The following is a 72,089-nucleotide window of genomic DNA, read 5'->3' as shown; positions in this document are numbered from 1 at the left end:
TAATTATATGGATGATCAAATGAGATGTGCATCAAGATTAAAGATCTTCTGGTTCTAAGTGTTATAAGAGGGATGAAAGACACTTAGTAGTATAAGCTTTCTTTCTTAATTTTTTGACTGTTCTATAAAAAGAGGCTAAAAGTAGTAGCTTGATCTGATTGGGTTTAGATTTGGTTTGATGTACGTTTGTGAAATTCTAGCACTAGGTAGCTTATAAAAATCTATGGTTGAGATGTTATGAAGTTAGAGCTTAAGAAAAATCCTAACTTTTTTTTCCGATCAAAACACCTTATGGCTAGAGCAGAAATTTTGTGGCCAAATCAAATTAACTCACCATCGCGTCCAGTGGGACATCAAATTAGCATCGCTTCCCAATTGCAAATTGAAACTCTAGATCTCAGCCTCATGTCATCTGCCACCGGAGAGGCCAATGTCAGACATGGTGGCGACGCTCATCCCCTCCGTCGACCGCCGGACGGACCACGAGCCGAAAAAGAGAGGCTGGTAGCTGTCCATGCCCGCGAGCGTGTTGAACATCACGTACGTTGCGGGCAGCTCTGGCAACGGCGCGTTGCCGTCGAGGTACTGCATGACCTGCCGCAAGCTTGGCGCGCCGCTGGTGACGGGTGGAGGCACGCCAGTCCCAGCCGCAGCACCAGGTCCGCCTCCGCGGCGTCGTACTCCGAGCCGAGCTTTGCGTCCACCGCGCCGGTGATGGAGCCCTTGCGCCAGTGCCCGAGCACCCAGTACACGAGCACGAACCGGTCGTCATCGGCTGCGGCATTGCCGTCCGCGTCGTCCTCCTCGACGGGCCTTCGACCGCAGGCGACCTCCAGGAGGAACGCGCCGAATGCGAACACGTCGGAGAGAGTGGTCGCCTTGCCGGTGCGCACCAGCTCCGGGGCCTGGCCCGTTGTGCCAATCACATGCGTGGTCTGCGGGTCAGCGCCATGGTCATAAAACCTTGCAAGGCCGAAGTCACCCAGCCGCCCATTCATCTCACCGTCGAGGAGCACATTGCTTACTTTGATGTCCCGGTGGATGACCACCTTCTCCCGGTCCTCATGCATGTAGAGCAGTCCCGCGGCGACACCTCTGATGATGTGAAGCCTCCGAGCCCAATCCAAGACGAGCTTGTCGTCACAGCCATGTAGGTACTTGTCGAGGCTACCATTTGGCATGTAATCGTAGACCAGCAAGAGCTCCCCTTTGCGCCGGCAGTAGCCGAGCAACTGCACAAGGTTGCGGTGCCGGAGGCAGCGTTGCTGACAACCTCGGTGACGAACTCCTTAATCCCTTGCCTTGACTTGTAAGACGCTTTATGTTAGAATTATTGGAGTCGGCTCATGTAATAATTTCTAATAAAACTCAAAGTCTAATATTGTGGAGAGGTGGCTCATGTTAAGACTCACATTCTATTAGTATCATATTGCTAATGGAGATGGAGATATGAGGTTTTCCCCTATATATATGTAAAGATCACCACCTCTTTAGATACACGAAAATATAGACTGCTAATTTAGAATAGCTCTAAAATTAGGAACACTCTTATTATGTGAGTCTATAAAGTTGGGTTTTTGCTTCTTTCTTTTTTTGTTGTGCTGCGGCTGTAGTCTACTCCATCTCGGCGTCGGCGTGTACCGGCAATTGGGAGAGCAGGTCTCTGAAACCCTCGCTCTTGAGATCTTGCACTGGGAGAGGACGAATAAGGTTTTGGGGAAGCGCTACGTGTGACTGCTCAAGTTCTTCACCACGACTTGTCTTCCTGGTCACTTGGACGCTGCCTGCTGTCATCGTCAATAATTTCGACGCATCGTCAGCAGGATCGATCATGCCATCAACACGGTGCAACCAGCATCTTTAGCAACCTCCACAGCGCAGGACGAGTACGTAAAAATCATGTTACTCATATTTTATTTACTACGATTTCTAATTTTGAGTATAGTAGATCTAGTCATTTGTTGTGATTTTGTACACATGTCTAGATTATGCTCTGGTAATATGATCGTATCGGTTTATTAGTTTCTGCTCATGAATTATTTATGGATTAAATTAAACATAACAGTGTCTTATATTTCAACAATCCAAAAATCTTATTGTAGGCACTTAAGTTTATCAATGGCTGGTTTATATGGAATAGCCTGATGGGTTTGTAGTAAAAGGACAAGAAGATATGATGTGTAAGTTGTTGAAGTCCTTATATGGTCTTAAACAAGAAATTTGACAGAACTTTAACATCTGCAGATTTTTCGGTCAATGAGGCAAATAAATATGTGTACTATCGCCATGGTGAGGGTGATGGAGTTATATTATACTTGTATGTTGATGACATACTAATATTTGGAACAAACCTTGACGTGGTTAGTAAGGTCAAGTTTTTCTTATCTCAAAGCTTTGATATGAAAGATCTGGGTAAGGCTAATATAATCTTAAACATCAAGTTAATCAAAGGAGAGAATGAGATTACTCTTACACAATCTCATTATATTGAGATGGTCTTGAGCAGCTTTGGTTACCAGGACAGCAAGCCTTCTTCAACACCTTATGATCCTAGTGTGATACTTCGAAAGAATAAGAAAAGTGGCAGGGACCAACTGAGATACTCTCAGATTATTGGATCACTCATGTACCTAGCTGGTGCTACAAGGCCTGACATCTCATTTTTTGTGAGCAAATTAAGTCGCTTTACTTCTAACCCAAGTGATGAACATTGGTGTGCGTTTGAACAAGTCATACGCTATTTGCTTGGTACTATGAGTTATGGTCTTCACTATTCCGGGTACCCATCGGTACTAGAGGGTTATAGTGATTCAACCTGGATATCTGATACTGATGAGATTTACGTCACAAATGGATATGTATTCACTCTAGGTGGTGCTGCTGTGTTATAGAGGTCTTGCAAACAGACCATCTTGACGAGATCAACTATTGACACAGCCACTGTTGAGGTAGAATGACTGCGTGAGTTGTTGATGGACTTACCTGTGGTTGAGAAACCGGTACCGGCTATCCTTATGAACTGTGATAATCAGACGGTTATTATCAAAGTAAATAGTTCTAAAGATAATGACAAGTCCTTAAGGCACGTAAAGAGACGATTGAAGTCTGTTAGGAAATTGAGAAACTCCAGAGTGATAACCTTGGATTATGTCCACACAGCTAAGAACCTGACAGATCCCTTTACAAAGGGACTATCACGGAGTGTGATAGATAATGCATCAAAAGAGATGGGTATGAGACCCATGTGAGTTATACCATAGTGGTATCTCAACCTATGTGATCGGAGATCCCGTGAATTAGGACCTGGGAAGAACAAGCTATTAGTCTAATTGGAGGAGAGTACCTTTGTTGTTTGGCCCACTCGAGTGAAGATGCAATGCTCTTAGAAATCTGTAAGGCAGGTTGGCTAATGCCTTAATGTATTATGTTGGCTTTAAGTAGCAAAGATGTTGACCTACAGGGTATTCTTGAAAGAATACATCTATATGAGTCTGACTGTTGGTCGCAGTCTATGAGATTTGGATCATCTCTAATAAACTCATGAAGAGAACATGGAGTATGACTTATATGCTCCACTCACGAGGTAATCTACTTGCAGCCAAATATCATTTATGGCTTTAAGTGAAACTTGTTTGCACAAAACTTACAATTCAAGGCATAGTCCATTGTTTAAGTTGTGAATGAGTGTAGCTTGATGTTCTATATGGATGTTCAACTTAACAGTCTCCATTGAAACACTGGTAAATCAAATAACAGTAGGAAACTAGTAATTCTCTATGAGACTTTGAGATCTGGTGGGGGATTGTTAGAATTATTGGGGTCGACTCATGTAATAATTCATAATAAATCTCAAATGCCCATATTGTGGAGATGTGGCCCATATTGAGACCCACCCTCTATTAGTACCATATTGCTAATGGAGGTGGAGGTGGGGGGTTTCCCCCTATATATATGCAAGAACCCCCACCTTTTTGGGTACACAAAAACATAGACTGCTAATTGAGAGTAGCCCTAAAATTGAAAACACTCACATTATGTGAGTCTATATAAGAGTTAAAGTTTTTACCTCTTTCTCTTCCTGTTATGCTGTTGCTGTAGTCTACTCCATCCCGGCGTCGGTGTGCACGGGCAACCGGGAGAGCAGGTATCTGAAACCCTCGCTCTTGAGATCTTGCATTGGGAGAGGGCGAATAAGGGTTTTGGGAAGCGCTCCACACGACTGCTCAAGTTCTTCACCACTGCTCATCTTCCTGGTCGTTTGGGCTTTGCCCACTGTCATCGTCAACAATTTCAGCGCATCATCAGCATGATCGATTGTGCCATCAACACGGTTCAACCAGCATCTTTAGCAACCTTCACAGCGCAGGACGAGTACGTAAAAATCATGTTACTCGTATTTTATTTCCTGCGATTTTTAATTTCAAGTATATTAGATCTAGTCATTTGTTGTGCTTTTATACCCATGTCTAAATTATGATCCGATAATATGATCATATCAGATTAGTTTCTACTCATAAATTATTTATAAATTAAATTAAATATAAAAATACCTTATATTCCAACACTCTCTTCACAGTAACCGCGGTCCGGGACCCTAGGAGCATGCCCTTGTACACCCTGCCAAACCCTCCGGCGCTGAGCAGCCGCTTGTCCTTGAACCACCGGTGGCGTCGTACAAGTCCTTGCATGCGAATCGGTGTGGCCCGAACTCGACCTCTCAATCTTCGCGTAGCTCAGCGTACCTGAGCCGTTGCCAGAGGAGCACGAACCCGACAGCAACCGCCGCGAGGACGGCTGCCGTGGTGGCTATTGGTAGCGCGATGGTCAGCGCCTTAGACCGGGGCTTGGGGCCGACGCGGGGCAGCTTGGGTAGCTTGGCGTAGTCGAGCGGCGGAGCGGCGGAGCGGCGGCGCCGAGGCGCCGAGGCTGAAGCTCCAGCCGAGCATGTAGTTCTTGACCAGCACGATGCTGGACGCTGACGTAGCCCGTGTCGGCGATGATCGTGGAGAGGTCGATCCTCGTGGACAGGAGGAGTAGCTTCTTGGCCTTGGCGACTGCACCGGTGCCATGGCCATGGTGACCTCCGTCGCCGCGGCGTCGTAGTCCACCCACACTTGCATGGGCTCCCAGATTATCAGGCTCAGATTCCGGAACGCGTCGTCGTCGTCGTAGTACCCCGCCAGCTTGGCTGCCGAGGAGTTGAGGCTGTTGATGTCGACGCCTACGTGTTTTTGTTGATGTCCGCAAACTCCGGGTTGCGCACGGTTCCGAACTCGACGGCGAAGATGCGGTTGCGCCCGTCACCATTGTCGGTGCCGTTGAACATGCTCACGTACTGCTGCGGCATCGCCGTGGACAGGTCCGTGGTTAGCGCGACCAGGAACGCGAACCCGCTCGTGCCCAGGTCGAGGAACTCTGAGACGATGACGAACACGAACGTGGTCGAGAAGGACGACATCGTGGCCCCCGGCCGGCGAAACGTCACCGGGTCCCGGTGGATTGCGTGGCCCTTGGACATGTTGGTGAGCAGCAGCAGCCCGGCCGGCGTGACGGTTGCCATGCCATCGAAGCACGGTTCCAGATTTGTCAAAAATTCTCACATTTTTTAAGGACAAATCTGGACAGATTGATACATCATAAAAACTAGAGATAAAACATAAGCATGGTGTGATAAGTATTAGAGCATCTCTAAGAGACTCTCTAAAACCCACTCCCTATATCCCCGTATAGGGAGCCTTCTCAATAAATTTCACTCCCTATATTGCTACCCTCTCCAGCAGACTTTCTATACTCCAATCCCTATATTCCAACAGCTCCCTTTCCTATCTCACCGACAGGTGGATCCCGACCGTCAGCTCCATCTCTCCCGAACGGTTCATCTGCGTTGCTATCTGATTCGCCGGTCCGTCTGGGATTGTGTTGAATCTTCGACTGCGCCACCACTCACCGTTCACACAGCGGCTCACCTTCGCGAACACGAATGTGTTGAGCAGCCACGGCAGCGCGCAAGCGATCAACCAGATGACCGACGCGAGCACTAACGCCGACGGCGGGGCGCGTACGCGCAAGAGCTGCACCAGAGCTTCCCGCTCTACATCTTCCTGGGCGGCGACAGCAGCGGTACGTCCTCGCAGCGGCTGATGCGGCACGTGGAGATCGCGTTCGACGAGGCGCGGTCCCGCGGAGGTGCCGCGACGAGGACGCTGCGGAACAAGCAGGCGGCAACGGAGGAGGTCACGCTCAGGGACGACACATTGGTGGGCGCGTCGTGGCGGATGCATCAGACATACGCATATGGCGCCAGCGACGACGGCTGCTACTTGAGGAACGTGAGCAGTGTCGGTTATGACGTGCTTTTCGCCAGCACACTGACATCGACATCCTCCTGGGCGGCGACAGGAGGAGGACGACGAGGTGGGGGTGGGCCCAGGGGCGAGAGAGCGTTTTGGGAACCAGATGCTCTTAGAGATGCTCTTAGAGGTGCTATAGGGAACTATTTAAAGAGTCTTTTGGAGATGTTCTTAGAGGTGATAGTTGTGAAGTTCTTGATCGATATCAATTTAGTACTAAACTATATGATTGATAATTTATTTTTATATCATCTTTTATGGTTATATTTTCTTTTGATATTTAGATATAATAATAAATTAAGACTATATATATCATACGATATAAACGGCCATGACTTTTTGCAGTGTCTAAAAAAATTAACGTGACGTTGCAGCTGCAGCCAGCGACAGAGTGATTACTGCGAATGCCACAGATCTGAGCAATGTGGACTCCGTGAGTAGACCATGACCAAGAACAGTTCGCAGTCGCATTATCTTGTTGCAGAATGCATCGATCTGAAGTGTTGGTCTGCATCAGCAATAAATAATAGGAGTAGATAACTTTGACTGTTCGTCACGCGTGGAATTGGAGCACTGGAACTTAATCATGATTTCCTTAGTTCTTGCTTATAGCCAAAAGCAAGCTGCAGGCTAATCATGATTATGCTTGCTATAGATACCGGTCAAACAAGTAAATAGTGGCCTTGAGACTTTAGGCCCGAAGGATGTGAGTATGGAAGGCCAGATATGATTGATCTATAATCTTAAAAAATAGATGGGTATCATAGATCTAAATGATCTTTATTGTATATCTTGTACGATCAGATACGTATATAATTAAAATTGGTACTCTCCGCATCTCCTTAGGTAAGTCATAATTAATTAGCTAATTAATAATTTATAGCATCTAGATTCTTAGATAAGTGGTAAGTGTTTCGGTAATTAATGACAACCGTATCATTGTGGCTAACAAATTTGTTTTGAAGGGTATTAAAAATTTTAGTTCACAATAATGATGAGGGTATTCTTGATCGTTAAGTTGATTATATGGATTATCAAATGAGATGTGCATCAAAATTAAAGATCTTCTAGTTCTAAGTGTTATAAGAGGGATGAAAGACACTTAGTAATATAAGCCTTCTTTCTTAGTCTTTTGACCGTTCTATAAAAAGAGGCTAAAAGTAGTAGCTTGATCTGATTGGGTTTAGATTTGGTTTGATGTACGCTTGTGAAATTCTAGCACTAGGTAGCTTATAAAAGTCTATGGTTGAGATGTCATGAAGTTAGAGCTTAAGGGAAGATTAAATTGGACGAGCTCAGTGAAGTTAGCCTCACCGGATAGTCCGATGATGTGACTCTTGTTCTCACCGAAGTATTTTTTTTGGTTCAAACAGAAATCACATGTGTTGACCAGATGGTCCGATGGTTAGCATGCAGTATCACCGGAAACTTTTCGTGGTGACACGTGTCTAGAATTTTTTGAAGTGTTGCACCGGATGATCTGGTATTACCTCGATGAGAGCACTAGAGCTTTTTCAGCAGAAGCAATATTTTTCAGCTAAAATAAAGCTGAACTCACCGGATTATCTGCTGATTGAAATGTGAAGTCACCTAACTAATTTTCGTAGAGAGGTTGCTTCGGATAGTTTAAAGTTGCTCAGTTCACCGGATGGTCTGGTGATGGACAAAATGAGCACCAGAGCAAATCTTTCAGAGAAGGTTGCAACTATTTGAAAATTGAAGGTCAACTAACCGGATGATTTGATGCTAAAGATTTTCTCACCGAATGCATACATTGGACTATTATCTGTAGTAACGGCTAATGACAGCTGGCACAGTGTGGTTTTGAAATTTCTACTCACTGAATTATTCGGTGTGAGTAGGAAGATGCTCATCGAATCATCCTATGTTAACAGAAAAAGTGGGTAGTTAGGCAACGACTAATTTTGAATCTGTAGCCTATAAATACGTCTCATATGTATCCCTTGTGACCCCGAGAAGAGCTCATACATTGTGTGTCATCAATAAGCAAGATAATGCACTTGAATGAATTCAAAAGTTCTTAATTGAATGTAATGATATCTTTAGTGCTTAGAGAGTAGCAAGTGTGCATCTAGCTGTAGTCTAGACTTGATCTTGATCAAGTAAAGTTATTGGTTTGTTACTCTTGATAGTTAGCAACACCTAGTCGGTCTTTGGATATTGGAGATGTCTCGATGAGCTCTTGGAGTTCTTATGGGAGCCTCGAGAAGAGATATGTGGTTGGTTTGATGTCTGCCAATCCTGAGATGAGGAAGTGACAAACATAAATGAGCACTTGAGACTTTGTGACTTAAGGGAAAGCGATATCCTTTGTGGATGCTCCAACCAGAACTAGGGGAGAGTGCCAACTCCTCGATACCTCGGAAAAAAATCGTTATTCTCTTTTCTATCTCCTTACTTTCCCGTATTTATATTTATGCATTTGCTTCTTGCAAGCTTTATTTTCCGTATTTACTTTGTGTTCTAGCTTACTTGATTTCTTGCTTCCATCTAGTTTGACCATGTAGTCGTATTTCAGTTCATCTAGTCTAAGGTTGCTACTTGTTCTAGAATTTGATAGGAGTAAATTTTTAATAGCCCAATTCATCCACCTCTTGGGTCATTTGATACTTTCAATTGGTATCAGAGCCCTATGCGACTTAAAATCCTAGAGCAATGGCCCCCGAAAATGGAAGTAGTGTGCCAAATTTCAAGAAAAAGAACTTCTTCTATTGGAAAGTTCGCATAGTGAGCTATCTTGAGGCTATTTTTCTCGAAGTTTGGCTAGCCGCATTCATTGGGTTTGATTAACCATTTATGGAACAACAAATTAGATGGAATGTTAAGGCTAAAAATGCTATTTTTAAGGGAATCAGTGAAGATGTGTTTTCTAGAGTAAGGAGCAAGGAATTAACTCATGATATTTGGACCGATCTTTGTGAAATTCATGAGAGTTCTATAAAAATTCGGGAGAAGTAATATCATGTGCTAATGAACAACCTTAATCAATTTAAGATGCTTCCCAATGAGCTATGCAATGATATGTATTCTCGCATGAATATGCTTATTGAAGAAATCAATTCTCTTGAACCCCTCAATTGTCTCAATGAGATATTATTCGTAGGATCTTGATGGTGCTTCTCAAGCCGCAAAACAATATTGTCATCTCTCTTCTTCATGAGAAAGACATAAATGATATGACAGTCATTGATGCCGTAGGTAAGATTCATGCTCATGAGATGTTTTTGTTTGTAGATCAAGAAGAATCCTTCTCCAAGAAGAATCTTTCTCTTTAAGGTCAAAATGATTGACAACAACAAGAAGAAGGTGAATATTTCATCAACAAGTGATAGCGATGAAGATGATGATGATGACTCCGACACTGAGCTTGCCCTCCTTATGAGAAGAACCACAAGTATGATATCCAAGTTGGGCAAGAAGGGCTACAACTATGATCCCAAGAAGAACAAATTTCGTTCTAAGAAATTTGACAAGTTCGATGGTAGAGACAAGAAGAAGTGCTATTTGTGGTGAATATGACCACATGTTATATGATTGCTCTCATCCCGATAAGAGAAATAAAAACAAGAGCAAGAAAATTGATGCAAATGAGGATGAAGACAAGCACAAGAAAAAGAGCTAAGACAAGAAGAAAAAGAAACTCTTTAACAAGAAGGGTGGAGGCCGCAAGACTTATATTGTTGATGAATGGATTTCCGGTGAAGATTCAAGTGATGATGAAGACAAGGACTTCGCGGGCATCGTCGCCACCAATGATGATCCACCGCTACCTCCACCACCTATGTGTCTCATGGTAAAAGGTAAACAACAAGGTGAGTAGTGAGGATGATGATAGTAGTAGTGATGATGATGACCTTTCTCCTAATAATCTAAATAAGCTCATAAATGATCTTATGGTAATATTTTATCATAATAATATTTGATTAAAAATTAGTATATTTTTATTATTTATTATATTTTATTTAGACTCTTTATTTAGATATTTCGGTTTCTAAAATGTGTTGGCCCAGCTCACGATCACACAAGCTGATGGTGTTTAGCTTTCTGAAGCTTGCAGAAGAACACTCACATACACATGCACTTGGGGCACTTACACGAGAAATTTTTTCTGGCACTGCACACCAGCGCCCCTGGCTTTTCACTTGCTTTCACACTCTCGGATCGAACACAACGATTACACTGGTTTATATAGCACACAGACACAGACCCGCGTTGAGTCTTTTTGCTAGCTTTTTTCATGTGTGTGTGTCTTGTACTTGTGTGTGCGTCCACCAGAGAGAAGCAAGAAAACAAGTGCATGTGCATGTGTGTTTGTGCAAGTGAAGAGGAGAGAGAGGTGCTGATCGAGTGGACTAGCGCTAACAATTAGCATCAGAGCCTTAAGATTTGGGACCGTGGTGACATCGGTGCGCGTGACGAGTCCGCGGCGAGCGTGGATGCGGCGGCGGCGTGTTGTACGTTGTGCACGCGATGAGCGCTGCGAGCAGGCGGCTTCGTGACAAGCTGCTAGGAGGTGAAGACCAAGTGACTTGCGCACCAGCGGGAAGGTGATGCGACTCGACGATGAGGAGAGCAGCGGTGGCACACTAATGATAAACTCCATGAGAAGTGGAGGCCACAGGTGGTGGCAGACTCCATATGAGATGGAGGCCAGTGTAGGTGGCCAAAGCTATTATCGTAAGAAGGGGTTGGTGTGAAGTTGATGGTGAGTGCAAGACCAGTCGGTGTGATACCGATGATGGCGTGTGTGTCGCGTAAGCTACTATTGCATGTGGCAATAGGAGGCCATTGTGTGTGGCAAGAAGATGTGGTGATCGGCGCTGTGAAGGCGTCATCCAAGAAGTTACTGCGTGAGTGGTTTGACCGAGACGTGCGACCGAACGTGGCATGGCTACAAGCAAGGTGCAGTGTTCCGCAATGGTGAGTTGTAGCAAGTCAAGATTAGGGGGGAAATGTTAGCTATAATCTTGACTTGTATGTGAGTGGAGAACGTGGACGCAACACGAGTTGTGTTAGTGGGCTCGTGGGATGGCCGAGTCCTGCGGATCATGGATCGTGATCAAGTGTACGTGTGTTAGTGGAGTGGCGTGAGTATCGGCTAGTGCAGCTGCATGCACTCGAGTGTGTGGGCTATTAATAGTCGAGTTGTTTCAGTTTGGAGTCGAGGTGAGAGCAGGAGCAAAATGTAGCTTCTGAGCAGTGTTAGCTTGTGTGCAGTGGTGTGTAAGTGCCTCGTGTGTGAAGAGAAGCAAAGTGAAAGCTCTGGTGTGCAGGGCGTGTGTGTTTCTCTTGAGCTCGTGTCTTCTCGCATTGGGTCTTTTTGCTAGCTTTTTTTCATGTGCGTGTGTCTTGTACTTGTGTGTGCGTCCACTAGAGAGAAGCAAGAAAACAAGTGCATGTGCGTGTGTGTTTGTGCAAGTGAAGAGGAGAGAGAGGTGCTGATCGAGTGGACTAGCGCTAACAAAAAAGCGAACACACACAGCACAGGCTCTTTGGTCGACGGATGCATAGGGACTACAACAGGCTACATTTTTTCTCCTCTGTCCACTCTTCCGCTGCGCTGATCATACTGGCTTAAATAAGCACTCACATACAAGATAGCTAAGCCACGGCCACACGACTCGGTCACTCACGCATGCATGCCACTCACACGGTGAGATAGCTCGATCCACTTTTCAAGCCACGACGCTCACCTCTTGACTCGGCCACTCTGGGACTCTAGGCTCTAGGTCAACATGCAAATGTGCACATGCATGCATCTACTCCCTTCATGCAAGCTTCTGCTTGTTGTCTGCTCCGAACCAAACGGTCGTCACCTGGCCACACTCACTAAACACGAGTGTAAAGACAAGATTATTTCCAACAATTTCCCCCCTAATCTTGACATACTGATTATCCGATACGGATCGCCCGCACCACATTGTAGCCACACGCAGTAGCCTCCTCGATGACACGTTCACAGCATCGATCACCACTTCATCTTGCCTCCACTGCGCCCACTGCGCCGTAGCGCTTCCACACCGCCGCTGTGTGCACGCCACGCTCGAGCCACGCTAGCTCCCCACGGACTCACCACGCGTCGCCGCCGTCATGAACTCCGAATATTGAAGCTCTGATACCAATTGTTAACCTTAATTCACTTATTAGCACCTCTCTCCTCTTCTCCTGAGGTTAGCACACACGTAGAGCAAAGAAAGCAAGCATTGTACACAAGCTAACACTGTTCATACAGAGAAGCTAGCAAACTCAACACTCTCACGCACACGGGAGAGAAACACAACAAAAAAGCTAACACGCACAGCACATGCTCTTTGGTCGACGGATGCATAGGGACTACAACAGGCTACATTTTTTTCTCCTCTGTCCACTCTTCCGCTGCGCTGATCATACTAGCTTAAATAAGCACTCACATACAAGATAGCTAAGCCACGACCGCATGACTCGGTCACTCACGCCTGCATGCCACTCACACGGTGAGATAGCTCGATCCACTTTTCAAGCCACGATGCTCACCTCTTGACTCGGCCACCTCTCTGGCACTCCAGGCTCCAGGCCAACGTGCAAATGTGCACATGCATGCATCTACTCCCTACATGCAAGCTTTTGCTAGTTGCCTACTCCGGACCAAACGAACGTCACCTGACCACACTCACTAAATACTAGTCTAATGACAAGATTATTTCCAACAAAATATAAGAAAATCGAACAGCTAATTTTTTATAATTTTTAATTTTGCATTTTGCTATTTATTAGTCGTATGCAATATAAATTATTTGGTTATATTTAAACTATTATATATTCATAATAATAAGTAATTTATATTTTTCAAAATATAAATTACTTCCATCCTGCTTTCAAAATGAGGCCTAGCATTGGTAGCCGATTAACAATTTACAATAGTACCAGGCGTTGACAGCCTTAATCACCTTCCTCCGGAATGGACGGAGGAGGCGGCGCCCACGCTCGTCCCCGTCGCCGCCGACGACGCGTAGGACACGGGGTAGGAGTCGAAGCCCTTGTTCTGCATCATGGCAAGCACGGTGAAGCTCTGGTACGACAGCGGCAGATCGGGCAGCGGCGCGTCGCCGTCCAGGTACTGCACCACCTGCCGCATCGACGGCCGCGCGGCGGGCGACGGGTGGGAGCACAGCAGGCCCAGCTTCAGCGCCTGCGTCATCTCGTCGCCAGGGTAGTCGCCGCAGAGCCGCGCGTCCGCGGCATCGGCGAGCGCGCCCTTGTGCCAGAGCTCCAGCACCCAGTCCACCAGCACGAACGGGCCGTCGATGTCGTCGCCTCCGGAGGCGTTGCGCTCGATGGGCCGCCGACCGCAGGCCACCTCGAGCACGAACGAGCCGAACGCGAACACATCGGTGGCCGGCGTCACGCGCCGGGTGTGCGTGAGCTCCGGCGCGAGGTACCCCATGGTGCCCACCACGTGCGTGGTCTGCGGGCCGGCGCCGCGGTCGTACAGCCTCGCGAGCCCGAAGTCGCCGAGCCGCGCATTCATTTCGCCGTCGAGGAGCACGTTGCTCGCTTTGATGTCGCGGTGGATGACCACCTGCTCCCAGTCCTCGTGGAGGTAGAATAGACCAGACGCGACGCCCCTGATGGCGCGGAGCCTCTGCGCCCAGCTCAGGGGCGGCGCGCCGTGATCGTACAGCCACCTGTCGAGGCTGCCGTTCGGCATGTAGTCGTAGATCAGCAAGAGCTCGCCTCTGCGCCGGCAGTAGCCGAGCAGCTGCACGACGTTGCGGTGCCGGAGGCGGCCGATGCTGACAACCTCGGCGATGAACTGCTTCATCCCTTGCCTCGCGTCGTGCGACACGATCTTGACGGCGACCTCCGTCTTGGACGCCGGCAGCACGCCCTTGTACACCCTGCCGAAGCCTCCGACGCCGAGGAGGTGCTTGCTGTCGAAGCCGTCGGTGGCATGGAGCAGGTCCTTGTACGCGAACCGGTGCGGGCCGAACTCCACCTCCCAGTCCTCCCGGAGCTCTGCGTACCGGAACCGCCTCCACGCGAGCAGGGACACGCCGGCGACCACTGAGAGCGCGAGGAGCGGCATGACTACCGGAAGGACCACGTCGAGCGCTCTGGACCGTCGCTTGGTGCGGACGCGAGGCATATTGGGGAGCTTCGCGTAGTCGAGCTGCGGAGCGGCGCCGTCCAGGGCGAAGCTCCAGCCGAGGACGTAGTGGCGCGTGTGGTACGGCCCCGTCGACGACGAGAGGCCAACGTACGCCGTGTCGTTCACCACCGTCGAGAGGTCGACGGAGACGGAGATGAGAGGCTTCCTGGGCTTGGGCGCCTCCGCGGGCGCCAGCGTGACATGGAGCGCCGTGGCCCGGTCGTCGTAGTCCACCCACACCTGCATCGCGTCGCCGCTGAAGAGGGACAAGTTCCTGAAGGCGCCCGTGTCGTCGTTGTAGTACCCCGCGGGCTCGGCGGCGACGGACACCAGGCCGTTTACGTCGACGCCGACGTGGTTGCTGTTGATGTCCCGGAACTCCGGGTTGAGGATGGTGTCGAGCTCGATGGCGAAGACGTGGTTGTTCGCGTTGCCGTTGTTCTGGTTGTTGAAGAGGCCGAGGAACTGGCTCGGCGACGCCGCGGACAGATTCTTGCTCGGCGCGACGAAGAAGGCTAGCCCGTTGCCGCTCACCGTCACATAGTCGGAGACGATGGCGAACACGAAGGCCGTCGAGAACGACCGGGCGGTGCCGTTGGGCGTCCTGTCGTCGTGGAAGCGGAGCGCCGACGGGTGGAACGCGTGGCCCTTCAGCTGGGACGTGACGTTGGTGAGCATGAGCTTGCCGTCCGGCTCCACCAAGGCCATGCCGTCCAGGTCGAGCCGCGCGCCGGCGAAGCCGTTGTAGATGAACTGGCCGTCACCGCCGCCGGCATCAGCTGCCACCGCCGCATGGCTGAGGCCATGGGAATGGAAGAGAAGCAGTACAAGGAAGGAGAGCTTGGTATGCATCTCTTGTCACTTGGAGCACAGAGGCAAGTCACCCAATCCTTGGTAGGTGGGAGATTAGTAGACTGGCCTCTGACAAGAAAGAAGACATGAAAGACCTTTCTGGTAGAACTGCAGAAGCAACTGGTAGATAGCCATTTTCTTCCTTTCTCTGATCCAACTAGGAGAAAAGAAAGACCCACATTCTCTTCTCATTTCTGTAGCGAGTCAAATGCAGACGTGCAAGTGTAATGGCTGCTACGGTCAAGCATCCATTTACCATTTTATTTAAAAACACATGGGACGATTTTCAGGCTTTTACTGCCTAATTTCCGAATCGACTTTTGAATTTAAAAACACGGTAACGGCCGAAAATCCAAAAATACTTATAACCAGCAGAAACTATTGGAAATCTCGACCTAACTTATTCAAATCAAAATTGACCCTTTTTTTTCCCTTTTCCGGTGCTATTTTTCACCAGAACCCAAAAAACCCGGGTAATTGGCCAAAAGAATATGGAGACATTCAAATACTTATTGAGCTTGTTAGAAGAGGCTGGTTGGAGAGTATCTCTGAAACATTTCTCATTTTCTCGTAGCTGTCTTTTACAACCATGGGAATGAACAGAAAGGAAACCTTAAAGACGACCAACATTCAGAAACTTATCTCAATCTTTTTAAGTAGTAAAGATCATACAAATGATTTCACTTAGAAAGCTGCAGTGGCAGCTTGTCACCTACATATGATTTCCATGTGTAATGGCCCGAGCAGAGCGCGTGCCACTAGCGACGGATCCATATTTGACGTGTACGATATTGGTTAAATTTTTGTTTTCTAATAATCTATCATAAATAATAGTCCATGTGACACCCTCTAGCTTAACAAGACATCCAGACTCTTAGCAGGCCAACACAAAATACTCAACATTTATGTTGTAGATCGGTCATTGCGTGCTATGGCGAGTTTAGCTTACCTAAGTGTTTGAAACATATATTTCCATGTTACGACACGGTTAGCAGTAGCACAACAGGCAAGCTTTACATGGAAATTACATGTGCAAGGAATGTGCATACAGAAGGCTTGATCTGACACCATGTTACACCGGCCACAAGGTTCAAGCTTTTACTGCTAGTGTACATTACACAATGCTCCTTGATCAGGCTGTTTAAAATGCAACCTGCACTGATCAAGATGATGTTGGCCTGGGCAACCTCTTCGCGATTTCCTGCCATATATATTCAAAATGTAAAGATTATTCCCCAAAGACCTCTATTGAAGACAATATATGGCAGGAAAACTAAACATAGGTGAAAAACAGTTAGTTAGCTCCTGTTTAATAGAATTCTAATTTCTAACTTCACGTCGGATTTAAAATTTATATGTTTACAAATTTATATGATAAAATAAAATAATTTAAATTTTTATTTTTAATCTAAAACGTTACCAAGATGACTGATCCAAACAACATCAATATACTTTTAATTTAGCTCCACGAAATGCTAGAGCTAAAGTTATGCCCAATCAAACAAAGTCGGGAGCCACGGTGGGTTCACCGTTTCAGTGTGTTGGTCAGAACATCCACATAGAAAGACAGAAAAAGCATCAGGTCTGCTACGCGTTTCCAATAAAAAATAGTATTTTACCGGTGTTGCCTTAGTCCCATTTCTTTATCAATGATTTCATATGAAAATCTGTTTTTTTTTTCCAAGAACACAGCAACTAGCACACCAGAAAGACAACGAAGAGAACCAAATCGAAAGTACTAGGGGTTCCTTTCGGATGGGACAGATTCCAGCGGCCACACGACACCACAAAAATATCTAGATCGTACATTACGTGGGAAAGAGAAAATGTCTTTATCGTGCTTGGAATCAGAGGTTTCTTGACATTAAAAGGAACTAGCCAGCAGTGCAACCAAAAGGCTCGAAACATGCATTGCTCTCATCTCAGTTCTGCTAGGCTGCTACCAGTTTTCATTGCGTAGGCCAGCACTTTTGCATCACTCGGCAAAAACTGATGGGCCTAGATGCTTTTCTTGTTTCTCCTAGGTTTATCACCACCTAACTATATCGAAATATCTCAATATGCTCCTGATACATACCTCAAAAAGTTGGTTTATGTAATCGGCCGTTTTTGCTGACGTTTCGATGTAATCGGCCATTTTCAAAAAAAATGCTTTGGTTTCTAAAGGAAGCACAAGAGTACTCACAAAGGAACAACCAGAATGAAAATACTTAGACATGATTATTGCGATGGGCTTCAATACGTATCCTGCATTGTCCTCCAAACCGGTTGAAGAACTTCCGATATACTCGCTCCAAACATGCCACTGCAAGAGATGCTCATGTTGGTGTAGCACAGACCACGAGTAGAACCAATATGTACATGTAAAAATTGTTGGTGTTGATCTCAGGCTAACCGAGAGACCGAACCTAAGGGGAGTCGAACTCCACGATGCGCCCTGATCTAGAGCGTCTAACCGGCAATTGGTTAAGGTCCACTGTGACCTAGCACTATAAAAAGTAAGGGGTGAGCCAGCATCTAGGTGTGGTCCAACGATCTCCTAGTCTCTCTCTCGTCCAAACAAACTTGATCCCGATCGATCTCTCACTGGTGCCTACGGGAAGGCTGACGCCCTTTGCAGGACGACAATATCGCCAACTTTCTCCTAGCATCCACTACATCAACCTCATCATCAAGCCGGCGATTGACCACACGCCGTCCACATCTACATCGACTACGTGAAGACACGATGGCCTCCTCTTCCAATGACGGTAAGTTGAGCCCTAATCTCTTTGAACTTAGATGTTCATACGTTAGGCAATTCATATTAGATCTAACAATGGTATCAGACGTCTAATTGCCCTAATTCATGAACCCTAAGCATGATCAAGTTAGAATTAGTCCCTGTTTTACCCTTAATTAAGGTCGAATTATTCATGTTTAGTCTCAGGTTAATCCGTATTACACATGTTTAGCTGCAAATTGATGATCTCTAGACTTGGATTGTGCATTCTTCATATGTATCCCTGTTCGCTATCCTTTTTAATGATCATGTGCCTATGGCCCTCAAATAGCTCATGTTATCACATTGGATTTGCCTCGGTTAGCAATTAGAAGGAGGGGATCAAGTAAATCAGTCAAACTCTAATGAAGATCCCCTCTCAAACCCTAATTTTTTCCCCCAAATCAATCCCAAACCCTAACCCTAGAAGATGCAATTGGGACCCTTACCTTTTGGATCTTTTAGTTGCCATCTCCGCCTCACGGTTAACTCCTGTTGTATTCCCCGTAGCCGGGAAAATGGCATAGTAGTCCAATATTCAACACCGGGTGAACCTTAGCAAAATAGAGTAGCTGGAAGAGTAACCGTACTCTTATGGATATGGTACGAAGTATGCTAAGTTACTCTGGTTTGCCAGTCAATTTATGAATGGAAGCTTTAAAGATAGCCATACATATACTTAATCGGGTTTCCAGTAAATCGGTATGTAAGACACCTTATGGATTATGGACTAGGAGGAAACCGACCTTAAATTATTTACGTGTGTAGGGCTGTCCAGCTGAAACTAAAATTTTCAATCGAAGTATTGGGAAATTAGACCCTAAGACTGACAGTTGTCATTTTATTGGTTACCCTGACAGATCAAAGGGGTATGTTTTTATTGTCCAAATAAGTTTACTAAGTTTGTTGAGACAAGACATGCTATGTTCTTGGAAAGCGATGAGATCAAGGGGAGTATCGAGTCTAGGGAAATAAATTTTGAGGAGAAACGGGTTTATGTTCCATCACCTTTTTTCCAAGTGACTATTTTTCCTGTGCCTTCGGTGGTTGCACCTTCAGTTGAAAATACTGTTGTTGCACCTCCAATTGAGGTGGTTGCACTTTCAGTAGACAACATTGTTGTTGCAACTCCAGTTGAGGACTCTGTAATTTTCAATACAACACCTAATGAAGAGCCTCGACAACCCCCTATAGTAACTAATGAACCTATTAGAAGATCATAGCAGGAAAGAAGATCAGCTGTCTTGAGCGACTATGTTGTTTACAATAGTGAGGATGCAAATGACATAGGGAAGGTTGATGATTCTACCTCATATAAGGAAGCCCTAAAAAGTGAACATTCATCTAAGTGGCTTGATGCCATGAAGGATGAAATAAAGTCTATGAGAACTAACGATGTATGAGACTTAGTAGAGATTTCTGATGGAGCTAAAACAGTAAGTTGTAAATGGGTCTACAAAACCAAATATAACTCTAAGGGAAATATCGAAAAGTTCAAAGTAAGGCTCATAGCAAAGGGCTACACACAAAGAGAAGGTATTGGTTACAATGATATTTTCTCTCATGTCTCAACTAAAGATTCATTTAGAATAATTATAGCGTGTGTAGCTTATTATGATTTAGAGTTGCATTCGATGGATGTTAAAACTATATTTCTTAATGGTGACTTGCATGAAAGTGTTTACATGGCTCAACTGGAAGGTTTTGTTGTGGAAGGTAAGGAACATATGAGATGTCGACTTAAGAAATCTATTTATGGTTTAAAGCAAGCATCTAGACAATGCTACCTTAAGTTTGACCAAATAATAAGAAAATTTGACTTTAAGGAAAATGATATGCATATATGTTAAGTTTAAGGGGAGCAAGTTCACTATCTTAGTTCTCTATGTGGATGACATCTTATTGGCCAGCAGCGATAATGACATGTTGTATGAAGCCTCTTATGTTCTGGGTATTGAAATTCATCGAGATAGGTCCAAATGAGTATTAGAATTATCACAAAAGGCAAACATAGACATAGTACTAAATAAATACAATATGTATAAGTGCTTTGTCTTAACTTCTCCTATTGTTAAGGGCGATAAGTTTGGGATATTCCAATGTCCGAGGAACCAATATGAAGCTGATAAGATGAAGGCGGTTCCTTACGCTTCTGCTGTCGGAAGTATTATGTATGCTCAAGTTTGCACACGCCCTGACTTATCTTTTGTAACCGGGATGCTTGGCAGATATCAGTCTAATCCAAGATCGAATCACTAGAAAGGAGTTAAGAAAGCTTTGCGTTATATGCAAGGCACTAAGCATTTCATGCTCACATATAGAAAATCTGATAATCTTGAAGTTGTGGGTTATTCAGACCCAAACTTTGCGGGGTGTATATATACTAAGAAATCCATGCCAGGATATATATTCACCCTCGCTGGAGGAGCTATCTTGTGGAAAAGCTCCAAACATACACTTACTGCATCGTCGACAATGCAAGCTGAGTTTGTGGCATGTTATGAGGCTACAAGGCAGGCTATATGGCTTAAGAACTTTATTCTCAGACTTAGAGCGGTAGATAGCATTGCTAGACCACTTAAGTTATACTACGATAATGAACCAGCATTTTTCTATGCGAGTAACAATAAGTCAAGTGACGCTGCCAAATACATTGACATCGATGGCCTCCTCTTCCAATGACGGTAAGTTGAGCCCTAATCTCTTTGCTCTTAGGAGTTCATGCGTTAGGCAATTCATATTAGATCTAACAAAAATAACTTGTAAATGGAAGATAAATTTCAGAAACCAAAGCATAGTGTTAAAACTTTCAATGTTTATTATTCAATTTGACAAATTGGCATAATCTTGCTTGAACACCTGAGAAGATACAATACGATTGTCATGCAGATCAACCTTGTTTCCAACGAAAGCTACAATCATATCAGGACCACCATGTTTCTGAAGTTCCTAAAGAGTGGAAAAGGAAGTGGTAAAAAAATTGGATTTCCCTTGTACCAAAACAAAAATGGGTATCATCTGGATTTCATTATGCTAAAGAGCAAAGCTATTGCTCATTTGCTCCGCACAGTTGACACTGGATAAACAAAAGCTATAGAATAAATGCATAACTAAACATTTATAATTTAGGTTGCATTTGCTACACTGTTGCTCACGGATCTTATGTAACTCTTTGGAACATAATGCTTATTATGATCAATTTGTTTGTATAGTAAAAAACACTCTAGTACTGCAGTACAAGAATACGAAACTCAAATACAATAATAAAAGACATGAGGACATGCTCTCTAGTTATACTGGAAACATAATGGACTACCTGGAAGTATCCCCGTATTAAAATACAAACATGGTATAGCAACTTAGAAGCAGAAACACAAATCCAACTACAAATCCTAAAAGAATTTGTTAGCAATGCTTTGGAGTTTGGAGTGAATTAATTACACTTTTTCATCCCTACCTCCAGAACAGATTTCACAGACATAATCAGCATATGACAGGACAGAAGGGAATCGGTGTAATACCTTCACCTAGTATTGTGCTTTGTTAAACGATTCTGGACCGCTTATGTCATAGACAACAGTTGCAGCTAGCGCTAGCTCCCCGGGCCCAGTAGTAAAGAGGGGCCAAGGCAGCATACCTGAAAGTTGACTGGTTTTCTTGGATTTTTGGCGGGAAATGCATAACATATGCTTGCATACGACATAAGCCAAGTAAACAGAACTTGTGTGTGAGAGCATAAGGTAGTACCTTCTTAATGAAACTTCTTGCGGCAGATCAATGTAAGGATGCAGTAAAAGGTTAAAACTAAACATTTAACCAAAGCTACTAATATGTACCTCTCTTGGCCAGCAGTGTCCCATATTTCCAACTTCACTGTTGTGGAGTCCTCTAATGCCAATGTTTGTGCTAAAAATGGTGCACTAACATTTACTTAAATTCAATTTGAATTGAACAAGTTGGAACTAAATACCACATGTGACAAAGGTAAAGTGAAAAATGTTTCTACTGATCATGAAACACAAAAATGAAAGTTGCTTGTTTCACCTTGGAAGTGGGGTCAAACTGGCTACAGACAAGCGAAGAACAATGCAGCTCTTCCCAACACCAGAGTCTCCAAGTAATACCAACTACACAAGGGGAACAAATACGAAACAACTGAGAGCAATGGGACCAGTTATTAAATTTTAACTCACTCTGATGCCAACAAAGAAAACTACAAACATTAGATGAACAACATTTATTGGATTGAGATCTATGCTCCTATAATGTCGATGTGATAAGAAATCATATGCAAGATACATAAAAGAACAAGCAGAAATTACAATAAAAGAATTACAGTCTAATTTGTTAATAAACATATCGAAGCACAACTGTAGATAACAACAAAACACAAATAGAAGAAAAAAAAACTTTGATTGGACCAACCACAAACAAATAAATGACCCAAAAGGATTGTATTTAGAAAACCTTCACTTGGAAGTTCTTTGAATCAGTAAGTAATCCTCCTCTCTGTGCCAGCTCACGACGATCGAACTTTGTCGTGCACTGACCCCATTCACGCTCGTGATCGAATGAACCAGCGGATGCTTCAACGAGCCACATCATACTATGATCCACATCGAATAGGATCCTGACTGGCACCACCACTCCCCAAGAAGTCGACTGTTGCTATACTACGCGCGCATGAACACCGCCGTAGCTCCTGATCGGAACTGGCCCACATGCCTCCTTGCAAGATTCCACGGAGCATACCACCCCAACCTGCCTGCAGCTCTTCGTAGATGTTACCACTTAGTGCAACACCATGGCCACCGCAAGTAGAGCAGATGCGTCCGCTTCTCCATGCAGTAGCGCCGCTGTCGCACGATGTCTATCTTCAAATCTACCATGTTGGCGCCACTTGAAGAGGCAACATTGTCCTTTCTGGATAAAGGTGCAGTAGTAGCAATGACGTCGTCATGCCACGAGCACCTCTGCCACCACCACTGGTAGGGTTGTTGCAGGGGGCGACATGGATGTGTTGGTGTTGGTCTTGCTGGGGACAATAGGCTGTTATACTAATTACGCCAAGGCTGTGTACGAACACTTCAATTCTCTGCCTGTTGAGAAGACATAGCCGCTATTGCTACGCCAATTCACCAAACTGTTGTTGCATAGTCTTATGCAAATCAGCAGCCATCTTGACTGGGCATCCACAGCCTACAAGGTAGAGCCCTTGCCAGATTTGGAATTTGGCATATCTAATACCAAATGTTAGGATAAAAACACATGTCAGGAGATTAGCCGAGTTGTGTCAGCTGCAAGAGAAAGGATTAGACTATCAATTGAGGAGATAGAATATTGAAAAGACTTAGATTAATTCTTCTTTGCATGATTCATTAATCACGAGTAGCGTTGTGTATATATAGTCGGCCTACAAAGACTTCATCAAGCCAACTATATCCCTAATCTTTTCTCTAGTTTAAATCTAACTCTATCTTTTAACTAAACTCTAATTCTCTCTTGATCTCCTAAATTAAACCTGATTCAAACTAACAAACTAATAACACAAACAGTGCGCGTGAACAGTAATTCCTTCATCTAACGCAGTATCAGAATTCCCATTGTTGATATTGCTCACCCTTCCAACATTAGTAGCTAAATGGGAAAGAAGGTATTGCTGCATCAATACATGGCACAAAATTGTTTGCTGCCTACCACTAGCAGCGCCACATTATAATAATATTGATTCAAAAGGTTGACTGACTAAAAAACCAAAAAGTTCAGATCCATATGTTTTATAACAAAAAGTATTCGCCAAAGTTGTATTTTGAGGACAGTATCAATATGTAAAATAATACTTATTTTAGACTAACTCCATCAGATTTCATCAAACAATAGTTGGATTTCGGAGGCTAACTAAGGAACAAAAGGGTAACAAGGTAAATCCAACTTCAAGTATGGAATACCACCCTTGAACCCCACTTATAACTTCCGGAATCAATGCAAGTGCCGTTTACAGTAATTGCTAATTGATGTGTCTTGGAGAACCTATCAACCTTCCCCTACCAGTGCAGTAGTGCATGTTGGGCAGGCGCATCGACAGGACTATGATCTGAACTTGAGACCCAACCTGCATAAAAGCCCTTCTCTTTAGACACCAACACACCAAAATGCTGATATGTACCTCTTATTTTGGACTGTTTATATTTGATTAGTGTTACCAAGACACCCATGTCGATTTTTTTTTTACCAAATTAGATACTCCGAACCCGAGTCGGATTTCGAGTTGCATTTCACATAACTAAATTTTCTTTGTCGAATTAAATACCTAAACCTAAGTTGGATTCCTATATCCATATCCATGTCTAGATAATAGTGCATTTGGTTGGCCCACTAACGCTATTACCATCACTACCATCTTATGGCAAGTGTGCTGAGAAGCAACTCCACAATAGCAGCATTTAGACCAATAACTGATTACTAAGCAACTAAGTCTAACAAAAACAAACTTGGTATTTTATTCAGTCGACTTCCAATCGAACTCCATGCATTGCTGGAGGATCTACGAATTCACATCGACATGCGACTACCTCCGGTCAAAGCTAGTGTGCAGAACTTGCAAACTGACCAACATAAAAGACCAAAAATTACCCATTCCTACATCCTAACAACCTTCATAATCTCACTAATTCACAGGCCCTACGGTTCCACGGGTCAAATCACTAAGCTACAAGAAATTCTAGACAGTTGCATCGTAAACACCGACCAAATCGACCGAACTATGGCGCGGCCACCACCGAACTGCAATTTGCCCCCAAATTGCACCAGCATTGACCTCTCTCCCAAACTGCTAATAGCTAATCAAAATCCCAAATCACACCGTCCCTAGAGCAGCATCCTGCTCAACTCCAGAGTTCAAAAGCCACAATAACCAAGCAGCACAACAAAAGTAAAATGAAAGATCCACGGAGGAGTTAAAGATAATATTCTGTTTGGCTTGTTTCGTGAGAGGGGAAGAGACCTGGAAGCGAAGAGGAGGCATGTGGATTGGGTTACATCAAAAGAGGAGGGGAAAAGGAAAGGGCCACTACTGGGTTGGGTTAAGAGCTTAGGAAAGGAACTAAAAAAAAAAGAGCGTCGTTGATGCGTTAGTAGCGGTAATTTTTGCATCGTTGTTTGTTTTCCGTCAGACGAATGCTACCTAAGTCGAAGCCCAAAATGACCATTGGCGGCCTAGAAGGCCTATGTCGGTGGGGATCCACAACTGGTAAAAAGAGGCTGTCATGGGTGCTAGGGTTATGGTTTTGGAGTTGCGCCCATTATTTGTAATAATATATTTAATGTGATGTAAATAAATAGTGTATTTTAATAACTTCCAGTCCTACAGGCTTTCCGTATGCTAAGTTACAGTTCTATCCTTACAAAACCTCCTTGTATCAAATGAGAAGAACATAATTGCCATGTGCAAGGTTTAAAATTAAATAAGTTCTGGTCTGAACTCTGAATTATTTCGCGTAGCAAGCAACAAGGGTAGTTTAAAACCAGGAAATAATTTGGATTCCTGATCCAAGCAAAAGTAATGTACCAGTTCACGAACGACAATATTAGCAAAGCCACATGTTTTGTTTTACAGCAAAATATATTTTTACCCAGAGCAGCAAGAGAAGTAGTACTTCCATATTTACATCACAAGATTACTGCTACTACATTCCGTAACAACTCTTACTCTCTAGAGTACCAGCGGGAGTTATAGCTCCATATTTATAGCAAAATATAGTAGAGGATAACCGACTGTAATATGAAATCAACTATTATAGTTTTTATAGGAGAACAATCTCTTTTAAGACGAGTAATGCAGATGGTATTTTTCACTTAATCGTCTGCAATGATTAATTATAGCAGACGGTTGTCTAACAGTAATATCTTATTTATTTCTGATCATTTTGTGCAGACAACTAAAAACCGTGGGCTTAATATATTTTCAGCAACCGTCGGCTTAGTATATTTTTAGTTGTCTGTATTGACTTTTGCATGCGCCATACACGCGCATGTCTAACTTCACACCACTACCAAGTCCTCGACTTGCTCTATGACTCCAATGCATGCACTAGTACATGCATGACTCGACTCCACTTGCACACGTGCACCACTTGCACTCTGTAACTATCTCCACTAATCTATCTAATCCTCCTACATGCACGCACGTACTATCTACCTCCTGACCGTTTCTCTCTAGAGGTAACTCAACATCCCAACTCACATCCATGAGCCTACTGACTAAAAACGTGCACACATACACGTGTACGAGCAAACTTGACACACTAATCAGCTAACATTCTTCACCCCCCCCCCCCCCCAAAAAGAAAAAACAAGTAAAATCTAATGCAACACACTACAAAGCCTATTAAAAAAAGACACACACAACTGCTGCAACACACCGACTCAGAGGTTCCTCGATCTGCTTTCTCTTCATATCTGGTGAGCCACACTGTGATGGAGAGAGAGCATGTTTGGTTCATGCTTAATGGTGCCAAAACTAATCTGAAGTAAGTGTGGTTTGTCATAGAAAATATAGCTAACACATTCTTAACTATAAATATGATAAAGATAGGAAAACAATTGAGTCTAATACGAGTGAGGGAGCTAACAAAGTGTGATTTGTTATAGTTATACTGGTTAAAATGAAACAGTTGCTTTAAATTTTTTAATATGACTAAATTTAGATGTAGCAAGATTAAGCCTAAATAAAACATGAACTCGGTTAATTGGGTTGAACGAAAATTCCGGGTCCGAGCTGGATGTTTGGATTTACATGTTTGGGCCATTCGACGAAGCGTCTGATGCTTATCGATTATCAAAACACCTATGCATGTTTCTACCATATGTACAGTATAGATGATATTACTTTTCCGAAAAGATCCTATAAAGAATTCTCTTGCGAAGAGTACCTTTGTGATGATTAAGCAGAAAATTCTGATAAAAAAAAAAGATTAAGCAGGATACGAGTAACTTTTGCGGAGGAACCACGGAGTCGTGCAATGCTTCCAAGCCCAAGTATGTAGGTGCGGCCTGTAGCGTGTGCACTAGGTGGGCCCAATCTGTGCGGAGCAGCCCCGGGAAAGTGTGGCTACCTCCGAGCGGATGGTCAGATCTTTTTATTTTAATATTTTTTATATCTAATATTTAAATAAATAGACTTTTTGATAACAAAATTTAAAAAATAAACGTGTACCTTTTTTAAAAAGACTACATCCTTTCCTTAGGACGGTAAAAATATTACGAAAACAGCGCCACTCCTTACCGCCTTTCTAAAGAGCAGATAGAACTCTTTCCGTGCCCGTCCCTTACCGCTCTCTCACACACGTGTGAATTTAAATATTATATTCTGAAATCTGTCGCTCTACTCTACGAGTGCACTCTGACACGTGCCGGCCATGCACTCCACGACCACGGTGCCATGGCCGACGAGTCCCATCCCATCCACGGCTAGCTCACATGCCAGGCATGGCCAATGCCCGCTCGCATCATCATTGCAGTATTGCACGATGAGGCTCCCCCACGGCACGCCACCTATCGCTGCCATCACCATTCCCATTCGTTGTAGCAGCAGCCGGCCGGACCGGTTCCGCCGCCACGACCATGCGTCCATCCGGATTACACCACGAAGAACGAGCTAGCGGGCGCGCACGCAGCAACCGATCCACCCACGCGGTGGCCCGCGTTCAGAGAGATTGCGGTGACGTCTCCGACTCCTCCTCTGCCTCGGGCTCGTCGGGATCCGCGGGGAAGGACGCGCGGATGGCGCCGGCGCGGGCCGGTGTAGATGTGTACATTTCTAAGGCGCTTTTAGCTAGATTTGGCAAAACCGAGCCGAGCCACACACTACGCTGCTCGTGCTCATCAACGGTGACGTGTCATCTTGAAACGGAACAGGTACTACTTGGGGTCCGTTAGTTATAGCTAGGACAACATTTTAGTTTGCATGGTCACGGCTCGTCCCGGGGTTAATTAGCTGCAAAGTATCTGTCAATGATAGATGCTGAGGAGTCAGATATAATTATACGAGGCTCTTAACTTTTACTCTTTTTTTCTCTCTCATTCCTCTTTTTTTCTCTGGACTCCATTAGCCGTGAAGGTAGGGATGAGATGGAGCCCCAAGCCCCCTTATCTGCCCTGGTCTCCGTGTGAGCCCAGCTTCCCCTGGTGACCGAACAGATTGCTTGGGCAGCACGGCAGAGGATACGAATCCGCGAGACGAACCCAGCAACCAATTAATTGGACGGACGTGTGACTTGGCTGAAGCTCGCTCGCCAGAGCAGAGCATCGATTTCCTGCCGCCCACACCGTGGTCCGTCGTCCCCTCGGCACCCAACGCACCGGCCCGCACCTACCAGATGCCGCGCGCCACCCCTGCTCACGCGCACAGAACGCCAGGCCCCCGGCCCGTCCCCTCGCGGTTCGGCTCGGTCGGTTCGGTTCGATTCGATCGGGCCCTGGCGCCGTGTAGGCTGGCGGACGAGTACGCCGCTCGCAACCACGGTTCGATTGATCGACCGGTCAGGGATCGATTATATTCCTAGCGTCCTCAGGTGCGAGCATGCACGTAGCCACGCCCCCGTTCCTTGCACGGTTTTTGCGTTTGTTGGCATCTCGGGAAGGTCATTCCGGGCGCTGGCGTTACGCTCGTTCCTTCGGTCCTCGTCGCTATCTCCGTGGAAGCGTGGCTGCTGTCCGGTACTCTCTAAACCATAGAGAACGGGGAAACATCATTCAGCTATATATGCTCGAACATATATAATAAAAGTATTACAAAAGCTATTTTTTACACTTAAGTTTATTTATATAGATGGTTTATATGATAAACCATTTAAGTAGTAGGTTGGAGTCTCTTGCGGTTTCAGACTGTTTATAAAAATTAAATTTTATAAACGGTTCTTTATGTTAACCATATGTGAACATAAGTAACTGCCTGTAGAAATGAAGTATTTCTACACATGGTTCTTTATGTGAATTGCCTGAGAAAATGCTGAATCTGGCGGTTCACATAATGAAGCATTTTCTCAGACGGTTACTTATATTAACCGTTTGATAAAATAGACAATATTTCTATATACGGTTCCTTATATTAACTACATGTGATAATCTTTTTATAAACAGTCCTTCCCGGTGGTGAGCTCCATTCAAACATAGCTTACTGTGTCTGAACAGTACAGCTCAAAGACGGTTGCGAGTTTTGAAAACAGAGGGAGAATGTTTGTTTTTGAATCCATCTAAGGTAAGGGTATCTCCTCCCTAGCTAGCATCTTTTAAAGTTTAGATTTAAATTTAAGGCTTAATTATGGTTTAGATGTGATTTAGAGATGCTTACGGTTCTAGCCATTTAGATCATTGAATTAGCTAAAATTTGTGGCCAATATTGATTCAATTGTGTAGATTCACATTATTCTAGCATTATATTTAAAAAATATAGCTAAAATTTGATATTTTTAGTCTTACGAAATTTTATCATGAATGGAGATATCTAAATCTAGATCTAGATCTAGATGTAGAGGGAGAGAGAGTAATGAATCCATATTATTTTGAGCTATAAATTTGCACCAACGTTGATTTAATTGCGTATACATATTATAATCATAACTAGCCCAATTTTTCTCATTTTAATTTTTTATTATGGTTTTCTTATTAATTAATTTATAATTTAATTTTGTGGTTGAAGTTAAAGATGGACATAGCATGGGTGTACGATACATCAAGACATGGACAAATATATATCAGAGGACTTTCTACTTTTATTGAAGCCACCAAGAAGGATCCTTTGACTAAGAAGATAAAGGAAATATATTGTCCATGCTCTGTCTGCAAGAACCAAAAAATATGGGACAAATCAAGTATAATCAAATCACACTTGATCTTAAGAGGTTTTGTCGAGGATTACACATGTTGATCCAAACACGGAGAACAACGTACATGCGAATCAAACAACAACATCACTGTTGATCAAGTGGATGTTGATGATGAGAGAGTCGAAAGCAACACTGATGTTATGATATATGATGATGCTGATTTCAATTTGGAGGAAGTGTTGCGTCACGTAGAATCACATGTTCTAAGGGACATGAGAGGTTTAGATAATTTCGAGGCGTTATAGAAGACATTGAAGGAACTTCTGTATGAGAAATTGAAAGGTTGTAATAAGGAGTTTACAGTATTACATTCGGTGCTTGAACTTCTAAGGTTGAAGGCCAGCAATGGATGGTCTGACAAAAGTTTCTTGGATCTGTTGAGTCTCTTGGCAAACATGCTTTCGAAGCCTAACTCCTTGCCCACCACCACTTATTAGGTGAAGAGGCCTATTTGCCATTTTTATTGGATGTGCAAAAAATACGCACATGTCCGAACTACTGTATCTTCTACCGTAAAGAGTACGAAGCCTTGGATAGATGCTTAGTGTGCAATACGAGTCGGTACAAGAGAAACTATGATTGTGAGGACAAAGATACTTCCGCCAATGTGAAGAAGAAGAGTACTACTGGTCATGATAAAGAGGATACTTCTTCCAACACAGAGAAGAAGAGAAGAAGTCCTGTCATGGTGATGTGATACCTACTAGTGATCTCTCGCTTACAACGTTTGTACTCAAACCCTAGTGACTCTAAACTGATGCATTGACATTTCGATAAGCGCAAGAAGGATGAAACTATGCTTTGACACCCCGCTGATGCTAGCCAATGGAGAAAGTTTGATGTCATGTATCCAGATTTTGCTAAAGAACCAAGGAATGTAAGGTTCACATTGAGTACCGATGGAATGAATCCTTTCGGTAATATGAGCACCTCACATAGCACTTGGCCAGCTATCCTAGCCATCTACAACCTTCGTCTATGGCTATGCATGAAGCGGAAGTACCTTATGCTATTCATTCTTATCCAAGGATCGAAATAACCTAGCAACGATATAGATATGTTTCTGAAACCATTGATGGAAGATATGGCGAAACTGTGGAACGATGGGGTTTGGGTGTGGGATGAGTTCCGAGGACAGTAGTTCATGCTGAAAGCTATGATTTTTGTTACCATAAGTGATGATCTCGCCTTTTTTCTGTATCGGGATAGGTTAAAGGGAAGCAATGATGTGTAATATACTTGGATGAAACTGCGTATGTGTACCTTCCGTACTCACAGAAGGTAGTGTATATGCAACACCGATGGTTCTTACTTAAAACTCACGAATACCGCAAGATGAAGAACCATTTTGACAATATGATTGAGCAAAGTACTGGCCCAAAACCTCGTAGGGGGCATTAGTGTTTGAAATGGTCAAGAGCATCAAGGTTATTTTTAGAAGCTATCGAAGGGTAAAAAGAGGAAGAAAAGTAAGACACCGACTGGCATGCTGTGGAAGAAGATGCCAATTTTCTTTAAGTATTTGCCCTACTAGAAGGACTTGGACGTTCGCCACAGCATCGATGTCATGCACATTGAGAAGAATGCATGTGATAGCATCTTTAGCCTCTTGTATATTTTAAAATCAGGCCAGAGCTACACCCTGAAGACAAACCAAATGAGAAACATTACCTTCCTCCGGCTAGCTACTCTCTGACACCTGAAAAGAAAAAGGCAATGTGCAAGTGCTTACGTGGTGTGAGAGTTATGACTGGTTACTTATCCAACATCAAGACACTAGGCTCGATGAAAGATTTGAAGCTAATCGGTATGAAATCTCACGATTTTCATGTGATGATGACGCAGATGCTCCCTATTCGAATTAGGGGTATCAAACCAGGATACATAAAGGTGGTCATCAGATGGTTGTCACTTTTTCAAGACAATTGAAAAGAAGGTGATTGATGCTAACAAATTGGATGCTCTACATAGTTATTTGGTAGAGACTCTGTGCCAACTTGAGATGTACTTCCCTCTATCCTTTTTCGATATCATGGTACACCTCTTGGTTCACATCATGAATGCGATAATTACACTGGGTCCTATATTCTTACATCAAATGTATGCGTTTGAGCGGTACATGGGCATTCTCAAGGGCTATGTACGGAATCGTGCTCACCTAGAGGGTTCCATGATAGATGGCTACATTACTGAGGAAGTCGTTGAGTGTTGCATCGATTACATAAAAGATGCAAACCCGATTGGTATACCTGTATCTCGACATGAGGGGAGGTTTCCTACGAGAGGGACCAAAGGAAAGAAAAGATTCATCGATAATGATTACAAAGCAGTGTAAGAAGCATATTTTACCATCTTGCAGCAGCTCATGATAGTGGAGTCGTACGTCGAGCAACACCTGAATAAGCTTCACATAGAAAATCAAAGCCGCTCAGAAGATTGGATCTTGGAAGAGCACAAGCGTCGCTTCACCACATGATTTTAAGAACCAAAACCTTCTAGATGGTGAATCTGTGGATAAAACAAATGTGAAAATATGGCTTGTCGCCCATCAAGTTTAGTTACGTTATGACAAGCGTATGACATTAATAGGTACACGTTTTATACCAAAGCAAAGAATAAGAAAAACACGACCCAAAACAGCGGCATTCAGATAGAAGCCTACGACACAACAGGGAAAAAGATCACCTACTATAGGTTCATAGATGAAATCTAGGAACTTGACTATGGAGTGAATATGCAGATCACCATCTTTTGGCGCAAATGGATCAAACATACAAATGACGTGGCGGCGGACAATTACGCGTTCACAACTGCCGACCTCAGCATTGTAGGCCACAAAGATGACCTGTGGGTACTCGCTGATTACGTCGCACATGTTTTCTATATAAATAACCCCACGAATGAAAAGAAGCACATAGTTGTTACAAAAAACAAAGAATTATTGAAGTTGAGAATGTAGAGGATGAGGAAGAATATAATCAGTTCGATGATGTGCCGCCCTTCAGAGATTCAGAAAATATCAAACTTGTAGAAGCAACCCTCGATAGATTTATGATGTCGTACATGCACTTTGATGGTGTAGGAAAAATATTTTAAGGTAAATAGTGCCATGTTATGTAACTTAGTTTCTAATGTGATTTTCATGTTATGTAACTTATTTTTCAATGTGACATTCATGTTATGTAACTTAATTTTTAATGTGATTATTAATTCCCAAAAGTGACAAAAGATGATAATGTCTAATAGACCTATCAAAAATATATTTAAAACGATTGTATACGCATTGCCTTATGTAACAAAAATATGTGATACAACAATATGATATAATTTACGAGATTGTTTTAAATATATGCATATAGAATTTGTAATAGAAGAATATTTCTAGAGAAATAATAAAAATAAAAAGTGAATGCATTTGCACAGGTGATTTATAAAGTAAACACCTGTGAAAATGCATTTTCACTGGCAATTTGTTATGTCAATCGCCTATGTAAATGCATTTTCACATGCAGTTTGTTAAGTGGACCGTTTGTGAAAATGCATTTTCACAGGCAGTTTGTTACGTCAACCTCCTATGATGTAGTTTTATATATAGCATGCGCGAGCCCCCCGGAACCCTAGACCCATTGACTGCCTCTCCGACGTGCAGTCAGACTATCGACGCGCTGCCTCTCTGACGCTGCCATGAGCCCGGTCTCCTCCTCGTCCCCAAGCCTAGCCTCCTCCCAACGTAGATTCCCGCCGGCATGAGCCTAAGCCCGGCCTCCTCCTCATCCCCGAGCTTGGCCTCCTCTCGACGCAGATTCTTGACATAAGTTTTCACTTTAGAATGTGTTTATTTCTATCATTATACTCCTTTCAGTCATACATTTTAGATGCAAATATGTCTTATTTTTATCCTCTCAAATGTTATGCTGTTGACATCTATTTTCAAATTTAACAACGCAATGTACCTATGTTTAAGTAATCATTAAGCTTAATTCATCATAAATACTACAATGACTTCTTATGATTCTTGTGAGATGGAACATAAGCCTATTAATTTTGATGTTGCATTATGTGGATGTTTGAATTCGAGTAGATCTGTAGACATAACACATACCTTGATTCTTTTTCTTTCCTCTAGTACTATGGGACAGAAGAGGATAGTAATCCCTAAGAAATCAGATGGGGCGGATGCAAGTAGGAGATCGGATAGGAGTACAAGCTCCCTAAAAAACTAGAAGCACAGAAGATGCTCGCATAAAGGGCGCCCCGACACAGAGGGTTCTCACAATAGAGGGCGCTCGGACATAGAGGGTGCTAACAATAAAGGGCGCCCTGGCACAAGATAGGATGGATGCGAGTAGGAGGTTAGATAGGAGCCCAAGCCCACACCAGTCGTACTCCTCCGACAACAGCAAAAGCTCCGGCTTGTATCACAGCCTGAGCCCTATTCCGTGCATGCGGGAGAGCCGACTTCGGGAAAGTTGCTCGACTACGATCCCGCCAAAGAGATATTGAGATGAGTCAATGCATTTTATACTTCTTAAATGGAGAAATATTTTTTTATATGTCAACTCTTCTTTTTTTCCCCTCTAAGGTGAGGGTGCAAAGATCTTCGCGTTGATCATCTATGCCACAACCTTTCACTCCCTCTGTACTAAAACTTCCGGTCCCTTTGGGGGTACGCTGAAATGAAGACAGGGCGAGCGAAGTAGAAACAACTTGCTGTCTGGTACTTATAAAATAACACAAGCCGGTGTTGAAGGGGAGCCTGTTGCACCTCGTGAGGCTTGCACCAAATTCCGCAATAATTGCGGATTTCTTGTCAAGGAGTATGTCTCAATCACAATAACTAATTGGTGGTTGCTCCCGGATGAGACGAAGGAGTTTCTGTAGGCAACATTGCAGAGAACTATCCGATTCCCCTTGGGAACAGAGGAAGCTGCCAAACAGAATGCATTGAAAACAATGGGAAAGAGTTTCCGGGGCTGGAAGAGTGAGCTAAATAAGGACTTCGTAAAGAAGAATTTGGTGCCCTTTAATAAATACAGAAAGATTACGCCAAACCAATGGGCAGAGTTTGTTCGGTAGAAGACCACACCTGAGACCATCAAATTGGGTGAATCGTTCAAGCACCTTGTGAAGAAAAACAAGTACCACCATCACATGAGCTTGTCTGGATACGCCTCCAAAATTTCTGAATGGAGGAGGCAAAAAGAAGAGGCTGCCCGAGCTAGGAAACCTAACCAATTGGAAAATTATGATGAGCGAAGTAGAAACTGGGTTTACGCTCGATCAAAACGAACAGAATCTAGAGACTTAGCCTTCAAAAGCCCTAAGACTATTCAAGAGATCGCTAACGAAGGGTCTTTAAAGCCCGACAGGGAGAATGACCTGCTTACCAAGGCCCTAGGGAACAAGAAACACCGGATCACACTCGAGTCATTGGATCAAAAGCGGGTTGGAAGCATGGGTTCCAGAATGCCGTATGCCAGTACAAGACCCATCATAGATATAAGAAGACCCTAGCGGAAGAGATACAAGAACAAGTTAAGGTCCAGTTCATGAAAAATATGGAATGAAAAGGAGAAGGAAATGATGGCATTAATGATGATAGAACAACCAACCAGCCTAGGCTTTCGGAGTAGCGTTAGGTCCATGCATGCTGATAACTAGAGATATCCTATGGATGATATCACAGAGGCTATCCCTTGCATGTTACATGTTTTGGTTGGCAAGGGAGACTTCACTGTTGAGGCTGCCACGGTCCATGCCAAGGTACAAGTGGACCCAGTACGACTACTTTTCATGAAGTACAAGCTAGACATCAGCACACTTGAGGGTATCAAGATTCTTGATGAGGTTGTTAGCAACTTATTCTGTGGCCTAGACAAGATATCATCTTCACTCGCTAGCAGTCACAATTGTTAGCGTCATGATCGCCCTCGCGCCCAACATCTCTGCCTCAGGCACCTTCCCCCCTGCACCAAACCTCTCCGCTTCAGGCACTTTTGCCCTCGCGTCTAGTCTCTTTGCCTTAGGCATCTTTGCATCGTGCTTCACCGTCTGCGACTCTGGCACCTCCACCTCTAGCATCTATGACTCCAGCATCTCTGCCTCCAGCGTGTGCGTCTCCGGCACCTTCACTTGAGCATCGGAGAGTCCCTATCATTGTTACCCCATATGAAAAAACTCTAACATCTCCGGTGAAGAGGTGGCTTCTGTCCTCCAAATAAAAGGAATCATCTGCTTAGAAATATCCAGCGCAGGGTGATCTCGCGAAAGAGACTGGCAAAACATTAAGTACCCCTCAGTTGGATTTTTTGCCTACACCAGATGTTACTACGAAATATGAGAATGGAAAGCCATTTCTACCATTGTTTCAACTCCAAGAAGGTCCATGGGAGATGAAAAGATTCCACGAATGGTACATGAGGGCATGTCACGCGGGGTTCTCGATAATCACTGCTACTGTCCCCACAAATATTTTTCTAAGCAAAGACTCCTATCTAATTGTGGATTTTAAGGACATGCACACTTTGTTCCCCGCGACAATCTCGACATCAAAGCTCCTAAGCTTATGATGCCTGTAAGTGCCTACAATCTACCTCTATGTTCATATATCTAACAATATATGCTATAAAAGCTAATGACTAGTGACTTGTTCTATAGAATGCAATTTAATGATGCGGAGAAGTTGAAGTTACCGGTTGGATTTATTGATTCGCAACGAATTTCCTAGCTCAACTTGGTCGTGAAGTTGAGGAATGATGCCCCCGAGATTAAGGGGAAGAGTAACTGGGAGAAAGCAAGGGTCATAAAGACAAATGACTGTAGCGAAAATGGTCCTATTAGGCCATGATTGTGATTTTGGTGATTAATGACAATATAATTATTAGGACTTATATGTTTGTCAAGAATATATGTTAGTCGATCTCATGGATGCAATACATCAAGAAGCCACCATAGCCGGAATAAAGTTTGATTGAATTGAAGAAGTCCTAGATGAATTGACCTCACCGGATAATCTGGTGCAGTAGAGTTTGCACTCATCGGAGCATTATGCACAAAGATTGAAGATCAACCCATCGGAAGGTCCGGTGTTTAGTTTGTGTACACCGAGTATAGCACTGGAGCATTTCATGTAGAGGCGACTGCAAGTTCTAAAGAATGAAGATCAACTCACTGGATAGTCCAGTGCTCTATGTGTTGAACTCACCAGAGCATTTCTGACAAATGAGAGAAGGCTGATGACCTCACCAGATAGTCTAGTGATCTGAACTGGATAGCACCAGAGCATTTTTTGCAGAGAAGAATGCAAGTTCAAAGACTGAAGATCAACCTACTGAAAGGTTCGATGCTTGATTTGTGCACACCGGAGTGTAGCACTAGAGCATTTCCTGCAGAGGTGACTGCAAGTGCTGAAGAATAAAGATCAACTCATCAGATAGTCTGGTGATAACAAAGATGAATGCACTGAAGCATTTTACACAAAGAAGAAGTGGTGTGGTCTGGCTCAAGATAACCCACCAGAAGGTCCAATGATGGATTTGAAGGCACATTGGAATGTCCGGTGTCCACAGAGGCTTTGAGTAGAGTTCTAACGGCTAGCTTTGAGTAGAGTTCTAACAAAGATGAATGCATTGGAATGTTAGTACTACTGTTATCATCAAATCGTTCGGTGTTAACAGCTTTTCTGAGCCGTTGGGAAAACGGCTAGTTGGTGGGTTTGAGGCTATAAATACCCCCTCCCCCCGCTTAGTCATTTGACGTGTGGCATGCTGCTGGAGTCTAGAGGAAGCTCATACACACTTGAGAAGACATATAAGCTACCAAAGTGCTTAAAATGATCATCCAAGGTGATTAAGCACAAGATTAGAGAAGTGGTTAGTGCTTATAGACCTAGAGTGAGTTATAGCTAGGTGTTACAACTTGAAGAAGGGATCAAGGAGTGATCCTAGCTTGTATCGAGAGGTACGCCGACACCTTAGAGTCTTGGTGACTTATCGACATCTTGGGATGTGGTGGCTCAATATTGTTAACCCTCTGACTTGGTGTGGAGCGGCGACAAGACACATGTACCGGGGCGCAGAGGCCCTTGCCTTGGTGACTCAAGATCCAAAGTGATCACGGCGACAAGTGATCGGAAGAGAGGCTAGTGGTAAGATCTTACCTTGGTGACTTGGTGGCTTATTCGGGTTGAGACCTTATCTTTGTGACTTGGTGGCTCAATAGCCGTGATCGGATGCCGACCGAGAGCATATCATTTGTGGAGCTCCAATATGGACTAGTGGTGGTATTCATGCCATCGATACCACAGAAAAAAATTCCCTTATGCTGAGTTTATCTCTCTACCTTATTTACGTTTCCGCATTTACTTACTTGCAATTTTCCTTGTTAGAGCAGGTTGCAATCCTCTTAAGCAATAGAGTAGATATACTAGATAAACCTATACCGCATTTAGATAGAATTTAAGATAGGTTTATCTTGTGATGTTTTTAGAGTCGAATAGTTTTTAAGTGTTCTAATTCACCCCCTCTTAGGACGTCACTGTTCCTAAAAAAAAAACCAAATCATGCAGGCTTGATTTGTCAACCTACATAGGATGGGCTATGATACAAATACAAGACATGAACTACATCATGGCTCCATACAACTTTAAATAAGTTTGATATGTCTAGAACCTAACATAAATATTCAATTTAATTGATTGATCAAGAACCTAATATAATTATTCATATAACGACCATTTTATTTGCATAATATTGATGCAGAAGCGGAGTAGACTCGTGGTCCTTGACTCAGCCGATCTTCAACCATCATCCTACCAAGATCTCATCAATGTTATATTAAATTCTTATAAATTATTTATGAATTGATAATTACTTATTGGCATTCGAATAAGGCCTACAAGTGGTACGTAATGAAATGTGAGATACATGATACGGCCAAGCCGGATACGATGACAGTCTATACACGCTTTCCAGTAATAACACACTTCTAATGCTTGTATCTCACTATTTATGACGAAGAGCCTTATTGAACTAACGAATATGTTATATTTTTATTTAAAATGCCACAAGCAAGATTTCGATACCATTCTTTGTGGATACTATGTTTGTCAGTTCCTTAGGGTAAACAAGATATACACAACGAACCCTAAGGACATAAGTTATCATTGTGCTTGCACATTCTTACTTGGTTCTGTTTTCGTTGTCAATAGTGTTTTAACTCTTTTGGTTGTGTTTTTATTTCAGACACGGATGATCGAATGTACCCACACCTCGCTCAAAGACGAAGATATTCAAAATGTCCAACGTGACATGTGCCGATTCATCATGCACGAAGTTATTCATAAGATAGGCAGATTCTTTGACCTTGGAGGTGAATTGGTTAGCCATCCGAGACTTTATGAGTGGGAAAGGAAACAATACTTATATTGAATATTTAGCTAGTAATGTAAATTGACTTGTGATGTAAAAATATTGTAGTTGTGAATATTATTGTACTTGTGTTAAATATTAGACTTGTGTTGATTCAAATGCTATTAAAATCTGTGATGTTAAAATTTGTCTTGAAAATGTGTTGAAATCTGGAGGGAATAAAATATATGCTCTTTATAATTTTTTGAATAAAATACATACCACATGCAGGTCCTTGTATCACTTGACTATGAAAATCTATCTATCTACAAGCGGATATTAAAGTGCGTCGTCTGTGGAAATATATTTCCACAGATGGTTAATTTAAGGAACCGACTGTGACAATAGTTTTTACAGACGCATTTTTAAGAGAACTGTATATGAAAACTATTTTCGCAGACGGTTCCTTAAGTGGATCGCATGTGAAAAAGTTTTTCATAGACGATCTATTTTGTATCTGAGGTTTTCCATCACAAGCAGATACACTAAATATCTGTAAAAACAAGTTACGAACGGTCTATGAAAATAATTTCTGTAATAGTGTAATATCTTGATTAGGTTTCTATTATGTCATTAGGATTAGTCAGAGATTGAAAACTTTGTGATTGTCAGATACACGTACCTTTTCCCCTTTTTAACGCATAAAGATATGTATATATGTACAACTTGAAGAGAAAGCGCCGGGTCGATTCAAGAGATCTCGTTAAAAGGCCGGCCTGATTTTTTCGTTAGGCCGCTTCAAAAAAATGGTTTTTTTTTTCTCTCCCAAAGGGAAAATCACGTACCTTTAAGCTAGGTGTGGGAGGATGCACACGGGATGCTAAAGATCACAGGTAAATTTCCTTCAGTCAGCAACACTTTGATGACGAATTCAGCGTAGTACGTGGTACACCTTAGTCGGAGCAAACACTGACTGTTTAGATGTTCTTCGGCACCAGATCATGAGCTTGCCCAACAACTCCAGTTCTACTGGCTCCACCACCCACCAAGAGACGTAGATCATGAAAGGATAACATTTCCTCCAGAAAGTTGAAAGAAGCCGCGATTTAAGTTGGAAAAATAATGAAATACTCTGATGACCCACGTTTCATATTTACACCTAATCGTTTTTTTTTCCTTTTTTATGTGTGCGAGGACGAGCAGAAAGGGGCGGTCAGGAGGAGTGGAGCTGCTGCAGCTCAGGCTGGCACACACGCCTACTGACACCAGGTACACGGAGCAGCAGCACACTCACAAGGGTCACAGGCTCACAGACCAGACGCACAAAGAGGGAAAGGATGATCGGCTTGTCCCCATCCCCCTGGCTTACCTGGCCGGCTAGGAGGTTTCCTCGAAGTGGCAACAACTAAAGCGGAGAGGGCGCGAGCACAACATGTGAGGGAAAGGCGAAAGCGCAGCAGCAGCGCACTAGCACGTAGTGCCACACTGCGACGCATTTGCATGAGCAATGATCAGCAGCAGCAGCAGCAACAGCAGCAGCCACTGCACTCCTCCTGGACCTGATGAGAGATGGATGGAAGTTGCACTGTTCGCTTCCCGCGTGTCCTGACCGGCAGATTCCCTGGTCAGTGTAGTGTAGCGGCCCCATGCATGATGAGAAAGGAGCACCGGTGCGTAGGTAAAGAGTAAAGAAAAGGCGGCAGAGTTTAAAGATGATTTCAGGCCAGCAGGGAGGGGAGGGGATACGACGAGAAAGAGATGATTGCCTTTCTGCTGCCTTTGGCGGGAGTTCTCATCCATCCAGTAAAGCAAGAATGCAAGATTGCAGCATTTCAAATTCAATTTTCAAAATCTACCGGTGCTAAAAGGCCTCCCTTTTTTCTTGCATAGGTTTCTCCAACGTACTCGCATGCAAATGCGGATGTGACATCACATTGCAGTTGGCAACACGAGGAGAGCGTCACTTCGTTGCAGTGCAACGTCGTGCGGTCGGTACCTCCATGCGCAGCAACGCCGCTCGCGCATTCAGTAGCCACCCAAAAACAGGTGGCTCGCGGTTGGAGCTTGTGCTCAGCTCCTTCTGCTTGTCCCTGTACCGGAGTACCATCGATTGCACAACACAACCCTTTCATGTTGCACTCACCCAAGAATCTTGAGCAACCAGCGCTACAAAGAAGTATTCCACTAGACTACTACCAGTAGGTTTATCACTATCACTCGGTTGTCGAAATTCTCGTTTTCCATCTGCCGGTTCGTCACCTGGAATCAGGACATATATATTTGAGAAATACAAGGGGAAGTATTACCATACGGTGCCGTCTCAACCCGGGACAAGGTACAGGGTGCAAGGGACGAGAGGATGGCACATTGACCCTCGATTACGAGAGGTGCCAGTACGTGAATAGTTACTAATCGCCAAGTAGCAGCCTGCGTGAGACCGATATGACGCGACAAGGCCAAATTATGGTAGGCTTAGATGAGACGGGGTTTTGCTTAGAAGGCGACATGGTGAGAATTCTGGTACTCAATCGATGGCGTTGATCGTGGCTTGGTCGAGATGATGATTGGAACAAGAGATGGAGAGAAGCGTGCCATCCACTCCAATTGAGCCAATCATCCGGTCGAATCCTGATAAGAATTTAGAATCTTTTTTTTTAACGAAAGGCATGGAATAGTGCCCGTTTCTATTGATATAGCAAGAAAAAAAAATACAATAATATAGCATTAGGATGCTATAATCAGGAAAAGAAAAAACAACAACGTGATAACCATAGCAATAAACTACATGGCCGGTTAGACATAGGACTACAACACGCGCCGACAACTGAATTGAATCACCTCGACATCACCCACCACATCGCCGAGCACAATCCCCATGCGCCAAAATCGGCCGCCGCTAAGCGTGACCGACCGCCGCTATGCGATCGTGCCACCATTTCGCAGTCTGCCTCAACACCCCTTGACTCACACACGTAGTCATCGATACCCTAGTCGCGACCAAGCACCGTCGAAAGCCATTGCGAAGTGGACCACATCGCATCGAGAAAGCCACTGTTGTGCGGGACCCGTCGCTGCAATGCCGCTACGTCACCGCACAGACCCACCAACCGAAGCATTGCACCGGATCTGATCACCTCCGAGGCCACCTCAATCGCCTCGAACACAGCGCACGGGCGCCACCCCACACCCGCCGCCGAACACCACGCCTTGGATTCAGTTTGCTTCACCATCAGAGATGCGTGGCACCGCCCTGCTCCCGTGTACACCCGCCTTCCGCCGTGCAGCCACCAAAAAACATGCGGCTGCACCATGCACGCAGTCGCATGGATGCTGCTAGCAACGACAATCCAACTCCCTGGCGGACTCTAACCATGAACTCCACAGTCGCCACTTACGACCATTGGCAACAGAACGTACCGAGCTTGCCATTGCAAAGTAGGGCAAGTGGCCACCGAATGTTGCCATGCCGACTCGCACGCCCTTCCTTGCCGCCACCATGCTGCCACCCCTCGCACCATCCCACACCAATCACGCCGCTGCCGTCTTGCAGAGCAAGCCACTGCAGGACACCGTGCGTCATCTTGCACGCCAGCCATGGTGCACCAACCTGAACAACCATGGCCATTGCCGCCGAGATAGCCACTGCAGTGCGAGACTAAATGCCAACTGTCATCTGTGGCCTCCGGGAGCGTCATAGCTGCGCCTTCTGGCCACCACACCCTCAGACACACGGTCGCCTCCTCTAGCACCGCTTGGTGCCACCGCCACCACCATGCCTCCTTGCCTCGCGTCGCCTTAATCGTGCCACCTCATAGTGCCTTGCTTCATGAATCATTGCTTGTGTAGTCTCACCTGGCCAACGTCGCACCATTCTGGCAGCTAAATCGGATTGCCTGTCCGCAGATCCATGAAAAATTATTTAACAAAACATGGCATGTGACTAACTAATTCTAATATAAAAGTTTTTATAAAACTTTTTAGTGTGATAGTTGTTAGACTAAAAGAATTAGAATCTCTGGGTTCAAATACTCTCTCCTCTCCCTTCAAAGCAACAACAAGATTATTGTATGTATTATAGTTTAATCAAAGATCAAAATAAGTTATTTGATCTTAATGATGGTGTACATGTGAAAGAATTCAGCACGAGGTATAGTGAGCCGAGTGCATGCATGCAACACATAATTAGTTTGCATGCATAAGGTGTTTGCATTAAAAAAAACATGTACATGTGGCTCCGCAATACATTGTCGCTAAGCATAAAGGCAAAGGCCGATTTCTTGATTTAATGATGCATGGAAGTTTCAAGGTCTTATGTGATGCGGCTGATCGGTTTCCATTTAGGCTACTAATATATGTGGGTGCCTTTGCAGTCCTTTGAGAACAAGCATCAAAGAAAAGTGGAATAGAAAGGAAAAGCAAACAATATATGCACATATATGGTTGTTGTTTTATTCTCTCTATAATGGAAATGAAGGAGAATTAGCAACCACAAAATGAGAAAGTGAACGTGTAATTAAGGAATGTCCACACACATATATAATTCATGCTCTCTCATCATCAATAGAACACTAAAAGTAACAAGCAAGATGGGGGAGAAAAATAATTTATAATGATAGCATATATGGAGCAAAGGAGTATCACTACGTGAAAGACAGACAAAGGAGACACAAAAGTAGTGACGGGTCGTAATATGACCCATCATTTATGATAATAGTGACGGGTCGTAGTTGTGATCCGTTGTACCATCCAGGTCACTAGGTAATGGTAGGTTTTTCGGTGATTAACGACAACCGTATCATTGTAAGTAACGTGTATATTTTAAAGGTAATAAAAAACTTAGCTCACAATGCTCATATGGGTATTCTTGGTCCCTTATGGATTTATATTGGACGATCAAAGGATATTTGCATCAAGATTAATGATCTTCTAGTTCTAAGTGTCATAATGTGATGAAGGACACTTAGAATAGTTATGAGTTCCTTCTTTTAGTCTTTTGATCTTATTATAAAGGGAGCTAAGTGTTGTAGCTTGATCTAGTTGAGTCTAGACTTAGTTGGATGCACATTTGTAAAATTTTAGCACTAGATAGCTCATGCACACTTGTGAAATTCTAGCACTAGGTAGCTCAAAGAAGCCCATGGGTGAGAAGTCATGAAGTTAGAACTCAAAGTTGATTTGAATTTGATGAGACTCAACAAAAATGTTTTCACCGGATAGTCCGGTGTAGAAAGAATTATACTCATTAGAGCAATTTAATGCTCTATGCAGAAGTAAATTGACCTCACCTGATGGTTCGGTGATGGGAGCAAAAGCATAATGTAGTATTTAATAGAAGGGTTGATTTTCGAAGAAAACTGAAGTTAAGTACACTGGATGATCTGGTGTTAAAGAGAGTGTGAACACCAGAGCATTTAACAGAACATTGGATTTTTCAGAGGAGAGAAAATTCAAATCGCCGGATGGTCCAGTGTTGTGGAGTTTAACACACCGGAGCATTTTTCTAACTTGGTGTCTCGGTGCAGGGACATATGAACTCACCATATGATTCGGTGTAGTGATTTGAAGATCACCAGAGCAATTCAGGCAACGACTACTAACAGCTAGCAAGGCTAGCTTTTGCAAAAGGTAACACACCGAATTGTTCGATGTGTACAAGGTTGGGTACACCGGACTATCCGATGTTCATAGAAAGTTTGAGTGTTTGTGCAATGACTAGATTTGGACATTTAGCCTATATTTACCCCCTTACTCGATTTCATTCGTCTCTCTTGCAACCCAGAGGAGTTCATACATTGTGCGTGTCATCAAGAAGCAAGGGAGAGCACTTGAGTTGATTTTCAAGTTCTTTAATGCAAGATTTAGGACGTCATTAGTGCTTCAAGAGTAGCGAGTGCGCATCTAGCTGTTGTCTAGACTTGATCAGGATCAAGTAAAGAAATTACCTTGTTACTCTTAGTGGTTGACAACACCTAGCCGGTCTTGGTGGTTGGAGGTATTTTTGATGAGCTCTTGGAGTTCTTACGGGAGCCCCGGGAAGAGCTTGTAATTGGTTTGATATCCACCAATTCGGAGATGGAGAAGTGGCAATCGCTAGTGAGCACTTGAGTCTTGGTGACTCAAGGGGGAGCTATATCCTTGTGTGAATGCTCCAACGAGAATTAGGTGAGAGTTACAACTCTTCGATATCTTGGGAAAAAATCAGTGTCCTCCTTCCCTACTCACTTACTTTTCCACAATTTACTTCAAGCATTTACTTTTATGCAGGTTTCAATTCCGCATTTACTTTTGAGTTCTTTGCTTGCCTGTTTGTTTGATTTGTTCTAGCTTGCTTGCTCGAGTAGTTGATTTTCCTTCATCTAGGTTAAGGTTGCTATTTGTTCTATAAATCGAAGAAATTAAAATTTGATTAGAGATTTATTCACCCCCTCTAGGGCCATTAGATCTTTTCAATTAGTATTAGAGCCTTGTGCTCTTGATAGACCTAAAATCCTAGAGCAATGGTCCCGGGGAGTGGCGGTAGCGTGCCAAAATTCGAGGAAAAGAACTTTGCCTATTGGAAGTTTCGCATGATGAGCTATCTTGAGGCGATTTCCCCTGAAGTTTATCTTGACACCTCCATTGTGTTTGATCAACCATTTTTTGAGTAACAAATTACGTGGAATGCAAAAGCTAGAAATGCCATATTAGTGAAGAGGTCTTTTCAAGAGTGAGGGATAATGAATTAGCTCATGATATTTGGACCGGACTTTGTGAAATTCATGAAGGGTCTAAGAAAGTTTAGGAGGAAAAATATCATGTGTTAATGAATACTCTTAATAAATTCAAGATGTTTCCTAATGAGCTATGCAATGAGATATACTCTCGTATGAATATGCTTGTGGAAGAAATCAATTCTCTTGAACTAACTCAATTATCTCAAGGAGACATTATTTGCAGGATATTGATAGTGCTTCCCAAGCCACAATACAATATTATCATCTCTCTTCTTCATAAGCAAGATATCAATGGTATTATCGTCACCGATGCCGCTGGGAATATAAGAGCCCATGAGATGTTCTTATTTGGTGATCGAGAAGAATCCTCAACTAAGAAGGACTTGCTCTCAATGCAAAGAGTGACAAGAAGAAGAAGAAGATAAAGCTTCCATCATCAAGTGAAACTGATGAAGATGATGATGATTATAACTTCGACTCTGAAACCGAGCTTGCTCTTCTCATGAGAAGAACTATAAGAATGATCTCCAAGTTCAACAAGAAGGGCTACAACTACGAACCAAAGAAGAACAAATTTCTTTCAGAGAAATTTGACAAGTTTGGTAGCGGAGAGAAGAAGATGTGCTACAGTTGTTGTGAACTTGGCCACATGTCATATAATTGCCCTCATCCCAACAAGAAGAGCAACAACAAGGACACGAAGATTGAAGCAAGTGAGGATGAGGACAAGCACAAGAAGAAAAGCCAAGATAAGCACACAAAGAAGAAGTTTTTAACAATAAGGGTGGAGGCTGAAAGACATATTTTATTGGTGAATGGGTCTGTGGCGAAAGCTCAAGCGAAGACTCAAGTGATGATGAACACAATGATTTCGCAAGCCTCGCCATCACTAATGAAGAACCACCGCTACCACCACCACCTATATGCCTCATGGCAAAAGGTAATAATGTGAGTAGTGATGATGATAGTAGTAGCGATGATGATGGTCTATCTCCTAGTGGTCTATCATAACTAATGAATGATTATGCTAATATCATCAAGAAGAAAAAGACTAAGATTAAGTCTCTTGAGAATGTCAATGCCAAGTTTAGCTCTAATCATGATGAATTGTTTACTAAGTACAATGATTTGTATAAGAAACATGATGATGCAGTTGCTTCTAGCAAATTACTTGAGGCTAGTAACAAGAAGCTAAAACTTAAGTATATGAACTTAAAATACAAATATAAAAAACTTGAACTTGCCTATGATGCTTTTGATCCTAACTTGAATGAATTGCCTACTATTGATGTGGTTAAGGTCAATACATCCACTTCTTGTGATGATCTTCTTGATATACCATGCTACTTTTCATGTGATAATTTATCATCTCTTAAGACTAACCATGCAAGTAAGAAAGAGCTTAGGGATGAGATTGTGAGTCTCAACTCATGTGTGGCCCGGTTGACTAAGGGGGAGTACAAGCACAAGAAAATTCTTATGAAGAATGCTATGTACTACAATAAGAGAGGCCTTTGTTGCTTCCCAAATCCGGTGAAAAAGATCATCAAGTCACCGGAAATCAACAAGTGCTTCACCAAGGAAGTTGGCTCTTATTGTCAACATTGTGAAGTCACCGGTCACCACACAAGGGAGTGTCCAATTACTTTCAAACCTCTCCCTACTTTGCCTTCCAAATATAAGTCCACTTTCAACAATAGCTATTTCTATTGCATAAACTTACAAGTGAAAAAGTAATGGCTAAATTTATTAGAACTTAAGATAAGGGCAAGCTCCCTAGGCAACTATAGGTGCCGAAAGCTCTTGTGACTCATGTCAAAGGTACCAAACTCATTTGGGTACCTAAACAAAAAACTTGATCTCATGCGTGTAGGTGAACTAAAAAAACCGGTGGCAAATATTAGGTGCTTGATAGTGGATGTACATAATATATGACCAGTAATGTAAAGATGTTCACCTCACTAGAAGATGAAGTGGGCGAGCATGATAAGGTCATCTTTGGTGATAATTCAAAAGCAAATGTGGTAGGTTTGGGTAAAGTGGCAATTTCCAATAATCTCTCTATCTCCAGTATACTTTTAGTTGAGTCTCTTAGTTTCAATTTACTTTTCGTAGCTCAGCTATATGATTTAGGCTTCACATGTCTATTTAGCAATGCTGATGTTGTCATTACTAGCAAGAAGCATAATGATCTAGTCTTTAAAGGCTTTAGACATTGGTATATATATCTTGTGGATTTTTTTGTCTAATGAAGCTAGCTTGACAATGTGCCTCTTCACCAAGACGTCCTTGGATTGGCTTTGGCATCGTCGACTTGCACACATTGGAATGAGCCAGCTCAAGAAGGCATTCAAGAACGAATTGGTGGTTGGTTTGAAGAACGTGATCTTCAAGAATGACAAGTTGTGTAGCGCTTGCCAAGCGAGAAAGAAAGTTGCAAGCTCACATCCATACAAGAAAATGATATCTACATCAAGACCCTTGGAGCTACTACACATGGAGCTTTTCGGACCAACCACCTACAAAAGTCCTGGTGGTAATGTCTATTGCCTTGTTATTATTGATGATTATACAAGATACACTTGGACTTTTTTCTAGTTGACAAGAGCAAGACTGTTGGGATCTTCAAGAACATCGCAAAGAGGGCTCAGAATGAGTTTGAAGCCATATTAGTGAAGATCCGAAGCGACAATGGGACGGAGTTCAAAAATGCTCAAGATGAAGGGTATTGTGAAGAAAGAGGCATCAAGCATGAGTTCTCATCAACCTACACTCCTCAACAAAATGGCATGGTGGAAAGAAAGAATAAGACATTGATCACACTTGCAAGAGCTATGTTGAATGAGTATGGTACACCAAAGAAGTTTTAGGCGGAAGCAATTAACACAGTGTGTAATGCATAAAATAGAGTGTACCTCCACCGACTATTAAAGAAGACGTCATACAAGCTTCTCATTGGGAGAAAACCCAATATCTCCTACTTGTAGGTGTTTGGTTGTAAGTGCTTTATCTTCCAGAAGAGAGAAAACCTTGGGAAGTTTGAACGATGTTGTGATATTAGATTTCTTATTGTTTATACATCTAACATCAAAGCATATAGAGTATTCAACACCGATTTTGTTGAAGAAACATATGATGTGGAGTTTGATGAATCTAATAACTCCCAAGGAGAAGGTATTGCTTGTGATGATGTAGGTGATTAACCCTTGAGAGAAGTGATGAAGATGATGGCAATTGGAGACATCAAACCTAAGGAGGATGACAAATATTTACCTTCTACTTCCACTCCACACACCTCTATGGCACCCCAAGTTGATCAAGATGAAGCGAAGGATGAATAACCTCTTCCATCACATGATGTACAAATCTCTCATAAGGAAGCTCAAGCTCAAGCTCAAGATGTTGGGCCACCGAAAGACATACCATAAGAATCGCAAGAGAAGCAAACACATATCTCAAAAGATCACCCAATTGACTTGATCATTAGGAGTCCATCAAGGGGAGTAAGAACTCGATCTCGTCAATGTGCTTCATCTTGTGAACATTACTCGTTTGTTTCTTGTGTGGAACCAATTCATGTAGATGAGGCTCTAAAAGATCTGGACTGGGTGATGGCGATGCAAGAAAAACTAAACAATTTCATCCGCAATGAGGTTTGGATTCTTGAAGAGAGGCCTCAAGACAAGAACATCATTGGAACCAAGTGGGTCTTCCACAACAAACAAGATAAAAATGGTGTGGTTGTTAGCACCAAGGCAAGTTTAGTCGCGCAAGGTTTCACACAAGTTGAAGGATTGGATTTCGGCGAAACGTTCGCTTATGTGGCAAGGCTTGAAGCTATATGTATCCTTCTTGCATTCGCTTTGTATCATAATATTAAGCTTTATATATTATGAGTAAAGAGTGTATATTTAAATGGCTTCATAAATGAACTTGTATATATTGAACAATCCTCCGGTTTTGAAGACACTAGATATTCTAATCATGTCTATAGGATGCACAGGAGCTCTACGGACTCAAGCAAGCCCTAAGAGATTGGTATGAATGTCTACGTGACTTTCTCGTCAACTAAGGATTCATGATCAGGAGGGTGGACACTACATTATTCACAAAGATCATCGACAATGAACTTTTTCTTTGTCAAATTTATGTTGATGATATAATCTTTGATTCAACTAACAAGGAATTTTGTAAAGAATTTGGGGACTTGATGTCAAGAAAATTCGAGATGTCGATGATTAGCGAGCTCAACTACTTCCTTGGATTTCAAATCAACCAATTGAATGAAGGGACATTCATCCATCAAGAGAAGTACACGAAGGATATTCTCAAGAAATTCAAGATGGATGATTGTAAACCAATCAAGACTCCAATGCCTACTAATGGACATCTCGACTTGGATGAATCGGGTAAATTGGTTGATCAAAAGCTTTACCATTCTATTATTAGGTCACTTCTTTACCTTACCGCATCTAGGACTGATATTACGTTTAGTGTATGCATGTGTGCTCACTTTAAAGCTAATCCTAAAAATTCTCATCTTAGCACCGTAAAAAGAATCTTATGATATCTTAAGCATACATCTAACATATGCTTGTGGTATCCTAAATGTGCTAGTTTCCTACTCTTGGGTTACTCGAATTCTGACTTTATCGGATGGCATGTGGATCATAAGAGTACTTCGAATGGGTGCCACTTGCTAAGGTGGTCCCTAGTTTCTTGGTCTTATAAGAAGCAAAATTTCATAGCCTTTACAACCGTGAAAGTTGAATATATAGCAGCCAAAGCATGTTGTGCTCAAATCCTTTATATGAAGCAAACCTTGTTAGACTTTGGTGAAAATCTAGAGAAGGTTCTACTCCTTTGTGACAATGAGAGTGCCATAAAACTTGCTAATAATCCTGTTTAGCACTCTCGTACAAAGTACATAGATATCCATCATCACTTCCTTAAAGACCATGTGACTAAAAATGATATCTCTCTTTGTGGTGTAAGGTTGGAAGATCAATTGGCGGATATCTTCACTAAATCTCTAGATGAAGCCATATTTAGTAGGTTGCGAAGTGAGCTAAACGTGATAGATGCTTCTAACATCATGTGATGCTCTTGTCATATTGATGCACATCATAATAGGCACTTATCTAACCTTCCCTAGATAGTGGTGAACATGGGTTTTGCTTGAGTTGGTAGCCCTTTTGTTTTGCTCAAGGTATGTAGTTGGGTTCATCATGAAGAAGCTTAAGAAGGGAAGTAATATGACAAGATAGTTTATCTTATTGGTATGCATTCACATGCCATATAATTTGCGTTTATGTTTCAATTCATACACTTGTTATGCATTGTATGTGCATTGGCGATAGAGATCAAAAAGAAGAATATCACTCATTGAGATTGTTGTTCATTTTCCATGTGAACATACACCTCTATAAGTGTGATTAAAAAAATATAAGTACTTAATGCATATTGAGTCATGTCATAGTAAATTTAAAGCCTTAATCTTTGAAATTATAGGCAATATAGCTCAAACATTTCCTTGTAGTTTTCTTCCTCCTTTTTTGCTTTTTATTACCTATTTTGAAATTATTATAAGATAGTTGTTTTGGAAATATTTGCAAATGAGTGTTTTAGAGGGTGAGATTTCACTCGAACTGGTCCAAACATGTGTTTTTGTTGAGTGGTCATTTAAAGTTTGGACTCAGAGTGAAATTTTAGTTCAGCAGAAATCATTTCTTATCACCGGATGGTCCGGTGCTCTCTGCTTTCTTCTCAATGGACCATCCGGTGCCCAATTTGTTGGCGTTGCTAAGGTATCTGGAAAAAGGTTCGGTGTTACCTCGGATTACCTCATCGGACCTTTTGGTACTTGTATTAGCGGTAGCAAATTCAGAAGGAAAAGAAATAGTCGGATGCATGCAAAATTTTCCAAACTGGACCATCCGATACTCAGAGTAGTTACTCACCAGACTATCCGGTGTTCAGTTTTCAGTTTGGAGAAAATTTGCAGAGGTTCTATTAAATTGTCTGGTGCTCACAACATTCATCGCCAGATTATCCAGTGTTTCCTTTTTTGGCAGGACCCATATGTCATATATTTATCCATCTTGGCCGGATTTCCCCCTTTCTCTGCGAACTGATCTCGCGCCCGACGCTAAATCTCGCCCCCTCACCGTCCACCGCAACCGGCCAGTGCCTCAATCACAGCAAACTCCACCTGTGTCGTCGCCACTGCTCAGCACCGCCGCAGCAGCTCCACCACAGAAGTGTGCCGCCACCGCAACTCACCATTGCCAGTCACCGAGCTCACCACTGATTGTCAATTCAACATCTTCAACGTTCTAAGGCTCTCCTCTGGCAATTTCCTCTTGTTAGGCAAACCCTAGCTCGTTTTTTATCAAATTTCACTCACATTCATTCAAATTTCTAGAAAATTTGAGTCAAATTGCTGCAATTAAAGTCAAATCCCATGCAATTGTTCCCTAATTAGAGTTGCAAGCATGACTCCCTAGCATGTTCACCAAAATTCTCCACAAAATCGTAGGATTCAAAATTCGGGTAAAATTCATTCAAATTTCAAAAACCCGAATCTCTCGCTCATCCATATATTCTTCTTTGATCTCTTAGATGGGTCATGAGCATCGCGACAAGGGAAAGGCCATCGAGCAACCCAAGAGGAAGAAAACTAAGGAATAGAAGGAGTGAGATCGGGTGATTGTAGCTGTCAATGGCCTAGTGATGGTTCTACGCCTCATCAATCCACCCGTACTCGTCAGGTAGCATGGTTAGGTTTGACACCGTCCGACCAATCAAAGAGCCGAAAGAGGGCTCGACAGGAGTCTCATCCAGAGTGAGAGGAGGAGCTGACAGAGCAACAGAGCAGACACAGCCTCAAGGGGAGATCCATCTATTAGACTGAACCACTTACAAGTCCCCGAGGATCAAGAAGCTCCATTTTGTGCCTATTAGAGAGTGGTTCACCTCATAGAGGGATGAGGGGGTCAGTCCCAGGTTTCACGCTTTTTATCTTAGGAGGAGAGTTAGCTTGAGTGTTCATAAGAAGCTCAACTAGCATTATTTGGAGCTAGCAGCTGGTGGAGTTGATATGAGAGCCCACTTTGAGGCCATTCCAGGACTTGCAGATCTATTATCATGAGTGAGCAGATACGTGGATGATTGGGTGAGAGTCTTCTATGCCACGGTTTGGATTGCACTCGAGAGGAACTTCATTCAATTCATGTTCCAGGGAGAGAGTTGAAGGCTCTATAGGAACAACATTGTCGAGATGTTGGGTCTTTAGGTGAGCTCTCGGCCTTTGCATGAGATAGTACATCCTCACGCTCAGCCACCCCACCGTCCTCTCATTGGTGGGGTATTCCGGACAAATGATGAGATCCGACCAATCTTCAAGCAGCCCTTCGTTCCAGGATCACTCAGAATGCCAGATATGTTGACTCCTGAGGCGAAGGCATTACATATGGCATTGAGACGTAGCCTCCTCTCGAGGATTGGATATGGAAAGGCGATCACCAGTCTACAATAGTGGTTGATCTTGTCCATTCTCACACATCAGTATTTTGATGTAGTTGATTTGATCCTGTGTGAGATTGAGGACGTCATAGCAGAGGGGATGACTATGGCCAGTGTCACCCTGATTTTTAATTTTCATAAATTTTTAAAATTAAACTATAGGTTGAATAATTATAATATGAACAAGCCTATTTTCTAAATTCAAATTCAAATTTTATTTAGGGTTATTAATTGTTTGAATGCATTCATGCTGAAAATAGGCATTTATGTTTTATTTTGAGTTGTTGAGTTCCTATGTTTTTATTGGATTTTATTCGAGCTTTTGCAGTTTATTAGAATTTATTTGATTTATATTTTATTTTCAAAATACCAAAATGTTTTTGTAAGCTCAGAATATTTTTATTTGGCTTCTAAATGATTTCAAAAGCTTGCTGAAATTTTCTTAGAGTTTATAGGTTTTATTTTATCTTTCATTTTGCTTCATTTGCAATTCTTGTTTTCTGAAATTCTCCAAAAACCCACCCTGGTCCTGCCCATCCTTCTCTACCTCTCCTTCTCTAAATCTGGGCCGACCTCCCTCACTTCTGCTTGGCCTAGTCCAACATTAGCCCGCTTCCTTCCTTCCGGCCTGGCCCAACCTGATTCGACCTGCTCCTTTATCTCTGGCCCAACTGGCCAATCGGCCCTAGCCAGCCCCCATCTCTCTCTCTCTCCACTCTCCCTCCCTCCTAGACCTGGCCGAAGCTAGCCAAGTCCAGCGTCGACCTTCTTCCACCATTCCTTACGCTTGGGCCACGCCAGGCCCATCTTCTCGCACGCGTGCCGACGTGTGCTTTTTGCTGCCCACCATGTGCACATCTGCCTCCTCTGCATCACTGACAAGTGGGCCCTGCGCCCTATCGTCGTCCTCCCAAACTCTCGGCCGAATTCGAGCCATGCCCCCTACCGCCCTTTTGTCTTGGCATGCACGCCATGAGGTCTTGGAGCCTGCCTCCTACATAAATAGCCGAGCGTGCCCCTCGATTTGATTCCCCTGCAAACCTACCGCCCTCATGCCCTAAATCGCTAAGATGCCAAACCCTAGCTTTGCACCGCCACTGCCATTGATGAGCTCGGCGAGCTTGTTGATCTGCACCTCCGAGCGTGCATTTTCATCTACGAGATCTTGAGAAGCTTCACGCACCCCTGAGGAACCCTGTGCACCTGCGCACTAATGAGTTTTCCCGCCGGAGCACCATCCTCTCCGTCAGCCGAGTGCCGCCACCTTCTTTCACTCAACAGCCGACCACCCCGTGGTTTCTTCACCCTCTCCAACGCTTGAGGTAAGGTCGTCATCCTCTTGTTGTGCCCCGCCGCTGCTTGCCGTCGAGTTTCAAGGCTGGCGACGAGCTCAATGCCCTTCTTCGGCGAAAGCACCACCGCTGGAGCTCTTCCGTCGCCATCTGTTCGCTGTCGATAAACCCGACCAATCGGATCTAACCATAGTTGTCCGATCCAATCTGAACGGCTTAGATTAGATCAAAACATACCCCTTCGTCCACCAATACAAAGCTACCACATGCCATACTTAAATCCAGTCAGCACATGTGCCATGTCAGCCCACCACATCGTTGTTCACGTCAACAACTTTGCTGACTTGTCAACCCACATGTCATCCACATGTATGCCACGCAAGCCAACTAAGCCCAGTCAACCTAAGATTTACAAATAGGTCCCTTTGTTTTTACAAGAAAGCCACTTATATTTTTTAAATATTAATTTTAGGTCCTATATTTTTGCAAAAAACTCCCTAGACTTTAATAAATTAGATTTTAGCCCCTGGCTATTTTGCAGTTAGGTCCCTAAAACTTCAAAGTCTCATATCTTTTTTGTTTTAGCTCTGACTTGAGTGATTCTTGCAATCAAATTTTCCTAAAAATATGATCTATCTAACCATACTAGTTTTAGGTGTTAATTCTCACATCTTTATAGTTGTTATTCCTCATTAACATCTAGAACCATACAACATGAAGAAATTATTTTGATTAGTAAATTTATGGTTGTCACGATGACATATAGGCCATGAACTACATGTCATTGTACCACAGACATGAGTTTATGATATTAAAATAATATATTAATTTGTAGGTCACACATGTTAATGCTTCAATCGATCTTTTCTATCATTCTATGTGAAAGCTTAGTTCCTATCTCTTTATCTTTCCTCGAAAGAACTCCAGTAAATTATGTTCTCTTTACCTAGCCCAACCAAAATCCCAGTTTCTCTTATTTTTGCAATTTGGAGTTTATTCGATGTTGCTTTTGTTTGTCGATAGAATTTGCGAATAGTCGATAGCGCTTCGGATCTGTTCGAGGCATTTCAAGACCAAGGTTTCGATAACACTAAGTAGCATTGGGTAAAAGAAAAGTGTACTTGTTAATCATATTGCTCTTATGTTTTAAAGTGTTTTGTTTTATAAAATTGCATGTTGTGTTAATATGATGGGTAGTACCTACGTTAGGGTTTACCTAGATATTTTCTTATCATCCCTTGAAGCCTAAGTGGTTTATGGTTAGGTGTCCTTCATGAGTAGAAATGTTTAGCTATACTATCGGGATGTTGGGAAGTGTAATTAACATGACTAATGAACATATACAACTATGGTAATGAACTTGATATAACATGGAACCTTAGGCCTTGAGCAAAGTGGTTTGGGATGATGGTCATGGTTATGTTGTGGGTTTAGTGTTTGCTCAAGTGACCTAATTAAGGACCGGTTCGTGAAGCGACAACTCAAGAAGTAACGTACTAACCATGAGCCCTTATGTGGGGATCTGACTTATTAATTAATAGATTCCAGTTTATGTGTGCCAAATGATAGGAGTGGATGTGGTTTCTGTTAGTGGAACTGGATGTGTGGGGAAGGGATCCTGGATCCTGTGAACCATCTGGCGCAAGAGGGGGCTTCTGGGTAGGACAGATGCATCTGTTCCGTAAAACCTGGCGGTGAATGTCACACCCCAATTTCCGTAATCACGTCATTAACCATAATCATGTATCACGAGCATCATAAGTATCAGGTTGAATTGTTAAGAATGGTTGAGTACTTGTTATTTCTAATAGTAGTTTGATCTTTGCTATGTATTTTGAAAATAACCAATGTTAGAATTTTTGCTAATTTAAGTCTCGCATAGGCGTGGTGGGTTTCCATTTAAATTGGATTAGAATTCTTGGGCATTAGAGTACCTTGTTTGGGGAATACAAATAGAGAGAGAGAGAGAGAGAGAGAGAGAGAGAGAGAGAGAGAGAGAGAGAGAGAGAGAGAGAGAAATGGTTTTGCAGCTATTTGGTCTTGTCTCTCTTGCAAGTGAGACCCACCTTGGTCGGCCTACCACCTCACTTCTCCTCCTCAGCTGCAGCAGCACCCCTTCCCTCCCCCACCCGCACCCTCTCTCCCTCAATCACGTTCTAACAGCCAAGGCAGCAGGAGCTCTCCTCTCCCTCTCTCAAACACTCTCCACTCTCACCAAAAAATCTCCCACAAGATCAAGGAATCAAGGTGTGCATGTTATCTCACTGTTTTCCCAATCTCCTAAGCTTCCTATTGACCCAAGAAATTCTCACATGCATGAAGATTTGGAGGAGTTCAATCAATTTTCGTCACCCATCTTTTTCTGAGTTTTCAATAGCGTGGTCTTCTCTCCTCCAAGTTTTTTCCCTTGTTTCTTCCGCAAATCGATGGACACAAGCCTTGGCAAAGATCTTGGGTAAGTTCCCTAGGATCTCGTAGCAACAATGCACATTTTAGGATGGATGAATTCGAGTTCTGGAGCTGCAAATTGAAGAATGGTAATGCATGTTGTTCTTGATGAAATGGAGCATTTGTGAGATGTTTGGATGAGATGAGCTAGTGATTTGAGTTTAATTAGGTTTATAATCCATGTTTTAGTGCCTATACATGCTTATGTGGGTTAGACTTTAACATGCAAGTTGAATCGATCCAAGAATCATCGAAAAACTCGCGTTCTGCTACAACCCGGAGGTTCTAGGTTAATCCAAGCAATTTCTAACAGATGACCCCCACCCAGAGGTTCCGATATGCAGAGGTTCCGAGTTCAACTCAGACCCTCCGGACTCTGTTTATCAGGCATTTTTCTTTTTTTGTTTACTTTGCTGATAGCTTATAAATTTCATAGTTAATTAATGCAATGTCCTAAAATTATGAAACCACTTGGAAAATTAATGTTATGATTAGTGATATCTAGAAAAAATATACTTTGGTATGAAAATGTTGTTTAAATTGTGAAACACTTTTAATCTTGATAGCTAGCTTAATTACGGTCTTTTTCGAACATACCTTAAATAGATATTTTATATCATGAGCTTTCGCACTTCAATTCATATGATTCTTGTTGAATCATGTTTTTTAACCAGTACCTCATCTCTCGTTATATTTTCATGGCATTTGGTGCATGTATCATAGCATTTCATCACGTTAATATGATGCACTATTCTTTCTTTTAGCGATCAACGAACCGGAGAGCGATGGGGGTATTCTGGAGGTGGAACCTGATTGTGATATTGTGTGTGAAGCACTTGAGCAAGGCAAGCATCTAAGCATGTTGCATCCATTACTTTGAATCATATGTTGTCTTTAATTTGATAAAGTATGCTATATGTATGTCATGTATGATAGTTAGTCGATGTCGGGTTGTTGGGAGTAGATCCTAATTGTTGCATTACACTTTCTTGGTATTGTTATCCTTTGATCCATGGTAACCTTGGGTATAGCACTCAATGGTATAACTTAAAATGAATACATTATGCTTAGCAAGGCTTAGGTCGTCGGTAGAAGTCGAGCAGTGGTTCGACCATCATTCGCGAGCTTAGGGCTTATATTTTTATTCTCAAAGATGATGATGATGATGGGATGTGTAAGTCGGTGATGATGAGACGAGATTTGGGCGAACAATAGGGATGGCTCGAGAAGGGAGTCTCGGATGCTATAGGCCCGCTTGAATTGATTATGCATCGTTTGTTGTTGCCGTTCGCTCTAGCACTTTTCGTACTTACCACATGTCGATATAATAGTAAGATAAGCAAATACCTTTTGTAGCTGTGACCTTTTAGCTTGTGGGCCTATGGTGTCATGGGCATAATAGGCTTGTAGAGGTAACGTTAGAAAGATGTTGTGGGGATAATAGGGTTGTAGAGGTATCTAGTTTGTTTAAGGAGTAGTTCTAGCTACCTTCACACCTTTAGGCGTAACTAGGGTGCTCCAGGAGTAGCCCTAGTGGACCGCCACACCTATAGCTGCATGTTCAAACGGTCAGGATTCAATTGGAAAAGGTTGACACGGGTACCCCCTTATGTGCACATTACCGAGTGGCACAAGCCGAATAGTCCCTGTGTCATGTGAGTAAATATATACCCCCTGCAGGGTGTAAGAACAATTTTAACTGCCACACTCTCGGTCATGAGCACGCTACTGTCCATCCGCATCAATCGTAGCGTTTCGGTAGTGGGATGTTGTGATGGACTATTGGGACATAGCTGGTGATGTTGATGAAGAGTTGATATAGTACAAGTTATAACTTTGTCATGTTGATGATCTCAGGATACAAGAGTGTTTTGGTTATGTGTAGATGCTTACATTTGAGTCCAAATCACTTTTTCATATGAAGTTACTTAACCTTTGTGGCCGAGTCCTTGCTAATTACCTATATGCATTCTTCTTGGAGTCAAGCTATTTATAAGTGTCTATTAGGGATTAAGTCTTACGAGTACCTTCATACTTATGTGCTTTGTTTGCTTTTCAGGTGAGGAAGATTTAGTTTTTGGTTACTTTACGCCCGCCGATGTTGACGACAGGCAGGAGTAGTGCTATTCTACTCGTGTGTTGTTATTTTGGGGTGGCGTCTTAGGACAAATGGCGCTACCCATCTTTTGTCATCATGTAACTTATTCCGCTACGTAGCTACTCTAGCAAATATTCGAGTTATGTATTTTATTGTAAAGTTTAATCTACTTAAAACTTATAACTTAATTTAATTATTCGCTCTTTATTATGTCTTTTGATGATGTGCTTATTGTGAAGGTGTCTGTTCCGATCCTGTAAGTAAACACATACCGGGACTACCTAAATGGTATTCTAGTTAATTATTGTGGGCGTGATTATGGAAAATGATCGTCCTAATGATTAGCTCGAATACTATTTGGATGGTTTCTTTCAGCGAAACCTTAGAAGGCATGCAAATACTGGAAGAAACTTTGTAACGGCCTTACAGTGATCTCCTGGCAACACACCTTAGGCAGTGTGTAAAGTGCTTGGCCGGCATTGCAACATGGAGAGTTTAGTCACTTGCTTGCAGGTGATGAAATCACGTCTCGTGGGGATAGCTAGACAACCTCCGCAGAGTATAAAATCTGATATATCAGTTATGGTCACAGTCATGAGAGACTTAGATCCTCACATGATTAGTTTGTTTTGGGTATGGTGGTGGAATGGGTTTGGTCATGGTTATGGTATGGTAATACTGGTGGTACTAGATGATTATCTTTGGGTGAAGTCTAATGATTGGATTAATTGCGTTACATTCACTTAATAAGTGTTCAATTGTTTCAAAGTACAATTATTTTCTTTACTCACGTTTACGCAAATATACCATGTGTCAGTTTGCCCTTGATATAAGCTTGCATATCATTATTTTCATGTACACTTGTTGAGCGCGTTATGTGTTCACACTTGCTATTTTTTCTATGCCATGTGATATGTATGGTGTTGCTCAATGAGTGAAGATGTTGAAGACTATCAAGACGAGACTATGACGTCCTAGGCGTATGTCTCTCGGTCAGTTGGTTGCGGTGTTGTTAGACACCAGTGCTTCTATTCCGCTGCAGATATCTACATAGAGGATATTATATGTAAATTGCTGTAAGAGTTAATGTTTATTCTATAAAAGTATTGCTCTTGTTACTTCACCTGTGATGTCCTTATGTGTGTTAAATATCCTGGGCACACATAATCCGCATCTAGTTTTGTCCGTTAAAACCAGGTGTGATAGTCAGGTAGCAGCCCTACACACAATTCATATCACATTTGCTTGCACATTCGATCTGGTTCTCGGAGTTTGTACAAACCTAAGAGAAGTCTCCTACACACTTTAGGGTGTATGCACCTACTGCACCCTCTAACAAACGTCGTGGTCAGTGTGCGATGTTTCACACTCAGGAGTAGCTGCTAGCTGTAGACAGGGAGAGAGTAGCAACAGAGGACCAGGCCCTTGCAGAAGTCGAGGTAGAGCTCTCGCACGCCTTTCACATCAGTGACAGCGACTCGGATTCTTTAGATCTCGAGTATTTCCCACCGGTCGCTAGGTCACATGACGCTGAGGCAGGAGGATCTTCTCAGGCTGCTCCTACGACTTCAGTTCCTTCAGCCCCTGAGACAGCACTCTCTATGCCTCTATTGCACCTCCTTTTGAGTTTGCTCTTATATTACAGTAGATGCAGCAGCAACAAGCAGCATATGTTGTGCAGCAGCTTATACTGATGTAGTCACTTCAGCAGCAGCAGCAGGCGATCTTCGTTGCACTTCAGGCTGACAGAGAGAACAACAAGCGTATGTTCACGTTCATTTTGGGTTGTCTTGGTTCTCTCTTCCAGGCGTCAGGCCTACAGTGGCCAGTGGCTCATCGGGTTCCAGCACCCAGCTCCTAGTCCTCTCCCGGGTAGTGTTAGTGGATTCTTGGGTACGCCAATGTCAGAGTTTCACCTTTCACCTCTTTTCAGCACTGGTGTTTTCTCTCAGCCCACTGGGATGGCGCAGAGGCCAGTTTTGCCTTCCCTATCTACACTATTGACAACTGGCCCTCTACGCTTTGAGAACTCCCCTCAGTTGACAGTATCGAGTCAGCAGCCATCCATTCAGTCTCCCCCATTGGTTCAGTCTACCTTCAACGAGCTCGATGCAACACTCCAGGAGATGGCTTCTCAGGGTACTGGCACTATTAGCTCCACCCCAGCTCCAACTTCAGAGGCACCTACAAAATCAGTATAGCCTCCTCCTCTAGTTGTTGACCCCACTACCGTTGAGCTTTCAGATTTAGATTCAGACTCAGGCTCGTAGTTTGAGGTGCGACCATCAGCAGCAGTGCTGGCTTCTTCCTCTCCTCCAGCTCTAGATGTCTAGGAGTGTGCTCTTTTTGGTGCTTAAATGCCAAAGAGGGAGAGAGTCTAGAAGGAGTCTAGGTGATAGGGGGAGTCTTTTGTGTTGGAGAGAGCTAGTTAGAGTCATTAGTGAGCTTTCTAGTTTTTTAGTCTCAAGGGGAGCTTGAGTAGACTAGAGTCAGAATGTTGGTTCTTCATGGATTTTGATGTAATGACAGGCCATTTGGTTCTTAATCGATGTGTTTCGGTTGTCATCGCATTGTGTTTCCTTTCATGCTCAGTTTTATTTCTTATTCTACTAACATAATAGGTTGTTCTAATGCTAGGTTTTCTCTTGCTTAATTTTTATATGCCGTTAATTGCCTGGTATGATAGGGTGTTCTTCAATTCATATCTTTATCTTCCTATTTGTGTTGTCATTAATCAACAAAAATGGGAAGATTGTAGCATCTAGGCCCTTAGGTAAGTGGTAAGTGTTTCGGTGATTAATGACAATCATATCATTGTGACTAATGTGTATATTTTGAAGGGAATAAAAAACTTAGCTCACAATGATCATATGGGTATTCTTGGTCCCTTATGAATTTATATTAGACGATCAAAGGACATTTGCATCAAGATTAAGGATCTTCTAGGTCTAAGTGTCACAAGGTGATGAATGACACTTAGAGTAGTTATAGGTTTCTTCTTTTAGTCTTTTGACTATACTACAAAGAGGGGCTAAGTGTTGTAGCTTAATCTAGTTAAGTCTAGACTTAGTTGGATGCACACATGTGAAATTTTAGCACTAGGTGCTCAAAGAAGCTCATGTGTGAGAAGTCATGAAGTTAGAGCTCAAAGTTGATTGAATTTGATGGGACTCAGCAAAAATGTTCTCATCGGATAGTCTGGTGCAGAAAGAATTATACTCACCGGAGCAATTTAATGTTCTGTACAAAAGTAAATTGACCTCACCGGATGGTCCGGTGATGAGAGCAAAAACACATCAGAGTATTTAACAGAAGGGTTGATTTTCGAAGGAAACTGAAGCTAAGTACACCAGATGATCCGGTGTTAAAAAGAGTGTGAACACCGGAGCATTTAACTGAACATTGGATTTTTCATAGTAAAGGAAATTTAAGTCACTGGATGGTCTGATATTGTAAGTTTAACACACCGGAGCATTTTTTGACTTGGTGTCTCGATGCAGGGAGATATGAACTCACCGGATGATCCAATGTAGTGATTTGAAGATCATCAGAGCAATTCAGGCAACAGCTACTGACAGTTGATACAGCCAGCTTTTGCAAAAGGTCACACGCCAAATTGTCCGTTGTGTACAAGATTGGATCACTAGACTATCTGGTGTTCACAGAAAGTTTGGATGGTTAGCCAACGGCTAGATTTGGACCTCTAACCTATATATACCCCCTTACTCAGTTTCATTCATCTCCCTTGCAATCCAGAGAAGTTCATACACTGTGTGTGTCATCAAGAAGCAAGGGAGAGCAGTTGAGTTGATTTCCAAGTTTTTTAATGCAAAATTAAGGATTAGTACTTCAAGAGTAGTGTATCTAGCCGTTGTCTATGCTTGATAGTAATTAAGTGAAGCAATTAGCTTGTTAATCTTGGTGGTTGACAATATCTATCTGGTCTTGATGGTTGGAGTTATTTTCGGTGAGCTCTTGGATTTCTTGTGAGAGTCCCGGGAAGAGCTTGTACTTGGTTTGATGCCTGCTAATACAGAGATGGAGAAGTGGCAATCGCTAGTGAGCACTTGAGTCTTGGTACTCAAGGGGAAGCGATATCCTTGTGTGGATGCTCCAATGAGTATTAGGGAAGAGTGACAACTCTTCGATAACTTAGGAAAAAATCGGTGTCCTCTTTCCCTACTCACTTACTTTCCCGCCATTTATTTCAAGCGTTTACTTTTATGCAAGTTTCAATTTCGTATTTACTTTTGAGTTATTTGCTTGCATGTTTGATTTGTTCTAGCTTGCTTGCTTGAGTAGTTGTTTTTCTTTTATCTAGATTAAGGTTGTTATTTGTTCTAGAAATTGGTAGAAGTTAAAATTTGATTAGAGCACTATTCACCCCCTTTATGGCCATTAGATACTTTTACCTGCACTTATTACTAGTTATAAGTGACAGATCATCCTAGACCAGTCATAAGTGATAGGTCATCCTTGACCAGTCATAGATGATGGATCAAGTTGTGACCCGTTACTAATGACCAACTCATCAGTGATAAGTTATCTTAGAGAGTCATTAGTAACAAGTAAAGTTGTAACCTATCACTAATAGTCAGTTTGATGAAACAGAGCAGGTGAAGGAATTTTAATTAATCAATCATTAGATGTATTAGTCAATCAGGTTACTATCATAACTTGTTTTTTTCTTATATAGTAAATATATAGATAGCATGAAGCTATAATTTTTTAATTTTTCTTTTCTTTTTCTCTTATTTTTTCTCACCTCAGCAGGACTAGAATAGAAATCATTGTATATTTCTGCTCAAGTTTGAAGTAAGGGGTGGCGGCTATAGACATAAACTTGGGTTTTGAAAATGATACAGAAACTTGAGGGCATGAGAACTCAATCTTCAGCTGCGTTTTTGGCCTCAATTTTTTTTTCCGAATCTGACATCTTCAGGTGGAAACAGATATAACTTTTTTAGATGTCCATAGAGTTAAGAAAATGTTAAAACCAGAGTCTATATACAAAAGTTATAACTGTTTTACCGAAAACGCTCCGGATCACCTATTTGGTAATATGGTCATAGTAACCATGACCCGTTACCTATGACTTATTACGTGACGGATCACAATTATGACCCTTATCTATGACCTTCGGTAACGAAGGTTAAAAAGATAAAATATCTGCTTTCTATCACAACAACGCGATAGCTGAAGTAGTAAGGGGATACGTGCGTGACGGGAGGTTGTGGGTTTGATTCCTACAGAACGCAAAGACTGAAAGCGGTTTGAAAAATGACGTGGCTTGTGGGACATATATGATAGGCCCCTGTGTTGGGCGGCTCGGGTGGAAATTTTATTTTTTACCTTTTTCATGTAAAAAAACGCTAAAAAGTCATACGATAAGTGATGGATTACTATTACTTTCATAAGTGATAGATTATTAATGCTGACTTATCAGTAATATGTTCGGGGTGACGATTGTGGAACCCGTCACTAATTATAATTATCATTCATCACTAATTATAGTTACCACCCATCACGTAGGATCATTTTGACGTAATAGATAAGTAGGTGAATCCAAAGATGTCCAAAAGGTAGTAAATTATTATTTATTTTGGTTGAATCAAATTGTACTAAAACATCCTGAAACATTATGGTTTGTTGGTTTCGCTTACATTTCGAGCATCCGGCAAGATGTCCAAGAGCTTGGTAGGAGTTTTATTTCACTCTCTTATATTAATGTTTATAGGGAGGTAAATATGGCGGCACATTTGTGCGCCAAACAAGCCAAACCTGATACTCCTGCGGTCGATAAATACGGAGTATAAGCTCTTGCGGCCTCCCAAAAAAAAAATTATGCACCCAACAGTTATTTATTTTCTGTTGTCAAAACGTATGCCCTAAAAAAACAAAACGTATGCGCCAGAGGTAGACCGCTTAACACGAACATACGCAAAGCATGGCCATTTCCGGCATTTCGCAACGGGTAGTCTGTTTTACAAATTTCTGGAAGACAATTTTGTTTCGTATATTCGCAGCCTGAATGCAGCAGCAGCAGCAGCAGCAGCAGCACATAGGAAAAAAACACCATCACCCACACAAAAAAATCACCTAGACACACTAGAACATTCCAAGGCTACTCATCTGCGACTGCCCTCTAGAGAAGTACTCCGTCAAGAAAGAAAGCGTTGCAATCGAATTATTATTTGGTAAAAGGAGGTTATTTTTTGTCTTCCCACGCTAATCGCCCCATTTTGACTTAACCGTGGAGATTAAACAAAGTAAATCTGGTGTTAATCACGCCGACGAGGCCAAAGCGGGGCGTTAACCGTCGGCCGGGACGCCGGTGCAGCAAAAGCGAGCGTCTGAGGACGAAAAGACAGGGCAATCTTTGACCATCGACGTCGCTGACCTCACCGTCGACGGCGATGCATCACCCCATTCAATCGTTAATCAAGCACCATTGGCAGCGGCTCGATAATGGCGATTAGTTATGATAAAAGGGCAAAATTTCATCAGGCGGGCGAATACATTACATGACACTGAATTTTACATCGTGGCCGGCCTTCGCAGCTGCTGTCATTTACAGGCCATCTGCTAATCTCGGAGCACTAATTTAAACTTGCTAATAAGTAACTGATTAGCTAACCAAACCACTAGACCCAAGCCGTAGTTTATGGTTTAATACAGCGAGTGCAGGGAGCGTTGCGTGCAGCGCTGGCGGCCGGCGGCCGGCGGCTGGCGGCGAGCTCACATGACGGAGCAGGCGTTGGGGTTCTCGTCGCTGAACATCTGGTGCACGTGGACGTGGGCGGCGTACGGGTAGGGCTGCGGCGGCAGGTACTGGGCGCCGCCGGCGTTGGGGTACAAGGCGGGGTTGGGCGGCGGGGCGGCGCCGCCGTAGTAGCTGCCGGGAGCCGGAGGGTACGGCGTGTAGCCGTAGTGCGGCGGCATCTGGTACATGCCCGCGTCGGCCAAGGGCATCGGCGCCACCGACGCGGAGACGGCCGCGGACTTATCCTTGTCTTTCTTCTCCTCGCCGCTGCCGCCGTCCTTCTTCTTGTCGCCGCCGTCCTTCTTCTTATCGCCGCCGTCGCCGGCGCCCTTGTCCTTCTTGTCGTCACCTTTCTTGTCGCCGCCACCGCCGTCCTTCTTGCCGGGCGCGACAACCTCCACAGGACGGCTGAGCTTGTCCCTGAGGTAGGCCGGCAGCGCGGTGGCGTCCATGGTGCCGGTCACCTTCACTAGGTCCTTGGCGGCGTCGACCGCCACATCCTTCACCCCTGGAATCAGAGCACAAGTGTCAATTCAATCTTGGCGAAAAGTCCGCAACTTTTTTTGACGATTCGTGGTTCGAGGAGGGAATCCGTGGCAGAAAACAAAAACCTCACCTTTGATCTTGTGGATGCGGCGCTTGATGCGGTCGATGCAGCCGTCGCAGTGCAGCCGGATCTTGAGCGTCACGGTCTCCTGAAAAAGAAGCAAAAAAAGGAGAGCAATTTCATTCGCAGATATCGGAGATGAGAGCAGTGACAACAAATTGCAAACGGCATGCAAGTAACTAACCTCTTTGAGTTCCTTGGGCTTCTTCTCGTCCTTGGACTTGTCGCCGGCGCCCTTCTCTTTCTCAGCCTTCTTGCCGCCGCCGCCTTTCTCTTTCTCGGCCTTCTTCTCGCTACCGCCGCCGCCGTCCGCCTTCTTTTCTTTGTCCTTCTCCTTGTCCTTCTTGGGCGGCCCAGCGCCAGCGGAGACGATCTGGACGTGCTTCTTGGCCCTGGTCTCGATGCGCTCCTTGAGCTCCAACGCGTCCGCCGCGCCTGTCACGACCACCTTGCCCACCGCCATGTCCGCCGCCACCGACTCCACCCCTGCACACGCGCCACAGAACAAACCCATTCAGAAACAACCCACAAGAAAGAGCAAACCACCCTCCACCGACCCACAACCACGAATACGCACCCGGGGCGCGCTTGATGGCCTTCCGGACCTTGCTGGCGCAGCCGGCGCAATGCAAATCGACGTTGAGCACGATGGGCTGCGGCGCCGCCGCCGCCTCCGGCCCGGCGCCGGCGTCCTTCTTCTTGTCGCCGCCGCCGTCCTTACTCGCCTTCTTCTCTTCTCCCATGCCGTCACAGGATCTCTCACAGGTAGCCTCACTCTCCTCTCCTTGGCTCGGCCTGCCTTGTCTCGTCTCTGTCCTCGCTGTGGCGGTGGTTACCGAGGGCGCGGGGTTCGAGGAGGCTGGGGGTTTTGTGAAGGAGGCGAGTGGGTGCGGGGTGGGGGCGGCGTTAAATAGCTGCGGCCGCGGAGAGTGTTTGCTGCTGTACGCCGCGTGCGGTGGGTGGGGCGCAGTGAATGTGGAGAGGGTGCCGCCGTGCCAGAGACCGGAGTGGGATGGCCACGGGGAGACCCGGTAGCTGCGACGATGCCAAGCGGGTTATTGGAGCCGCCGACCCGGGAGGAAATGCAGCTCTGCTGGCTGCTGCTGATGAGGATGGATGTGCGTGGCCCCGTCACCGAGTGCCATTTACTGCTCTTCTTCTTCCCTGGTTTTCTTAATTGCAGTGACGGACCCACATCCGGTCGGCGGGCCTCTTTTCTTCTTTCTCCTCCTTCACTTTTTTTTCCTAATAAAGTTCTAGCCAATAGCGGGCGCCGGAGCCACCCTCTAGCCTCTCGCTTTGTTGTAGTGGTTCTAGTAAGAGTTAATTGAATGAATTTCTTATTTTAAAAGGTATTCATGAGGTTTTAAAAATATATGAATTTTCTAAAGCGATCATTTGTTTCCATCGAGTGCTTTCTTCTTGGATGATAAGAACACGTGCAATGCAAATCAACCAGAACTAAGGGCCGATCCAATAAGCCATTCTTATAATGTCACTTTGCAATGAAAGGAACTAATAGCCTCTCGCGCGATCATTTTATAACTTCTATATAGTAATAGCAGTATACTCACTGATGAAGATTATAGGACGCCAATAATAATGAAACATCGAATCTAGACTCTTAAATAGTTAGCTTTCAAGAACTCGGACAATAGATTTTACTATACAAATATACTTATATACAAGTGTATGTATTATACTTGAAACATTTGTTGTCACATCGATTGACTAGTGAAATATGTATTGATTGATAATTCAGCTGGTTTGCAACACATGAATTTCATGAAGAACAATTTATTTCCAATAGCTCACACACTCTGCTGTTACCTCCATTGTTTTTTCTTTCCAAATCATCGCGTACACTGACGGCCATGCGCAGCGACAAGAATTATTTGGTCAGCGCACACGCGACGGCTGTCGTGGCTTCCTCCCCGGAACCGCCCCTGGGTCCGGACTCCGGAGCCGATCGGGCGGGAGCCGTCGGTTTCGATATTTTTTCCTCCGCCTGCCGCGCCCACGTGTGTACAGCAAGACGGTGGGCCCGCATGCGCGGTCCGACGCTGCGCCGTGCCCCGACGATTAAAAAACATAGGTACGCTGCGGAATTTTTTATTTTTCAATATTGATAAAAGTACATAACCATTTTAAAATATTATATATCTATTCTACTATCGTCCTTGCAAGATGTCAGCCTTTCAATCGGTGACATAAAGATATCACCTTTAAAATATGTGACAACTTACAAAATAAAAAACACTACGTTTTATTATTTTTAAATTCAAAATACTATTGAAATAGTAAAAAAATTCTAAAAAATAGTATGTTGTAGATGATGCTATAATCTATTTTTTTAATTTTTAACTCAAATAATTACTTTTATAATGAGAAATAAAAACAAAATTTTCATTGTACATAGTGTAATACTCTATACAATAATTTTTTTTATTTCTCGTTGTATAAATCATATTTTTATTTAATTTTTGTAGAGCTAGATTATCTTCTTTCATATATATTTTTCAGATTTTTTTATCATTATTTTAATAGTATTTTAAAATTTAAAAGATATCGTCCGTTAAAATATATGTGTATTTTTACTAATATTAAAAAATAAAATAAAATTTTGCCCTCCCCTGGATTCTCGAAGCCTAGCGTCAGCGACCGGGCCTGCGGTGGGACGGCTGTGTCGGAGGGACTGACTCGCGGACCCCAGGTGGGCCCACGTGACCTGCGCTGATTATTCTAGGCCTGGGGTGTGTATCGTGGACAGGTTGCGTGGCTGGCCCGCTTGTTTGACCGGATGTTGGGCTACCAATGGTCTTGACAACGCTGGTTGGTGGGGTGTTGATGCTGCCGGCGCGATTCGGCGTGATCGTGGTTAAGTGGACTCTGGCCCAGCAATTTATTGGCTTATTCTCCGGTTGTTGGACATGGTGGGCTTTTGCTGTTGGCGCAGTCTCGGGCCTCGAGGGTCCTCACAAATTCAAATCCTTCCGTCCGCGTTTGGAATTTATATATTTATGTTTATATATATTATTAATTTAACAAAATTAGATGACAGTTTGAAAAAAAAAAGATAAAACTAGGCGCATGACGCTCATTCATCGGGGGGCATATAAAAATTACACGATAGAAGGGCGACAAAGTAGAGTCCACTATTTGCAGTAATTTAAGGGAGCTATCTCTGATGAATGGATGACACACAGGTGTGATAAGGTTTTCTCACTGCGTACTATATCTTTGAAAAAATATAATTTTTTCATATGAACTCAAGTAAGGATTTTTTTTAATATAAAAATTATAGTTTTTGATGAGATTTACAAATTTGTAATTGATTAATTTTTCATTTAAATCCACTGAATGCTGAAAAAGTTGCTACAATGTTTAGATCTGAAAATTATCGATCCAAGCTTTGAATGTTCAGAACAAAGATCTGATGTCCTATCAAAATTTCAAAAATCTCACTTTAATCGCCTTAAAAAAGGGTTCTTCTGGAATCAGACACAATATCCAGAATCTCAAATTTCAGAGGACACATTAGAATGAATAGTGATGGCATATTAGCCGGATCATAAACATGAACCATTTTTATGTACAGGAGGCATAACTTAACACAGGAAGACTGTACCAAAACCAATGACCAGACCTCACCTTGCTGTTGGTGAACAGGAGCTTGTCACAGCGCTTGTTGATCCGTGGGACTGACCTTTGAACATTATCAACCAAAAGGCTGTAAACATATCCATGTACTATTACAAGACGTATCCGTGGGACTAAACCTATAATGATAAAAGATCAAAAGGATGTATACATATGTATATACTATTACAGAACACTTTATATACACATATATATGCATATATATATATCAGTGCTGGTTTAACAGTAATCGTTACTGAAGACATATCAGCGCCGGTTCTTAAACACTCGCGCACGAACAACAACTGAGCAGCTCATAATTGACACTGATAGTCACTATTGGTACTAAGACATCAATACCGGTTCCAGCCACGAACCGACGCTGATAGTGACTACCAATGTCGGTTCTAGTCACGAACCAGCATTAATACATCAGTGTCGGTTCTAGCTGTAAACTGGCACTGATAATCAATATCAATGTCGGTTCTAACCATGAACCCCCGTGATAGTAAGTATCAGTATCGGTTCTAGCCACAAACCGCCATTGATGATTACTACTGTCACAACTCATCTTAAAAATCTATAACTTTTTTACACGAAGTCAGATAGGGAAAACTTTATATGAAAATTATAACTCTCAATGAGATCTATAACTTTGTAGTTGAAAACTTTTTTATTTGAGGCCATTTAAATCCCTAAATAATTAAAAAATTGTAGTAGTGGTTGGATGAAGATAAGCTTTATATGAATATTGTAGAACTCGACGAGATATACAACTTTATAGTTGATAACTTTTTTATTTGAGGTCATTTAGATGTCCAAATAGCTATTCAAATATTCGATCAGAAGATGTCAAAAGAATTTATTTTGCTGCTATACTCATGAATGGATGATAGCTGAGATGGTTAGAGGGGTCGCACGTGCGACCTGCTATGAGGTCATGAAATAGAGTAATAATTGCCACATGTGAGCGAATTTCGCGTGACCTTGCGAATGTTGGGCGCAGTCGGGTGAGCACCCTCTAGTAACTAGTTTTGAACTCGACTCATTATCATTCCTCTTGTCATGAAAAAAACTGAAGCTTTTTTTACCTGAAAAGCATTGAATCAGGACCAACTATCAGTGTAGGTTGGTACTATCAGTGCCGGTTGGAGCTACCAACTGACACTGATAGTTATTTTTCAGTGCCAGTTCTATACCAGGCACTAATAGTCAGTGATTATCAATACTGAATTCTCTGGCCGATTCCATACCAACCCTGTCCCCGACGCTGCATCGACCGCCGCCACCATCCTCGCCATTGCTCTGCTATCAAGGACCCCGTGGTGAGACTCCCTGTGTCCCCTTCTCCCTTTTGCGCTTTCTCACGTCACCAGTGGAGCTCGGACACGTGTTTTTGCATGACTTCGGTGATGCTTCGACCATGCGCCACCGTCGACCGGACGTGGTCCTTGTTCAGTGCAGACAGTTGAATTTAAAAGCACCACCTGCATCTCCAGCCATCCGATCAAGAACGTGCGGCTCAGATCGCGTACCCCTTCACCCTTGCATAATCGGTCCATCGTGGTCCATGGGTCCATGGACTTTTCCATGGGTTTTTCAATATAAAAGTATTTTGGTTTTGCTTTATGACATCAGCTTGCGCAATAAAAAGGATTTTC

The 72,089-nt window shown here is 43.1% G+C and overlaps 2 protein-coding genes and 2 pseudogenes across 4 annotated transcripts; all 4 read right to left on the bottom strand.

Moving 5' to 3' along the window:
* Positions 1–408: 408 nt before the first annotated feature.
* On the bottom strand, positions 409–6,281 carry LOC133903144 (L-type lectin-domain containing receptor kinase SIT2-like; annotated as a pseudogene).
* Positions 6,282–13,192: 6,911 nt separating this feature from the next.
* On the bottom strand, positions 13,193–15,564 carry LOC133903921 (L-type lectin-domain containing receptor kinase SIT2-like). The gene has a single exon (XM_062345409.1). The coding sequence runs from the start codon at positions 15,349–15,351 to the stop codon at positions 13,294–13,296; it is 2,058 nt and encodes a 685-aa protein (XP_062201393.1). The 5' UTR covers positions 15,352–15,564; the 3' UTR covers positions 13,193–13,293.
* Positions 15,565–16,513: 949 nt separating this feature from the next.
* Positions 16,514–42,969, bottom strand: LOC133903143 (ras-related protein RABF1-like; annotated as a pseudogene).
* Positions 42,970–65,894: 22,925 nt separating this feature from the next.
* Positions 65,895–67,711, bottom strand: LOC133903637 (heavy metal-associated isoprenylated plant protein 3-like). 3 transcript variants are annotated; one of them, XM_062345066.1, is made up of 5 exons: positions 67,367–67,711; positions 66,974–67,275; positions 66,799–66,877; positions 66,524–66,690; positions 65,895–66,490 (listed from the first exon to the last, which is right to left on the bottom strand). In XM_062345066.1, the coding sequence occupies exons 1-5, from the start codon at positions 67,530–67,532 to the stop codon at positions 66,158–66,160; spliced, it is 1,047 nt and encodes a 348-aa protein (XP_062201050.1). In that variant the 5' UTR covers positions 67,533–67,711; the 3' UTR covers positions 65,895–66,157. The 3 variants fall into 3 exon arrangements, with proteins under 3 accessions (XP_062201050.1, XP_062201049.1, XP_062201052.1); XM_062345065.1 differs by having other exon boundaries at positions 65,895–66,690; positions 67,367–67,705; XM_062345068.1 differs by having other exon boundaries at positions 65,895–66,690; positions 67,395–67,534.
* Between the last annotated feature and the right edge of the window lie 4,378 nt (positions 67,712–72,089).

This window comes from Phragmites australis, chromosome 21 (genome assembly GCF_958298935.1).
Source record: "Phragmites australis chromosome 21, lpPhrAust1.1, whole genome shotgun sequence".
Lineage (NCBI taxonomy): Eukaryota > Viridiplantae > Streptophyta > Magnoliopsida > Poales > Poaceae > Phragmites > Phragmites australis.
This window is presented reverse-complemented; position numbering and strand designations above follow the sequence as displayed.

Excerpts from the sequence above, each read along its gene's own strand:
- LOC133903921 (XM_062345409.1), bottom strand. The coding sequence starts at position 15,351 with ATGCATACCAAGCTCTCCTTCCTTGTACTGCTTCTCTTCCATTCCCAT.
- LOC133903637 (XM_062345065.1), bottom strand. The coding sequence starts at position 67,532 with ATGGGAGAAGAGAAGAAGGCGAGTAAGGACGGCGGCGGCGACAAGAAG. Across the intron at positions 67,276-67,366 it reads GGCCATCAAGCGCGCCCCGG|GGGTGGAGTCGGTGGCGGCG; the intron begins GTGCGTATTCGT and ends GCGCGTGTGCAG. Across the intron at positions 66,691-66,798 it reads CCGCATCCACAAGATCAAAG|GGGTGAAGGATGTGGCGGTC; the intron begins GTGAGGTTTTTG and ends CTCTGATTCCAG.